This window comes from Nyctereutes procyonoides, unplaced genomic scaffold, assembly GCF_905146905.1.
Source record: "Nyctereutes procyonoides isolate TBG_1078 unplaced genomic scaffold, NYPRO_anot_genome, whole genome shotgun sequence".
In the NCBI taxonomy this organism is placed as follows: Eukaryota; Metazoa; Chordata; class Mammalia; order Carnivora; family Canidae; genus Nyctereutes; species Nyctereutes procyonoides.
Window position 1 is genome coordinate 7668487 of NW_026575160.1, and position 72089 is coordinate 7740575.

The window sequence follows — 72089 nt, forward strand, 5'->3', positions numbered from 1 at the left end:
TCAAAGCACCACCACAGAACCAGAAATTTGGATCTGAAATCAAAAGAAGCTGAACAAATAAAGAGCAGTGGTTCCTATATGATAGAGTTGTGGTTTTATAAACTTATGGGTGTATAAATTGCAAGATTTGGTTGAATGGCTCTATGATTCATGGGTACAGCAAGAAATGACCTTACTTTTCAGATGAAATATTAATAATGTCTTACCACATTATCCACATTTCATATTAAATAAATTATATTAATATGATAGAGGAATATTTACATTTATAGACAATGCACATTATAATAACGCTTGATAGATGTTTTTCAACTGCTGCACTGCCATCCTTTTTGCTGATAGAAAGCAACAGGCTAATATTAACACTACTTATTCTATTGTGACTTGGAGACAGTCTTTTTTCCAGCAATTTGTTTTATTTTAGAAGACCTAGGGCCCTTTTAAATCAAATTAAAATTTTAAAATTCTTTTTCTCAGACATTGATGCAGAAGTATTAGTATAATTAAAAGATAGAAAAGACCCAGAAGTCCCGATATCAAAAGGCATTTTAGATATTAATGAATGGAGTGGACATCTAAGCACAGGGTCCTTAGAGTACATTTTTATAAGACTGAGTGTTACCTCTTTCCTGTCTGACTTACAATGAGGAACAGAGTGAGGGGTGGTAGATCCCTTCCTGCAACCCCCAATGAAGGAAACTGTAGCTTTTCTTTCCTGAGCAATGGTCTTAGAGAGCCCAAGGGGTATCTTCCAGCCCTCCATCAGGATGCTGTGAAATGACATTTCTGTCTTAATGAGTAAGTGAGGACAAATAGCCTGATAATAACAAGGAACAGTCATGAGTCCTGATTCCTTGAGGTTAATAAAACACTTGCTGAAAATGTGACAAGATCTTAGGATTTTCTGTGAAGCTTCAGCCAAATTCTAAAGTGTCTCTGGCAATTTCCTGTAACACAATACACTTTGGCTTTTGGAATAGGGCTTGCAATGTATTATGTGGCTAAGAGAGTAGAGTCTTAGGGTGTTAATGAAGAAAAACTTCAAAATCAATAGTCCCTACTTGATGTGAAGGAAAGTTTAAAGAAGGAACCTAGTTCTTAAAGATTTCCAGGTAAATGAAAGCTGTGTGCCTATAACTAGTTAATGCATACAATATTGAACTATTAAAATATTGAATCAATTTGTTTAGATCTAGAGTTTGACTTTTTACAATATATTTCTTGGGAAATACATTCCTAATAAAGGCTTTTGTATTCAGTAAATATTTTTCCTGCCAATAGGAGTAAAAAAACAAAACCAACAAGTACCAAAAAACTTTAGTGTAATTTTACGAGGCATCCATATTTCAAGCAATTTCTGAATTGGTTTCCTCTTCTCTGAGTAACTCACAACCTGTGATTTATGGTTTTGGAATAATTGAATTTCTTGGCTGTCACACACTTTGAGTAAGAAATATTACATAAGTTTCCAGAAAAAAAATGATTTAAGGAAGACAAGAGTGAAGTGATGCCAAGTTCTAAAACTTTATTTGGAAACTGTGTTCTAACCAAATGGTACTAAAGATGCTCAATCTAAATTTCTGAAACATGTTTGCTAAATAATCTTTGAAAATGTAGCCTTGGACATACAGTTTCTAACCATGCCATGCTTGAGCTCAAGTCAGTGAAAAAAGTGGAGGGCCGCATATTGTTCTCACCTTCCCAAGCATAAGAAATGCAGAGTTTTTCATTGATGCATGGTAATAGGCTGAGTAAATTTCTTCAAAAATAGAAGTTACAGAACATCTCATTTTACCTGTCAAACATAAAATATTTAGTTATTTAGTGGAATGTTTCTGTGAACAGAATTTTTTAAACATGAAACCTCTAGCAACTTTTCGACTTTATTATGGATTTGGCCTACACTGCATTTTTGCTAGTTTTTCCTAGTCCATGGATTTAACTGGTCCATCAACTTTAAATTCCATAGAGAGTTTATTAATTTTTTTCACGTATTTTATTATAATGATAATTGGTTGACTAAGGGTTAAGGACAGTTTTCCTCTCTGTGGTTTTGACTAGCATTGTCTGATAGGATGTTCTGAGGTGATGTTGTCCATATGTGGCTATTCAGCACTTGGAATGTGGCTAGCTCAGTTCAACTGAGAAACTGAATATTTAATATTGTTTTGATTAATTTATATATATATGTTTAACCACACATGGTTAGGTTAGTGGCTACTGTATCAGATAATATAGGTAGATCTTAGAACAGTGAGTTTATGACCCTGAGCAATTCAAGTCTACATTTGTAAAAAACATTAAAATTGGCCGGTCTGGATTGTGTTCAAGGGTTATTCTCAGTGGTTCTAGGTTAGGAATCAATACTTACCTGCCAAAAAGGTGAAATTTTGTTAGGACACTTCTGTTTGCTATGCCTGCAGTATCTTCCTGACATTTAGTACATGGGGGATCAAAGATGCTTAATGGCCTAAGATGCATAGGACAGTCTGCACAATGAATTACTGTCCACCCCAAATGCCAGTAACAATTATTTGACAAATATAAGGACAGCAGAGTTCTCTGAATATTGTGGTTTCATCTGTGAGATCTCCCACAACTTCAGTCCTATCTATCGCTAAATCCGTCTCCTATAAAGTGTATCTTATGAATGCCTGCCTCCATGGGACCTCACTTTCTCACATTCATTTTGTCCTGCATCATCAACCACTCCCTCTCTACATTTGAACACACTTTAATCTCTTCTATCTCAGAAAAACCCCTTTCTGAATTCCATATCCTCTAGCTGGTACTCTCTCTGTCTCTTCACTCACAACATCCTGTCCCCTGCCAATCTCAGAACCTAGCAGGAGAAATTATTTTTTTTTGTATCATGATGAAAAGAGAGGTCACACCATATGTAGTTTCAAAGCACACCATTTTATTATATAGACATATCAATAGAGTCATCATACCATGTTCCACTTCTAAACAATTGTATATGTGTTTGTGTGTGCACACACATATACATATGTTTAAAAATTTCAAAGCAGAGTCCACTTTTATTCTTTTATGCTTATTATAACTTTACCTTTGTGTAGCTAGTCTTTACAGCACACCACCACACTAGTTTCACATATTTTTTACTAATTTACTTTCCTCCAAAGGTAGGCTCATACTAAAAGTGTAAAGTAGTCACTTAAAATATTCTAATTCATAGTTTGATTTATTGTGAAAAATAAGTTTTCAAGTACTTGAACAATGTCTTCCAACTTCCCCTACTTATCTCAGAAAGAATCACTATACATCCTAAATAAATCCCTCTAAATAACTGAGCCCTGAAAATATTGGGTTAAAAGAACTACATTTAAAGATATATCTATACCTGGTTATATACACTGTAGACTATTTGGATAATTGTAATGGTTGCATCTCTTCTTAACTCTATATCAAAGCAGTGATATGCCTACTTTTGTCCTTTGATGGGTGATTTCATAAATTATTTCAAAAGGCATTAAAACATATTACTGATGTACTAGAACTCTGTATTATACAAATATGTCTACAAAGAAACACCACCTAAAATCAGAGTCAGTGGTTATCCCTTCAGTACAAAACTACATCCTTGCATAAACTCAGTAGAGTCATATATATACACAAAATGTCTGCTTGTATAGTTTAGATTTTCAGTGATAAAGATTATGTCTGTTTGTGGCATCAAAAGAACTGTGATAATGCTGATTCACTATCTGAGGTTGCATTTATGGGCAACTTCTGTAATCTGGATAATGAAGTTTTTCATATGAGTTAGGAGACTTCAAATGCTACACCAAACAACCATAGTCCAGCTATTTCTTTTGACTATATATGGCTAGAATTTTTTTATGAGTTGACTTATATAGGTATGATCATGTTGCTTTAAAACTTGAAGAACTTCAGATTTCTGTTAACTAGAATTATTATTTTGTTATCACAATTAAAACCCATATTTTGTTTCTAAATTATAACATGTTCTCCTCCTGAATATTAAAGGTTGAATCTACCTGTCGTTCAATAAGTAACTCATAAAAATGACTCAAAAATAGATAAGCCTTAGGGAAAAATAAAAGCATACAATACAGTGAGAATTACATATTTTAAAATATTAGATTTCTTTATCTGTTACCAGAGGTTGTGTTCTCATAAATATTTTAAAAGACCATGCTATTTTCTTGCCTATTCATAATGTCATGGATTGCTATTTTAACATTTCATTATGGAAGAGAAGGATTGAATCTAGCTATATAAATGTAAGCCTATGTTTTGTATTTCCTTCTACAAAAAAAACTCTTTTAGATTCTTTGGGTATATATATTTATTCTTAAAAGTGGTCTTTTTGTATTATTTCATGTAAATTAAAATTTTTAAATTTTAAATTAAATTCTAGCAAAATGAATTGTAACTTTAACTTTGGGACATACATCATTTGTCCTTTTATATAATTTAATTGGGTTGTAAAGTGTTTGAAATGTAAGTATCATGAATAATCACAAGTCATGATGTCTATTTTTAAAAATGTGTAAGCATGTGATTTAAAGTTATGTTTATAAATCAGTATTAATCATTGTTATTACATAAATACCGTAATAGTAAAATAGTCAAATAAGTAATCTATCTTTATACTACACTATTCAGATCACTCAATTCCATAAATATCAGTCACAATGATATTTACACACAGCATATATAATAAAAAGAATAAAAATGAACAAATTTAGTAGAAATCAAACATGTGATTTTGTGGGCATAGAAAAGCCTTGAAAAAATGCTTTCCCAACTCTTTGGGAATAGAATTTTAGTAATACCCCAAAAGCATTACAATTTCTTTTCAACTACCTATTTACATTCATGAATGCTATAAATATATGCTGTATATATTTTCTATATTTACAGTCTATATACACACATACACACATACACACATATTTTATTCTTAGGCTCATTCATAAACATGCAGATCAATCTGCACGATATAATCAAAACATATTTATTTTCCTTAAATTATATTCATTTATAACTTTTCACCCTTGTGCAAAAATGCAAAAATATGATACAGATTATTATTGTCTCTCTAAAAAAATTTCTTTTTTATATGTCAGGGTTTTTGTCATTTACAAATAAATTATGAAATATAGTTCATTCACAAATTGGAAATAATTATGTTTTTACAACAAGGCATTACTGAGGTCTTGAATTGTGGTATTCTTGAAGCCATTGTCTTTAAAAACAAAGACATTGATAAGTTATTGTTATTCTTGATATTCGCACTTTTGATTATTTATATGAAATATGTCATTACAAATCTAATACTCATGCTAGTGAAATACTGTGTTTATAGAATATGAGTCTTTCTGTTTATTCCTTTTTTTTTTCCTGAAAAGTCTTTAGAGTAATCTAGAAAGCCTGTTCAAATTACTGCACCAGAACATTTCAGGAAAGTTCTCACCCAATATAAAAAGCTGAAGAAATAAGTGAGGCAAAACTGAGGGAGAATGTATATATTGGGTGCTCACAAGAGATAATAGCAAATGCAAGAACTGTTTTAATTTTATCCCCTAGTCCTTTGGTATTTCTTTTCCTCATGAAAATCCTAAAAAAAAAAAATGTACGGTTCTTTAAAATACTGATTATACTCTTCCATTAAATATCAGTTGTGGTCCTCCATTGCTCATGTTGTCTGTCATTTCCTGTTAGGAAAATAAGATGAATTAGTTAAAATTTACTTCCAGAGTAAGATATTGACTTGGTTAATGGGTTTGCAAAACATAAACTTCAAGCTACTGAAAAACTTGCTGAGTTTTGGGGAAGGACGAGGATTGATACTGTTGTTGCATTTGAGAAAATGAAATTTCATGGCATCTTGGAGCACATGAAAATGCTGAAATGACAGTCTGCGAGACCAAAGTCTTCTGCACATAAAAATAGTTCAATCTGTGCCTAGTCCCCTGAGTCTCCCCTTTTATTTCTCAACTTTATTTTGGAAAGACCTCACCTAGAAAGAAGAAGATGGTTAAATGCCTACATTTCCCCCCCTTGCATTGGCTGCTCTGCTGAGCATATCAACAAAGTGCCAACATATTCTGGGGGTTACCTCATTCTACAGAAAAATGTGTAGCCTTTTTGCAAAGAACTGAAATAGGCCCACTGCTTACATGTAACAGTGGATCACAAATAAATCAGGGTGGGAAAGATTGGTTTTCATGACACTATCACTCATACAGTAAAAAACCCAACCCAACCAAACAAATAAAAGCTCTTGATATGTTTCTTAAGGATCAATTACTAGGATATTAATAAGGAAAACTACATGGAAAGCAAATGAAAACTTAGAAAGGATGAACTGATAGAAGTTTCATTTGCAATTTTAGAAAATGTTAATTTAAGAAAAATTTAGATGTTTTGAATTCATATATTTTATTGAACGTTAAATTCCTCCCTAAACATTAAAGGGTAATGAGATGTGAAGCCCATTCACATTTATAATGGTCAGTACACCATATTATAAATAATATTTAGGCAAAAATATCTAAAAATCTTTCATCCTTGAACAAGCCTATTTGCAAAAGTGGTAAAGAAAATTCAAATCAAAATTATTGCTCATTTATCTCAAGCCTATCAGTTTATATTTGATTTCTGTTTGGGAGAATTAGGAATGTTTGCTTTTGTAAACTTTAGAAATTCTTCCAAATATTTATTTGAAAAATGAAAAGGTATCCATGTCTTATTTTGACTATCTTCTCTTTGAAAATTCAATATAGGAGATAAAATAGAATAAAGATGCTTGCTCCTTGTTTTGGCTGGTTTGGAAAGTTCCTTAGAAGGAGGATCCATGAGGGACTGGAAGGTAAAAATTGGCCTGGTCACTGAGCTTTGTTTTTGAAAACATTATTGTCTTTTGAAAGTTGTGGAAATTCTTCCAAGGAAATTCTGAGAAAGGAGACTATTTGCACTGGAGACTTGTTCTCCTTTCACATCAAGATCTGTCTTTCCAGGCAAAGAGCTTGCCCCTTCTAGGCCCTAGGGAGTTATCTCACAACCTGAGTATCCATTATATCTCCCCAGTAAGATGCCAAGGAATTACAAGAAAAAGCCTAGAAACTCAAACTCCTTTAGTGTAAAAACTCTGACAGAAGGCGAAGGTCCTTTGGCACCAGCTGCCTGTTTCTATGGCCCAGCAATGGCTCAGTGACTGGCTCTGCTAGACATCCACATGGCAAAAGTGTAGAAACATAGTAGGGTTGTCAGGCTGAGGTTAAGTTTATAGGTAAGAAACCTGATTTGAGGTTTCATTCAAGAACTCACTGTGGGTGGCAAGATAAATAGAAACAATTCTTCAAAAATGATTTTTAACAAAATTACTCATATAGCTTTTCTATTCTTCATACTAGTGCAAAAACAATTTTCTAGTGAATTTATAGAAGTAAGATTCTTAGGTGCTTGTTCTTCTCCTAAAATAAATTCGCATCAAAAATTAGCTTAAAAACCATAAAAATTAATGTATAATATTTTATCATAGGATTAAGAAAAAAAATCCAGTTTTTAAAAATCTTACAAAGAAAAGCATTTTATTAGCTAAATTCACACTACTATGGATACAGCAAAATCATAGGAGAAAACACAAAAATTAGATTTTAAATGTATTAGAATTTTCAGTTTATTTGCAAATAGGCATGTCTAATTTACATAAAGAATATTCTCTAAATTTACACAGGACCAAATGTGACTATTTGCAAGTGGGTATACTTTCTGCCATTGGCCCATAGTATCAGTGTGACTTTCTACATTTTCAATTATATTGTATAGCCAAAGTGAGAGTGGAGACTATTTTTAGCAATCCAAAATATAATAAATAAATTTGAAATTTATCACATAAGATAATCTTATAAAAAGATGGCTTTCATAAAGCATTTTTACTGTATTAGTGTCAAACTTAATGTTGTCTGCTCATGCAATTTTGGCACAAGGAAGATACAGTCTGTCTTTATCAGACACACCTATTATTAAAAACAAAACTCTGGTCTGTGAATGATGGTATTGAGTCAGAATCATGATATAGCAGAAAATAAAGGAGTCATGAATCATCCAAACAGAAATGTGTTTGGATGTTTATAGGAGGTTGAATATTTTAAATACTCAACCAACTTTCAAGCTGCAAGACTCTGCCATGTAGGTTGATGTTGGTCCTCAAAAGCAGTTCTCATGAAAGTGCTACTTTGAGGAACAACAAACATCACAGCATCAGTCCAGACTGATCTGCTGACATCATGGCTTCCTACAAGAGGCATTGCTTCCTGCAGTGACATTACAACATGGTAACTCCCTAGAAATCAGCGTACCTTGTAGGTAACTCTGGTGTCGGGGGCACCACCGGGCAGCTGGGCAAGTCGGTAATTTCAATAGCCCTCAATCTCTAATATAAATATAACAATCATATAATAAATATTGCACAAACATATACACAAAAAAACTAAATCACAATAGTATAAAAATAGAGCACAAAAGAGTCACTATCCAAATACGTAATGGTAATCTATTTTTAACAACCCATTTCTTTAAATTACCAGTCCTGCTAATTGTGCTATAAAACTTTTTTTTGAAGAACATGTGTACATCTGTTTCACATTGCTTTTTTCATGGAACAATTTAAGAATATCTATTCTCTTTATTTGAATGTATTGATTGCATACAAAATGGAAACATAAAACTATAGAATAAATATTTTTGCTTCAAAAGAACATTATAAAGAAATATGCAGTTGTAACTCTTGCTACTCTGTCTTCTATCTTGTGGTTATGCAGTTTTATTTCCATGGTATCAAGTGAAATATCATGTGGTCATTATCTTAGCTGGTTTATTTTACAGATGTTTTATCTTTTCCTTCATAGATCCAGTAACAGGAACTGAATTAAGAAATACGTACAAAATGTAATAGAAACACAGCTCACTATATCATTTGTCCTCCAAGCAATAAATGTTACTCCCTGTTTGAATGAGTTTCATGACACAATTATGCAAGAATACTATTTAAAATATAGGCAAAGCTACCCAAATATGCCTGAAGTTTAGATGAGAATTTAATGAAGCCTTATGTGGATTGTACTATCTGCACTGTTAGGCAAGGCTTTTTGCTGTCTTATTAAAAGGTCCTTTTATGCTTCCAAATCTAATTTACATAATCAAATGCATCTACTTACAAGCACAAGAGGTGAGCTAGAAAGGAGAATTCATCAGATTTCTAAAACTGGCATTATTGAGTTGAGAGAGTATTTAGTTTATATGTTTTTCCTCAGCATAATACATAAAAATCCATATTTATAAGGTATTCAATATTTTATGAAATGCTATTTTAGGAATGGTGTTTTTGTATAGTTAGAGAGCTATGAAATTGTTGAAAATAGGTGTACCCAAAATAGCAGAGAAAAAAATAATAAAGAATTATATTCTTAGCCCAATAGGGCCCAACTTTTATAAAACTCAATTCCTCAAGTTCTCGCCTAGAGCTGCAAGTTGATTGACCATGATTTGACTGCAGTCTTCACCACATGCTAGCAGTGAGCGAAAAAAGGTATAAAACTCACTTTTTCAGCCATTTCATGAGAGTGGTGCAGCGAATGCTCCCTTTCTGAGAACATCCTCCTCTGTTCGTAGCTGGCTAGTCGACAAGTGAGCCAGGAAGACAGGGTGCAACCACCGATCCCAATGCATGCAAGGGACATGGAGGCGAGATGCAGAGGGTAGAGAGAAGAGGTCTTCTTTGTCACTGCCCGAAGAAACTGAAAATTCAGGATGCCCCCAATGAGTCCACAGATGCAACAGGCAGAAAAAAGGATCATCTGATAAAAAAAAAAGGAAGGGAATGTCAAAGTTGAGGAAGCAAAGCTGACCAGAACATAGTGCGCTGTCCTGTGGCACCTCTAGGATGGCAGAGCTATATTAAAGAGAAGCGGCTTTGGGTGCTTCCTGGAGGACAGGAGCTATCCTTTCTGTGTTTCTGTGCAATCTGACTCAATGGTGAGAGAGCCGACCACAGTGTTTCAGAATTAATAATTGACTGTATGAAGGCCAGGGATAGATCTTTCAAAAATCCTAAAATAAGCAAAATTTATCTTCAAGGTAGATTCAGATTTCAATAATATTTACTCACTAGCTATCATGCGCTTACTACACTAGGAGCTTGAACACATAGCTCAATTAACCCAACCAGCAAACCTCAGAGAGAAGTTATAATATACATTTTGGACAATGAACAGTGAGCAGGTAAACACTCAAGTTGAGGGACTGAATCCAGATTTTCTGACTCTAAATCCAGTTTCACTATGTTAATGCTCCTATCACATGTCTTCTCATTGAACTATCACGAGTTCCACCAAACTTCCGATCTTTATATTTCTCTAGCTAAGTGAGCTTGGGGAATCTGGTTACTTCTCTTTTTCATACCTAGGAGTTTGTGTATCTAGTTCCCCAAAGGAGAATTTAGGGATTCCTTGTGAGCTGGCCCATTCTATTACAATTTTTCTTTTGTTACTCTGTAGCACCACAATGAAGAATACACAATAGACATTACAAAAATACAGAATGGTTGGTTTGGGGAAACACAGGATGTGCCTTTGCTTTTGATCCAATTATTGGTTTGATTTGGATCTCTGTTAAGAGACCGTGAGTGTTTAATTCTACCTAAATATTATAAATTTAACTGAATATTACAAAAGCTTTAATGATTTTATTTTGTATTTGCATTTAGTCTAAATTCCCCTGGGGGCTTTCCTTATATTTTATAGTGTGATACTAATTTAATTATCTACACCTATTTCCATTTTTCTCCTGAACATGGTCTCCACTCCAGTTCTCTCTCTTTGCCAATCCTACAGCTTTTTCATTCCCATATCAATGATATTTTCCATTTCCTGGAAATGATTTTGCTTCTTTCATGGACTCCTAGACAGAAGGCCCAAAGGGAGTCCTAACTTCTTCAGAAAGCTTTCCTGGATTTGATTGTCTCCTTTGGCATAATTCCATAGGGAAAACAGCTGTAAAACTCAATTTAGCATTTAATTTTACATTATCAGGAACTATTTGCTGTAGACAGTTGAGTTTAACAAGCATTTATTGAGCACCTAGCATCTGTTAGGCCCTGAGCAAGGCAGCTGTTGGCATAATATTTGCAGGTGGGATATTGAAGGTAATTAGGTCAGGAAAGTAGAGTCCTCATAAATGGGGTCAGTGCCTTTTTGAAAGATTCTAGAGAGTTCTCATTCCCCTTTGCCACATGAAGACATAATCAAACATTTGCAACCTGGAGGAGAACCTTACCAGAACCCAATCACACTAATCTGGGCCCAGCCTCTATCACTGTGAGTAATACATTTCTGTTGTTTATAAGTCACCCAGTCTATGGTATTTGTTATAACAGCCCAGATAGATGAAGACATCTCCCCTCTCTTCCTTTCCCCCTCACTGATTCCCTTTCTCCTCTCTCTCCCTCCCTATTTTCTTCTCCCTCCCTCATTCTTTCTATCTTGACTTCTCTTTCTTCTCTCTCTTTCTCTCTCTCTCTCTCTCTCTCTCTCTCTATCTTTCTTTCTTCTAAGTGCCAAGAAATTGTTATTATACAGCCATAAAGACTCTGGTAAAATAAAAGTAGGGAGAGAATGAAGGCCATGTCTAAAAAGTGATGGAAGATTCATAGATGCAAATTACAAGCCTCCAGAAATTTGTATCTAATGGTTTCCTTTTATGTAACTTTAAAAAAGTACATCTCACATGTCTAAAGCAATGGGTGCTTCATTTTTTTGTCACAATAGGTATTCTTACAAAAAAAGATATAATTTCAGAAAAAAGTAGTTAAACAGAAATAATTCTCCCATCCCTGCCCTCCTCAGATAACTGGCCTCCCCCTGGAAAGCTCTTTTTAGACTCAAAAACCACATTCTAGGGTCCAAGTGTAGTATTAATTTTGTCAACTTATAAAGATCTATGATCTTTCCTTTTACACAGAACAAAATAATGTTTTTTCCTTCTTTTGAACTCTCAAAAAAATGGAGTTCTCCTCCAGCCATTATCAGAGGTAACAGGGAGCATGTTCCATACACTGGAAACCCATGATAGTACTGTAAAACATCTGAAAACACTTAAGTTTGCATTCACAGTAATAAAATAAAATTAAATAAAAAATCATTGGGAATTAACTGTAACTATAACAACACAGCTGTTTTGCTGCATTGCAAAATTGACTTCACAGTCAAAGCCAGTAATCCATAGGCCAAGTTCCACATTTAAACAGTTAAATTTCCCATGAACTTAAGCCATGTATTTTTTAGCTTACTGAAGGATTCATGTGAGTGTCTGGGCGTCTTTAAACTGGAAAAGTGGAGACTGTCAACCACAGCAGTCATTATGAGTTGCATATTCATGCATTTAAAGAGTATATCAAAGCTTTTCTTTCTTTTTCTTTTGTCATGGTCTCTAATAATCTTGATTTTTTTTTTAGATGAAAAAGCCAGTATTTATTTGTCGGTCCTCTTTTCATCCTTAATGAGTAACATTCTCTATGTGAAAGTTGGCTTGTCATCATTTCCATTTTCATGTTCCTACATTTCAAATGCTTCAATGCAAAATATAAACAAGACAGAAACTTACGACAAGTCCAGATTTTTTTTTGGCGCACAATATTCCACACATGCCACAAAGAAGAAACTGAAAGGGAAAAGAGTAAAAATTATTCCATATTCAAAGATAAGAAAACTGCTAGTTTTTAGCTTGTAGCTCACTCATGACACTTGCTCCAGGGAAGCTTGAAAATTTTATATTCCCATCAAAAGCCGGAAAGAAAAATACCTCATTCTAGAGTAGTAAGAAATAAAAATGCTAACTCTAGTGAAAATTTGTTCTTTGCAAGGTTGATATAGGTAATTGTGGTACTTAAGCAAAACCTGAGTCAGTTTTATGCCAGGCAAATTATGAAGTAAATAAATTTAGAGTTTTATTCCGCCTATTTTCTTTCACTGTCTTTTTATCCCTTTCTACTTTCTTAAGGAGAGAAGTAGTGTGATACATTCATTCAGAATTGACTTTTAAGCAATTAGAAATCAGTGGGCTTTACTACAGGTAGTGAATCTCATGTAAACAAAAAGATAAGGCTGAAAGGGAGGTGTTCTTTAGAGACATTCTTTGTACCTCTCAAACTATGTCAGGTAAAATGGTGACATCTTCATTCTCCCAGAAATATGGTCCTTGTAGATACGTTGGAAGAACTCAAGGAAATGAAGCTATTAATGGCATGTCATTTCTTGTAAATAAGCACTTTGGTGACAAAATTGCTTTGCAAAGCAGATGCATCAAAAAGTCTACCAATGATGCACTATTAGATATTTTGGTTATTGGAAAGTGATAAATCATTTAACTTGGTTAGAAGCATTTAGGGATATTTGAATGCACATTTATACATACATCTGGCTGGAAGCAAACCATAAAAAAAAAAGCCCACTAAGGGCTTTCAGACTAACAAATAAAGCTTTGAATGCAGTTAAGTTTATCTTTTTGATTTTCTTTTAAATTGTGCTGTTTCAAGTCAACTAATAATTTAAATGGTTTCAACTAAGTGTTTCACACATACGTAGATTTTTAAGTATACACATAAAACTATTCTAAGAATTACCTGAAATAAATAATATGCTTGTGAGAAAGACCAACAAAATTTGATAAAGAAATAATGAATTAGGGAAGTTTACCTTAACAGGAAACTTTCCTTATAAAAAGAACAAAATAATTACAAAGCAGACAATGATGCAGCAAGACAGATAAGAGAACACAGGATATATAAGAATTTTCTTATAATTAGATGATAATGCAAAAAAAGAGCAAGATCCAAAGGAATTAGGACAGTTTATAAACCTCCCCTAATGTCATACACTAAAATGTCAATGAAACAGGTGAATATTTAAGAGTATAAAAAAATAAGTATAGTAACATTCAACAAAGTAAAATATTTATGTAATTTTACAGGAGTGGGAAAGATTTACTAAACATAACACCAAGTCACAGACCAAAATGGAAAATATTTATAAATATTAATACATAAAATTATATTTTTATAGTTAAAAGTAACATAACTCTCAAAGGCAAAAAAGAAATTGGGATTATATTTATAAAGCATATGCAGACAAGGGTTAACATACCATAGAAATTGATCTAATAAGATAATTTTAATACCTCAAAACCATGAGAAGATAAAAACTCAGAAATTTATAAAACTTGAATATTTGCATGCTTTACTTTTCAGAAGTTTTAACAAGCTACTTCTGAGTAGCCATTTGTCACCCTTCCCCCACTTTGTGTCCTGGTCTAGATGAACTTGTCTTTAAGAGTCCTTCAGGACTCTTCCTAACTTACTGATCCTGTCTCCTATCTACCAAGGCTGTGCTCAGTCCATTCCAGTTTGGACCAGTTGTGTACCTCTCCATGCTTCCAGGCTTCAGATCAAAGCCTCAGCATGTCCTTCTTGCTTGCCTGACTAACCCATTACTCACCCTGAAAGTCCATTTAACCAGAACTCATTCCTGAAATAATTTGAAAGCAATGTAGTTTTGTATTCCTTGGATCTCCTCTGAAATCTATAAACATTGCCATTATTTATTCACAGCCAAGCTTGAGGGGACCTCTGGAGATTTAGCCGAGTTCTCCTTCCCGGCCACTTGGTTAAAGCATATAGGTGGCAATAAAATTGCTTCCTTCCATGGTCCACTAAGGAAAGGAAATTCAGGGCTTGGGAGGGGGAAAGAGAGACTATGGAGGCAATCAAACAATATGTTTCTACTCCCAATCAGGCCTGGACTGTAAATACATCTCGATAGTTACTCGATAGTCAGGGTATCCAAAATCCACATTTCCTGGAGGAAACTTGTAATCTGAGAAAAAACTTACCCATGTAATCCACCCTATATAAAAGCATGGAATTTTTAAGGAGTCTTTAAGGGATGCTAGCTAAAATTCAGCTGTCACGGTTTATAGAGAAGTGTAAAAGAAGCACAAAAAAGCAGTAAATGATCTTTTAGTTTCACCGGCTATCTGTATCCCAAATGACAGCACTGGAAGGGATCTTAAAAGATGACTTAATTCAGTCCTTGCAGTTTTGCATGTGGGGGAGTACAGGTCCAAATAGGCTTAGTGCCTCAAGGTCACTCATCAAGGTCACAAATCACACATAATTTAAGGCTCCTATTAATGTCGAGGGTAATTTATTTCTAAAAACGTAATGAAATGCTCTTCAAAAGGATTTTTCAGTTCTAATACAGTGTGTTATACTAGCAAATCCAACCAGAAGTGATTGGTAAACACCTAGTCATCTATAATTACTCTCTTTGACCCTGCTATTGTTAATTTTTGTTGTAATAAGAATGATTATAAGATAATCAGTTGAATTACAGTCTACAGTTAAGCGTATCCTATTATATAGGGAATTTGTTATATTTCAAAATACTTTTTTTTGCTCAATATCACTTTATCAAGGATGCTAAGCATTTATACCACATTATGAAAAAAATGAAAAAAATCTGTTTACAAAAGTAAAATTCATGGCTGGAGGTATACATTATCTGAATTAGGTATACAACTTTATATGAGAAAATATAATTTTATTTCTGAGAAGATGGGCTATTTAAACCCAGGGAGAGTTGTTTCCTTTGCTTTTACTACAAAGTTGTATAAATGAAGTGATCCAATGATAGGAAGTGGAACTATATAATGAAACTAGTTAGCCCTCCAAGTGGAATTCATTTGATTCCAATTTAGATTAAATTCAATAGATAACTAAGGTGTGACTCGTTGTAGGATGAAAGGGAGAATAATGGAAATAGCATTCTATATTTTGAATGAATTTTCTTCATGAAAGGTCTATGGAGCCTTCTGCTTTAGTTAAGATGCAGAAAGAACAAAGATGCCATTCCCACTTAAACAATAAGAAAAAGCAGAAAAACTAATAGATTGATAACTTTAAGAACCCATCAGAATGCTGAGGTCCAAGACAATAAAATAACTGCAATTCAAAGAGGAATAAGGCCCTTGGAAGAAATTCTGGTTACACAAAGTATGTCATTTGTTGCAGAGACAGGAAGAGGGAACAAGGGTTGTCACATAAATGGGTATGTGGGGAGGCAAGGGAGGTGGTGCATAGCTCTGCTCTGTCCTTAGGCCTTCTTTCTTATGAAGCACATGTTTAAGCCCCTGGCCAAGGGGTAGCAAAGTTTATTATTTCCAGGATATATGCAAATATGGATTGCAACTCTAACTAGAGGAAACAGAAAAAAGATATCTGCACCAAACATAATCACTGCAATAGTACAATCAGTTCCTCACTAGAATGACTCTGCCTTTTGTACTAACAGCCTAAAAGAATTTATCAAGATATAATACAAGATTCTGAAAAAAAGTACATTTGAACTTTTGACATCCAGTCAAATTCTCATTCACACAAGAGATTATAAAAAAGACAAAATCATTTGGACAGAAGCACTGTGGTGGGCTGAATTATGGCTTTCCAAAGAGATGTGTGTCCTAATCCCCAGAATCCATTAATGCTGACTTTATATGGAAAAAAAAAAGGGCTTTGCAAATGTGATTAAATTAAGAAGCTCAAGATGACACTATTGTGCATTGTCCAGGTAGGCCCTAAATATAATCACAAGAGTCCTTTAAAAGGAAGACAAGAAGGTCAAAAGACACAAGTTCCAAGAAGGCATAAAGAGACACAGAGAAAGAGATCTGAAGGAGTCATACGGCTGGCTTTGAAGGGAGAGGAGATCTGTGAGGCCGAAGATATAGGCAGCTTCTGTGAGCTAGGAATGGATTCTCCCCTGTGGCCTCCAAAAGGAATCTAGCCCCACAGACCTATTTTAGATTTCTGGCCCCCAGAACTTCCAGAGAATAAACGTCTGTTGTTTTAAGCCACAATGTTTGTGGCAATTTGTTCTAGCAGCAAGGGAAATTAACACAGGCTCCGAAACGTCTGACATGAGACACTCTACGAGCACCACTAGAAACTGTTCAGGAAAACAAACCGAGAAAGCCATAGGATAAGAAAGAAATGTAGTAGAAAAAACACAAAAGAAAACAAAACACTGTGTATTTGAATTGAAAAGTATTGATTGGAAAAATTATCATCTGTTTATTTTTTATTTTGTATTTTCTTTAAAGTTTATTTATTTATTTATGATAGTCACAGAGAGAGAGAGAGAGAGAGAGAGAGAGGCAGAAGGAGAAGCAGGCTCCATGCGCCAGGAGCCCGACGTGGGATTCGATCCTGGGTCTGCAGGATCGCACCCTGGGCCAAAGGCAGGCGCCAAACCGCTGCGCCACCCAGGGATCCCTACCATCTGTTTAGAATGAATATCCCAGGCGATTTTACCATGGGAGATGGTGAGGTGCAGGTAAAGAAGACGTAAGTAGTGTTCTAAAACTCTTATCATTTAGCACATAACAGAAGAGCTGACTAGTTCTAGATAGTTTTTAGACAGAAAAATACAACTTTAAATATGTGCATTGATATAGAGACAGAGAAAATAAAAATAAAGAGAAAAATACAATTTGACAGTAAAGATTGAACCAAGAGATATCAGAGAAGTTGAAAATTAATGAGAGGAAATAAAGTAAAACTATAAAATAAGTTAGAATAAATAATTCAATATTATAAGCAATCACACTACATGTGAATTTATTCAATTTCCCTAATAAGAGGGAAAAACAGAAAGGAAAAAACAGTCTACTAGGCAAAGAAAGAAAGGAATTTGTTTAAAGATCCCTAAAATAAATAAATGAATGAAAACGTCTTCTTTCCTTCTGCTTTTCTCTCTCTGTTTTGTTTCTCTCTGTTTCTCTCTCAGCACTGACCAAGATGCTCATTAATAAATTCTTTATTAGGATTTTTTTCTGTCCAAGGAAGTTTATTTTGGGAAAGACTAAGAGTGAAAAAGGCTATTGTAGAATTTCTCAATTTTAAATTGTGAGTGGAAAATGTTGAAACCATGATTGAAATGGAAGCAGATAAAAACAATAGCCAGAAGAACAAACAAGTGTGGGGTGAGGGGGTTTTATGAAAGATGGTGGGCTGACCTTGTTTTAAGAGAACTTATTAACATTTTTGCCACACCACATTTAACCACCTCAGATGAAATAATTTTCACTGAAATTTACTAGTCATTACATAAAATATATATACTAGAAAGTAGAAATGATGCTACTTCCCCCACACTAAGATAATGAGCTGAACCACAAACTGAATGTAATACTTTGATAAACATTAATGATTTATACATTTTTGTCAAAATTAATGTTTCTTTAAAATATATAGAAAAATATCAAGAAAACAAATATTAAATGTTGGGAGACTGATTGGAAAGAAATCTATTTCTGGTTAAACAATATATTTTTCCTTGTAAATAGATTAAAAGTTTGGTAATTTACTTTGCTACTACCAGTTCTCGAATATTTTTATTCTACTTCAATCACCTGTTAAAGATTGATAACTGGAGTCTTTTTAAGGATTATTTTGTAGTTTAGCACACAAAATGCTACTGTGCTAATGTAGTTCATATTTTCCCTGACACTGTCCTGTTGTGAAAAAATAAATAAACAGATGATAATTTTTCCAATCAATTTTCTGGCTAGACTCATCAGGATGAGTAGTTTTATTCTCAGTTAAATATAACGAATCATAAACCACTGCATATTAAAGTAGATGCAGCTTCAATGACAACCATATTTTATTTTTACTTAGAATTTTTTTTAGTTCTACACATTCATAATAGTGGCTGAAATAAAGCTTTTATGCTGTAAAGTATTTTGATAGTCTCTCAATTCTCTAGAAAAAAGTGTATTGAAAAAGGGAACTTTCATGATGGGCAAGTCAGTGAAGAAATTATGGAGCAAAGAAACAGTTCTGAACCTCATGCTACATAAAAAAGAAATTGAATGTGTTATTTCATTTGCCATTACTGGTATTGTTAGGGTGAGAGATCATCTATTTTTATATCTAGCGTTGCCATAGCTCCTCAGACAAAGCTGTGCTGTTGAAATGAAGTTTCTAGATAACATATTGGAATTTCAAATTGAATAAATGAATTAGTAAATGGGTTGAAGAATGTATCACAGTATGCATGGAGAGGGGGGGAAATTAATCAGATTTAGCCAATTCCAGACACATAACTGGATGCAATTAGTCTTTTTACTGAATCAAATCCCATTGACTTTTTTTTTTCCTGAAACACTCATGATTGGTCAGATTAGGTTAATTCTCTTCTCAATGGTGGCATTTGAAAATAATTTGGATGGTGTTAACCTTTTAAATGTTGCAATCATAGCTTTGTGGGTTTCAAAAGTTTCCTTCTCAAACCTCAGATGTCCTTGAGATGTCAGCATGAGTAGACCTTTCTATAGGAAAACACACACACACACACACACACACACACACACACAAAACGTCATTGAAAAAGATATGGCCTTGACACTGAGTGGTAACTGCCAGAGATCCTTTTTAAACATGAGAAGTACCTTCCCAAACTAGAAAATGTTGTGCTGTTTTTAAATTTTTTATTGATAGGCAACCCGGGTGGCTCAGCAGTTTAGCGCTTCAGCCCAGGGTATAATCCTGGAGACCCAGGATCGAGTCCCACGTCGGACTCCCTGCATGGAGCCTGTTTCTCCCTCCTCCTGTGTCTCTGCCTATCTCTCTCTCTGTGTCTCTCATGAATGAATAAAATATTTAAAAATAAATAAATAAATAAATAAATAAATAAATAAATAAATAAATAGATTTTTTATTGATATTTAATTGACAAATTACATTTTATTGGTTTGTGTACTTAACTGAGACAAAATGGCTTGAGAAAGAGCCCTATGAGTATATAATCCAGCTATTGATTTATTTTCCCTCAATAGACACACTATAGGTATTTTCCCTTGGTGAAACTAGAAATTGGGCAGTGTCTCAGCACTCTCAAATGAATGCAATTACCTACTATCACCTAATCTGTTTTGTAAGCTGCTCTGAGTGATTAGAATCCATTCTCCCCAATAGTTCATTTTTGCTTTTGTTTCTTTTGCCTTCGTGGATGTATCTTGCAAGAAGTTACTGTGGCTGAATTCAAAAAGGGTGTTGCCTGTGTTCTCCTCTAGGATTTTGATGGAATCTTGTCTCACATTTAGATCTTTCATCCATTTTGAGTTTATCTTTGTGTATGGTGCAAGAGAGTGGTCCAGTTTCATTCTTCTGCATGTGGATGTCCAATTTTCCCAGCACCATTTATTGAAGAGACTGTCTTTCTTCCAATGGATAGTCTTTCCTCCTTTATCAAATATTAGTTGACCACAAAGTTCACGGTCCGCTTCTGGATTCTCTATTCTGTTCCATTGATCTATGTGTCTGTTTTTGTGCCAGTACCACAAAATGACCACAGCTTTGTAGTACAACCTGAAATCTGGCATTGTGATACCCCCAGATATGGTTTTCTTTTTTAAAATTCCCCTGGCTGTTCGGGGTCTTTTCTGATTCCACACAAATCTTAAAATAATTTGTTCTAAGTCTCTAAAGAAAGTCCATGGTATTTTGATAGGGATTGCATTAAACGTGTAAATTGCCCTGGGTAACATTGACATTTTCACAATATTAATTCTGCCAATCCATGATCATGGAATATTTTTCCATCTCTTTGTGTCTTCCTCAATTTCTTTCAGAAGTGTTCTATAGTTTTTAGGGTATATAAGAAGCTTTTGCACAGCAAAGGATACAGTCAACAAAACTAAAAGACAACCTACAGAATGGGAGAAGATATTTGCAAATGACGTATCAGATAAAGGGCTAGTTTCCAAGATCTATAAAGAACTTATTAAACTCAACACCCAAGAAACAAACAATCCAATCATGAAATGGGCAAAAGACATGAACAGAAATCTCACAGAGGAAGACATAGACATGGCCAACATGCACATGAGAAAATGCTCTGCATCACTTGCCATCAGGGAAATACAAATCAAAACCACAATGAGATACCACCTCACACCAGTGAGAATGTGGAAAATTAACAAGGCAGGAAACCACAAATGTTGGAGAGGAGGCGGAGAAAAGGGAACCCTCTTACACTGTTGCTGGGAATGTGAACTGGTGCAGCCACTCTGGAAAACTGTGTGGAGGTTCCTCAAAGAGTCAAAAATAGACCTGCCCTATGACCCAGCAATTGCACTGTTGGGGATTTACCCCAAAGATACAGATGCAATGAAACACCGGGACACCTGCACCCCGATGTTTCTAGCAGCAATGTCCACAATAGCCAAACTGTGGAAGGAGCCTCGGTGCCCATCGAAAGAGGAATGGATAAAGAAGATGTGGTTTATGTATACAATGGAATATTACTCAGCCATTAGAAACGACAAATACCCACCATTTGCTTCAATGTGGGTGGAACTGGAGGGTATTATGCTGAGTGAAGTAAGTCCGTCGGAGAAGGACAAACATTATATGTTCTCATTCATTTGGGGAATATAAATAATAGTGAAAGGGAATAGAAGGGAAGGGAGAAGAAATGTGTGGGAAATATCAGAAAGGGAGACAGAACATAAAGACTCCTAACTCTGGGAAATGAACTAGGAGTGGTGGAAGGGGAGGAGGGTGGGGGATGGGGGTAAATGGGTGATGGGCAGTGAGGGGGGCACTTGATGGGATGAGCAGTGGGTATTATTCTGTATGTTGGTAAATTGAACACCAATAAAAAATAAATTTATTATAAAAAAAAGAATCCATTCTCCCCTTTGAATACCCTTTATGCAGACACTATCTCTTGATGCACACACTATCCCAATCACATTCAGAAATTTGCTCCAGAAAGAAATCAAGATACTTGTCATTTAGTCAAGATCAAGCAATGCAAGAAAAAAAAAACCTGCACACCACAAAACAGTCAACAGTTATCACATAAAGCTTCAGGACATTAAAAAAGCAGAATATAATTCTTTAAAATATAAGATTGATTGGTTTGTTACTTTGGGGTACTTTCAAGCCCTCAGATACCATAGCTGGCAAACCTTTCTGTCTGAAAGCAGAGATTATAAAGGAAGGAGAGGAGTTCCACATTTAATGATTGTAAACAATGGCCTGTCCTGGATGGACCATGGCTAAAGGTAGGTAACTACCACCTGTACGTGTTCTGTCTGAGAAAACAGAGTAGGAAGACTAGGATCCCTAAAAATAACTTCATCAAACTTTAGAGCTCTTGTCACAATTATAACAATCCTGACCATATGTAACCTCCTTGAAATCCTTTGTAAGATCTCAAAGTGAAAGGTTCTCTTCCCATTTGAGGACATGTCTCACACAATCATCCCTTCTGAATATGTAGCTATCTAGTTTCAGGTAACAAGATTTTCCTCAACACTCTTGAGATTTAGGCAGGGTACAAAAGTTGCTCATGCTACCTCCCTTTTGATTTTACCAGGATAATCTTTGAGAATACACTTTGGCTACCTTATTGATTAGATCCAATTTGACTTATATGACCTCAGTTACGAAACCTTGATAAGGATTTTTCAAATAATGGCATCTGTAAACCATTTTTATCAGGATGTCTTGGGGACACTTATCATAAATGCAGAGTTGTGAGCCCCCATAGAATCAAATTTTGGTGAGGTGGAGCCCAAGAACCAGCATCTTAGATAAATTCTGGGGTAACTGCTATGCTCCTTAGAGTAGGAGAACATTAGGTGTAGAATCACTGGATTGACTTAATTCTCTAGTTTGACTTAGATGAGCTGTCCCTACCAAGAGCTGGCCAGATGTGGGACCTACCATGGGAGTAGTATGCCTGAAGGGAGCAGCAATGGATGGATGTCTGATACTAGACTCTAGAGATACCCTACACTTATATGATGAACAAAGCTTCTTCTCTTTCCTGAAGGATTTAATAGAGAATATTTGTCTCTTTATTCCCACGTGTAAAGACAGTTATCAGCAGCACTCCAGCAGAAGTAAGGATGTTTTATTCATACATATCTCTATCAAACATGGTGGGTGGAGTGGGGAAGGAAATTGATTTTGCTTTCTCTGAATCCTACTGTTGACATTTTATGCCTTTACATGGCAAGTTTTAAGGGGCTTATTTTTGATAGGTTCATTTCCCCGAATAAAAAATAGTGGCTTTCAAGGTCTTCAAGCACTTTTCTTTCCTTCCCTGTTTCTCCTGATGACAAATCACTTCTAGTGATCAGAACACCTAGACAGAAGCACAGGTGAGGCTGTCAGTGCTCCACACAGAGCCTCTAAGCAATGAGAGACTAGTTCCTTTAAAGGACATTAACAAAAGGGAAATTTTCTTGCCCAACTTTTCCTGTTCATTGTTTTCTGTCTTTTAAGAGAGTTTGGAGCAGTCGATTAGTGTCTCTCAAAAGTAACACAGAGAAGAATTTTATTCCCACTCTGTGGTCCAGCATTATAGTTCATATTATTTTGCCAGGTTTCTGTGTCTGCTACAGTTCTCATAATGAATATTCTGGATCAGGTAAGAAATTATAGTTTTCTTCCTGAATGTATTTATGCCAGAGCCTGTCAGTATATGTAATTGGACTGTGAAAACCATTAAGTTGGAAAGAGTAAACTAGAATAAGATGCTTCCAAACTCCCTGGGTAATCAGAGTGCAGAGCACTATTTATAAGGCACCTGAAATTCACCAGAGGTGGAACTGTCTTTTCTCTCCCCATACCTGTTTAGTTAACTTCAAACTGATTTTAAATGATGGCAAACATGCATTACATCTTTCCTGTAACCTGGCTCAATTTGATTGCCAGAGAGCCCTAAAACCTTAACAAGGTAAATAGGGAAATTTGTAGGTCAATCCTTGAAAGAGGTCATTGGAAAACTTAAAAATTGGGAGCTGATTAAAAATCCTTATTGCCTGAAAAGATCTAAAATAATATCTTTTCAGAACATGAATTAGGCTGTTAAAACTAGCAGATTCTGGGAAGTGACTCTAGAGAGTGAGGTTTTTGAGGACTAAATTTTGGAAAGAATCATTTAATTGAAGTGCAATAATAGTGTAGAAGATTTATAAATGTAAGTTAATAAAGGACCCAGGGAAGATGCTGAGTTTCTGAATTGTTTCGGAATAGCTCTAAATGGTGGTTTCTGAGCCTCAGTGATTTATGTTATTAATCTGATGGCTTTCAGCTTTCTCTGGATAAAGAGGACCATCATAAAATAATTTCGAGACCTCCTTCCAATCTCCCACTGATTCGTTTCTTCATTACTCAGCAACTCTATTATCCCCCTGAAGTTGCATAGACACTAATCCATCTTTGTAGTATTATAAAGTGATACAACGGTGAGTAAAAAATAAGTTAGACACTTAGTTGAACCAGACAATAGGTGCTGGCTCTTAAGCAGGCAAAAAGATTAAGTCTGACAGATTTTCTATTTCCTGGAGTTAAGGTGTACTTTTACTGAAAACCCCACAAAGATTGCAGAAAGAAATAAAAATGTAATAACAAGAAATAATTTTGGATCATTTTTAAAAAACATGCTTGGGTAATGGGCTCCGAAGAAAATATCACATGCTGTATTTTCCATCAATATCCTTCAGCACAAAGATTATTTGCCTTACTGGAAGAAAGTTTACAAGATATCTTAGCAGATGGACTTTTACCCTCATCTTCCAGTCCTTTTAGTTTGGTTCCTGTTAAAGGACCCAAAATGGAAACATTTTCTCAAGTATTCTGTTAGGATAAATTCTCAAATTTCCAAAGTTTACTTTTTCAAAAGTTCACAACACTTAGTATTTGGGTTCTCTCTCCCAGTATTTCTGGGAAGGCTAAAAAAACCACTCTTTGCTATTTCCACTTTGTGGGTAGAGGAATTAAGACGCCAAAAAAATCATACAGTAAGTCAGTTGCAGAAATTCAATAAGACTGGAAAATGGGGGTTCCCAAGTGATTGCTTATTGTACATTATACCCCTTTTCACGTTAGCTCTATGTAGATTAGAAACACCTTGTCAAAAAATATTCTTTTTAGTAGACAAGTCATAAAATGTCCCTAATGAAAAGCTTGTAAGAGAAATTTATCTGGTGGGAAGGATGGCTATGCAAGAATGACTGTCACCTTGGCTTTAAACTTCCTTTTGGAATTGGTTTTCCTTTTTCCTCACAGTGACTATCATACTTGATCTCCCATTCCCAGCTGCATCTCTAGTAGCCTATTTGCAGATAAAACCTAACGTAAGATAAATCCCTGTTTAATCCTCCCCACACAACTAAATTAAGGTTATACTTTCCAAAGTACTTGATAAAAAACCAAAGGGAGTACAAGAGCAAAATTAAGGAAGAAATTGTAAGCTACATGGCAGTTGTCCCCTTCCTGATGATGTATATTTCATCTCCTCTGGAGGACCTGGGCCAACCCGCATCCAATCTGCAGGACCCAAGATTAACGATTCCAAGAGGATACAAAACCTTAGGAGACAAAGTGTCAGGGGCCTCTTTTGGGGTCATCTGCTCCCAATTAAAATTATTCTTTTGAGGATTCTGTGAGTTGATTTAATAAAAAATCGTGATTCTTTTGCATTTCATTCTGATTTCTATCTAGATTTTATGAAGTAACTCAGAGGACCTTTATTTTTATGTATTTTAAAGTACTGAGACCATAAAAATGCCTATCTGTGAGATAGCCTGATTGATGAAAGATAACTCATAAAGAAAAGGTACATTCTGTACTGCAGTATGTGCATATTCATCAGGGGAAACTAGGACTACTGAAAATTCTGTTCATTGGTATATCTGGGAAATGGGGGGTAGTTTAAAATATTGCCGATTATTTCTGGATTTAAATGCTAGAATCAGGAATAATGCGTAGGAGTTACAAGGAGGGAAATTTCCACTCATCACCAGGAACCTTTTTCCAATGAACAGATCAGTCCACAAAGTAGCTTGGGCTTCCTCATATTAATGAGGTCCTTTTGGAAATGTTTGGAGAGTGCCGGAATGACCACTTCCTAGGGTGCAGAGAACAAATTGGTACAATCCTGACAGGGGATTGAAGTAGGATTTTATGAAATATACTAACACTCTGATTGAGATTAATTTACCACACGGCTACAAGATCCATTTTCAAAGAACTGGAAATCAGTGACAAAGTGGCGTTGTGCAATCTATCTCTGATGAAACAGAAGACATTTCAGGCTCCTCAGTGTCTTGGGCTATTTATTGTTGTGACCATAAATTAGCCAAGACAACATATAGATGTATGGTTAATTGACGCTACTGAATATAGAATGCCGGGTAACCCTTTACTTAACTGCAGAAACAGCTGTGCTATTTTTATCTTTCTTTTTCTTTCAGGTTAATAATAGATGACTCTTGATGGTTCTTGGTGTTTAAAATTATAACTGGCATCCACATACAGATTTTATAGTTTAGGCCACTTTCTGAAACGTTAGTTAATATACATTCTTTATAGCATCGTGGGAGTTAGGGGACATTATTACTTTGTCTAGAACCTCAGCAGGAAAGAACTACAGTCAGATCTAAATTTAGAACTTAGAGTGACATGATTGAGATGGTAACAGACATTGTTCCTGACTTCGCTTCCTGCCAGGAGAAGGACTAACAGCCATTCAAGAAGACACCACTGAAGGAGCCCTGGAATCCAGCGCGGGTTGGGTGGGGACAGAGGGCATCCCTTAGCGCCAGGGACACCAGGACAGACTGCATCTGTAGGATAAGAGAAGCAGCTACCCAGTGACCACATTGCCCCTCCCCCAGGCCAGCGCATCACCATGCAAGCAAGGTCTCCCCTGAGCCTCAGGCTCCTCCAGTGAGAGAAGAGAACTCAGGAGGGACAACCAACGCCACCAGCATTGTGAGTCATTTTGTGGGAGCCCCTACTCTGACCTCATACCGTGGGGATTGCAGGGAAATCTATGGAACTTACCCATTTGTAATGTGACTGTGATGGAGAAGTGGGGGAGGGGCTTACAACCACCAGCACCGGGATCTCAGGAGACTGAGTTCTTACTTTCAGGGCTCAAGTGATAATCCCAATCAGCAGCTCTGGCCATCTGTAGAACCAACCAGGAACTCTGGGGTGTAGATATGCTCTGATTCAGATACTGAATCAAGTAGTTCTGCTGGCCCTTGAGCCAGATCTGCCCATGCTCAGGCAAAGAGCTGAATCACAGCCCTACTTGCTGTTGGGAGTGTCTTCTGGGCCCATCTGTTCAGAAGGGCTGGCAACAACCCCTGAAGCTGTATGGCCCAGTGACACTCAGCCTCAAGCTGAGAGTGGGGAGGCAGAGCTAAACACCCCCAGAGCAAAGCTAGTACCAGGTGTGGAGCCCAAAATAAGCAGAAGAAATGATATAATAGATATTAGAGCAGAAATAAATGTAGTAGAGAATAGAAAAACCATAGAAAAAATGAACCAAACTAAGAATTGGCCCTTGAAGAGATAAATAAAATAGACAAACCCTTAGCTAGACTGACCAAGGAAAAAAGAGAAAGAACCCAAATCAACAGAATATAAATGAAAAAAAAAGAACATTACAACTGACACCTAAAAAGACTCCAAATAGCCAGAGAAATCCTAAGAAAAAAGAACAAAGCAGGAGGCATCACACTTCCTGAATTCAAACTGTACTATAAAGCTAGTCATCAAAACAGTATGTACCGGCATAAAAACAGACAAATAGAATGATGGAATAAACTCAAGATCCCAGAAAAAACTTAGGCATATATGCTCAATATATGAAAAGGCAACCAAGAATTCTCAATGGAGAAAAAATAGTCTTTCCAATAAATGGTGCTGAAATAATTGGATATTCACATGTAAAAGAATGAAACTGGACCACTATCTTATATTACTAAGAAAAATCAACTCAAAATGGATTAAAGACTTAAATATAAAACCTGGAACCATGAAACTGCTAGAAGAGAGCATAGGAATAAAGCTGCTTAACATGGATTTTGACAACGATTTTTTAAGTATGACACTTAAAGCACCACCAACAAAATAAAAAATAAACATGTGGGATTACATCAAACTAAAAAACTCCTACACAGCAAAATAAACCATCAACAAAGTGAAAAGACAACCTACAGAATGAGAAAAAAATATTTGTACTCATATATCTGATAAGAGATTAATATCCAGAATATATAAATACATATCCCGAATGTATTAAAAACACATACAATTCAATATATAAAAAAGTCACAAAACAACCCAATTAAAAAACAAGCAAAGGACCCAAATAGAGAGTTCTACAAAGAAGATATGTAAAAAGCCAACACGTACATGAAAAGATGCTCAACATCACCAGTCATTAGGGAAATGCAAATTAAAACCTAAAGAGGTATTACCTGAAGCCTGTTACAATGGCCATTATCAAAAAGATAAGATATAACATTTATTGAGCACTTGCTAGATACCAGGCTCTGGGCAAAACATTTTATACACATCACCTAATTTAATTCACATATTCAGTTGAGAAAACTGATCCTCAGAACATTTTTTTCACACTATACGGCTAGCATTTGGCAGAAGCGGTATTCAAACACTGGCCTTTCTAACTCTAGCGGCTGAAATAATTTAGGATTTCCCAATCATAATACTACCCCAGCTCTTTGTTGGTGTAATGATGCAATGGGAAGGGATGAAATAAATTGAGGTCCACAGGTAACTACTAATTTGTGATAAGGGAGCTTTTCCCTCTAAAGTGTGCTGGATTCTAGTCCCTAAAGAAGTATTTTCCTACCACTTGGTGGCAGTAGCTACCAATTAATTCACAGCGTTGTTTTTCAATTTAACTGAAAAAGTCTTTATTTCTATTTAGGAGTTTTTAAAAAAGATTTCTCCTTTCAATTAATTAACTTTTTCATGTAATACATTTATTTCCAATAAATAAATATATTTATTATTATTATTTATTTATTATTGTCATGGATCTCATTCAGTTCTTTGGATTTCCTTTGGAATAAAGGCCATAGACAATAACAGAAGAAAAGTTTCCAGTTTCCTCCATTCAACATTATAGCTTCAGAGGTGTTCACCATGGGGATCACCAAAATAGGGTAATGACAGAGCTTGGAAAGAACGACAGGACTGCTTATCAAACCATAAATAGAAGGGAATCTATAATCAATGAGTATTAATTTAATATGGGTTTATAATAAGAAACTTCAAGCATGTTTTCCCAATCCACACATGCAGTCCTTTTCACAGAAGAATAAGCTAAGGTCCACAGAAGTTTAAGTAGTCTTATCCAAGATACACACGAATGGAGTTTACAGCTAATAAATAAAAGAAGCAGATTCAAATCCAGATGGCTCTGACTCCAAAGTGTGTGCACTCCCCATTGTCTCATACTGCCTTTCTGACAGTGGTATTATTATTATTCTAGGAAAGTAGTCACAAAATACCTCTAATTTTCAGACTCAAGAGAAATATCAACATTCTAAGTATGTTTAACTCTCCAATATAGAGACCAGAGGAAGAAATGAGGGTATGGTGATAAAGAATATATTTCGTTTAGCTTTAAAGTCAGGTAGAAAGTTAGAGTAGTCTACCAAAATGAGCTAAGGTGAATCTTTTTGCGGAGATGCAGATAATATTAGTCTTACATAATTGTATGGCACTATTTGAAAGTAGTACTAAAATTTAGGACTTAAAATCATGGATTCTTTTTGGAATATGTTAGGCCATGATGAAATGCTTATAACTCTATTTTAACAAAACAGCAGACTGCAAAACTGTACACATTTTGTTCTTATATTACAAACATTATTAATTTCATACATGCAAAGCTGAGGCACAATGTAAATAGTGGTTTTCTCTGAGTGGTGGGATCACTCGTCATTTTAATGTCATTTTGGCTCTTTTGTATTTTCCCAATTCTTTAAGGTAAACTTATATAAACTAATAGGATGTTTCATTTAATCTTTCCAGAACTTTGTTTTAATCCATCACATCATATTGGTCTATGGCTTTAGCATTTAGAGGAGTTAATGAATATAACAAGAAGGGGAAAAAAGCCAGCAGAGGCAATGTTCTCAAAAATGAAGGAGGATCTCCTCATAAAGTATGCTATGGACAGAACTCATCAAAATATTTTCACTGCTGACTTTTAAGTTCCTACCATGTGAATGACTTACTTGAATTAAGTCACAGAATCCCCAAGGGGCATACATTTAAAATCCATCCTATAATTTGGGTGGGTTTTACATACACAAAACTAGCACCCATGTGGGAAACACCATTTTCCTGCTTTATGTCTGTGTGAGAACCCTCTATAATAATCTAGAACAATGCTAAATGTCCTGGAGAGTCCCATTTTCAGTGAAGCAGAAGGTCAAGGCTTTTTGTGAGTGAGCCTTGTATTCATTAACAACTCCTCCAGATTCCTCTTTTCCACTAAACTTCCTTCTTCCAAATAAACAACATTCACAAACAATTCTGTTAACTGAGGCTAAGCTCAGTCTGTGCCAGTGGAAACTAGAATGCTAGTGAATCATAAGGTGCCCAACATCAATAGATTATTTGCACTTCTGACTTGATGAGAGTCTTTACAGTTTAGGATCAATCTCTTCCATTAAGAGAGGCAGGCTTTTTCACCTTTAAGGAATTCTGATAGTCAAAGTTTGTTCTTTCTTTTTCTTTCTTTCTTTCTTTCTCTTTCTTTCTTTCTTTCTTTCTTTCTTTCTTTCTTTCTTTCTTTCTTTCTTTCTTTCTTTCTTTCTTTCTTTCTTTCTTCTTTCTTTTTCTTCTTTTTTCTTTCATTAAGCCTGAAGACTTTACCCCTGTGATATACACTCATTGCTCCCCATTTTATGACAACTACACCATTTAACCCTGTGTTTTCTCTAGGGCAAACATACCCTGGTTTCTTAGCCATCTTGATGATAATTTTCTCTTAAATGTTCTGTTGTCTTTCTCTCTGTGTATGTCTCTCTCTTTTTAATTTTTTAAAGTAGGTTCCACGCCCAGTGAGGAGCCTAATTCAGGGCTTTAACTCATGACACTGAGATCCAGACCGGAGCTGAGATCAAGAGTTGGGTGCTTAATTGACTCAGCCACCCAGGTGCCCTACTTTCTCTGTGCCTTTTTAAGGAAAAAAATGCCACCCATAGAATTACCTGGTAAGCGAACTGATAAATTGGCAGACCTTCTTCTTTCAGTCAAGAGATTTCTTTCTAGAATTTCTTTCTAGAAAGTTTCCAGCTTATTGATGCTCTTTTTTTTTTTTTGCTTATTGATGCTCTTAATCATTATTATGTCTGTCCATAACATTCGCCCTCACTACAGGTATCTGTATCTCACGAGAATTAACACAAATCAGTTTTTACCTATGGTGATTGGCTGCCAGGTGGGAGATACTTTTAAGTATTGGCTTTTTTGGTGTTCTTTATTAATTGCAGGCCATCTTCTACTCTCAAAAAGTACAATAGAGATTAAAATATATTGAGTCTATGACTTTTAGAAGTCTATAAACAAACACCATCCATTATCCAAATCCTTTCCGAGTAGTTCTCTAATTTATAAAACTCAATAGAAATGACATCATTCCCTCAGAAATAGAGTGAGGCTTGCACAATTTGTAACCAAAATACAGCTTCAGAATCTGTGAAGGAGGAACAATCACATATCATGTGTTTTTAAATATTTGTTTTAAACATTACAATTTCCTAATGCTCGTTTCCTTGAATAGTGTTTTGTTTGTTTGAATAGTGTTTGACAACCTTTGTCTCTGAGAAGCAACTAGAGCAGTTGGAAGAGGTTGAGAGGAATGGTTAAAATGTAATGTGATTTTAAGTTCTACTCTGATTTCAGAGGGAAATAGTAAGGAGAGCATATGATTAGATAAAAAGGATATTATGATTAGTTTAGGGTTTAGAGCAGAACTAGAAAGAGGTGGGTTGGCATGATTTTTCTCTTAAATGGCATGAAGAGGAAAAACATATATTGGGAGAGAAAATAATCCCTTTGCCCTGACAAGATAGATAGTGTGATGGTTATGCATCAGCTAGCAGAACGAGATTACAAGCAGGAAAAAGGTATTTGTGATGGCTTTTCAGATTGAACTTCTGGGGACTGGGAAGCATTAGAGGAGTCATATGTATGCTCCAGGACATTTCTCAGTCTGAGGAAAGATTAGTTGGTAGGTCTGTCTACTAGGGTCTGGGATATACATCAGCAGTGTCTGTTAAGAACAGAGCTTTACAGACAGAGCTTAAAAGAAATGGATGGAGAATAGCATAATGGTTAAAAGTACAGAATTTGGAGTAAGGGAAACATTGGCTTTATATCTGGCTATGCCACAAATTAGTGAGACTTATAGCATCTACTTAAACTCTTTGAATCTCAACTTCCCCATCTGTAAAATAGGGATACTACAAGTATCCAAAGCTTATCTTGCAGTGCTATTAAAAGGATTAATGAAAAAGGATTAATTATATAATGTTTATGATGTGCTTGGTATAATTTCTACTATCCAATAAACCATAAATCAATGGAGTTATTAATAACATTATTAAAATTATGTGATATTTTTTAGTATCTGATGAGTACAGACCAGTGTCTGAATTCCTGATAGAAATTATAAAAAAATATTTTAGATATTTTTTTTAAGATTTTATTTATTTATTCATGATAGATACACACACAGAGAGAGAGAGAGAGGCAGAGACACAGGCAGAGGGAGAAGCAAGCTCCATGCAGGGAGCCCGACATGGGGTCTCCAGGATCGCGCCCTAAGCCAAAGGCAGGTGCCAAACCGCTGCGCCACCCAGGGATCCCTATTTATTCTTTTTTTTTTTCTCATTCACAGAATCTTGCTATGGACCAAAACTGTGTCCTATGTTTGTTTGCTCATGTTCTCTCCTTCATGGAGGTAGGTTGTTCCATATCAAATCAATATGTACTCATTAATGTATACACTACTACTTTCTCCAATTTCCATCCATGATATGCTGTGCAGCAGTATAAGACTTTAAGCCTTATGACTGGACTACCTTTCAGAAAGTAATTATCAAATGTATTAATTTCTATTTGATACAGGGAAGTCCTCTAAGTGTTTCCAATAATACTTGCCTTTGAATGTGATATTTCGAAGCAAAATGTCATGTCTACAGTGGGTCCATGTTCCAAGAGATCAGAGAATAACACAGGATGTTGGTCACCATGAAGCTTCATCTATTTTTAGCTCAGCCTACAATCATTTTACAGTTTAGTGTGCTCACAGCCAGACGCATGAGAGTCAACAAAAGAGATCCAGCAGGGATACTATACTCATAAAATATGAGTTTAAATCTGCTTCCACTCATAGCTTTCTTGTTTATATCACTCTTACCACTATTTTCTCAAAACTCAGAGGCACTTTTGATCCTCCCTTCCCCTTTCCATATAATTTCTATCAATCCAATTACTATTTGCCATTAATTCTACATCCACAGTGAACCTCTTCTTTCCTTCTGGCCTTTGCTAGCTTGCCCCTGGATAATCTAAAAGCTTTCTAGAGAGCCTCTCTGCCTTCTGTTTCCCTAACATCATTTGTAGTCCATTCTAAGCATGATTTTTAGTACCTCACTCCTTCATACAATTTTTTTTAATGGCTCGACAAATGTCTTAGCTTGTTATCAGAGCCTAGATGGATAGTTTCAATCCAGTTTGCAAACTGGTCTCCTGCGGATATCCTACAGCCAAAGTGGACTTAATAATCCTTGTACATACTCAGTTTATCATCTTTGCTTATAACCACTTCTCTACTTGCAAAATTTTGTCCTTGTTCTTATCTATTCTCTAGGGCCTATCTCAAGTTTCTGACCAGATGTAATTCTTTTTTTTTCCTGATTTCTCATAGTGCATCTCCTTATGTGCATCTCTTTTGGACCTTGTTACATTTTGACTCATAGTTATTTTCGCGTTTGCTACCTGTATCACTAGACAGGTTTTCATGTTTTCTTGTCCTACAAACTTGTCTTTTTGAGGAAGAGACTTTTTTTCATATTTATATCTACCACCAATACCCCAGTCCCAAACAGAATAATTAAAATGGTCCCTGGTGTACATTGCTCACTTATGAAATTGTTGGAATGGAAAAAGGAAGATCTTTGGTCATGGTACTATCAAGCAGAAGGTTGTCAATAATTTGTTGATTAAAGTAATACATACAGTTTTTGTTCCTATGCTTCACTAAAATTGCTTATTCAAAGATCATCAATGACACTCTCCTGACTATTCTTTTATTTTTCAAATAGTCTCCTCACAGAATTCCATTCCACTCTCCCAATTGCTTTCTTTCTTTTCTGTCCTTCACTCCTCAGTCCCTATTGTTGGGTTCATTTTTTCCTACCCTTACTGTACACTGGTATTCCTGAAGTGTTGGTTCCCACTCTATGCTCTTTGCAGATTTTCACTATTACTTCTCTGCCAACAACTTCTCACATCTATTGAGTGATAGATTCTCATTCACATTGAGTGCTGGCTTCTATCTGAAGTCAGAAACAGAGTTCCAACTGTATTTTTCACAAAGATACCCTCCCCAAATTTCAACCTATACATTTTTATCTTTATTCAGTTCTACAGTATCAGTTATTATATGTGGTGGCAGAAAGCCATTATTTTGGTCTTCAGAATGTATTTTCCCATTTTCTGACAATCATGTCTCACTTTTCTACGGAGGAGGTCATCTATCCCTCACTCTCAGTCATGTGTTTCCCATCTCCCACAGCCCTGTGAACCAACTTTAATGAATTAGGATGTTCTGTCCTCCTTGTCACAGTGATTGCTTCAGAGATGACCACAAGATATAAGTAAGGCCAATCAGAGGGAATTAGAATACATTCTAGACATTTTATTTCATCATTCAAGGAGGCAGACTGTCTTTTCCACTGGCCTAGGTATGGTGATGATGTGACCTGAGGACTGCTCAGGGCCACAATGTGAAAAGTAAAAATGAAGTCAACCAGAAAAATCAGGCACAGAGGTGCCTCACAAAAATATCTGCACTCAGAACATCCTAATCATTTCCTGAAGATATTGAGATAATATTCTCTTGAAAATACTGTCATCATCCCCCTGAAGATATTATTCTCCTCCAAAACTTCTCACTTCTGGAAATAGCATAGCCTTCCACTGAGTTCTCATTCTTGACATCTGGGACTCCTTACTGACACCTCACTCAAACTCTCATATATGTAAGTGAACCGCACAGTATTCTTTATGTCTTCAGAATATAGCTGAAATATATCTGCTTCTGTTCATTCCCATTGCTTCCACTCTATCCCAAATCACTATCATCTCTAGTCAGTGTTACAGCAAAAGCTTCCAAATTTGTTCTTTCCATCCTTGCCTTCATCAAACCCACTCTTCTCTGAACTTGTTACTTTCACATTTCAAATCTTTCAATTTTATACCATTGCCTTTAAGAAAAAATGCAAAATCTTTACATGGTCTATAAAGTATTTCATAATCTGCCTTCTTCTACAGCCTTAGCCTTCACTGACTTGTCTCCTGACTTCTTGGAACTCACCAAATTCCTTCTCCCTCAAGGACTTCACATCTGATGTTTCCATACCCTGAAGTAGTACTATTCTTCTCTGTCTGGCTATTATTCCTGGTTTAAATATTAGCCAAATATTACTTCTTCATAGAAGACCCCCCCCTTAACTTTCTGGACTGAGTTTCCATTTTAAGCTCTTTTGGCATCCTGACTTTTTCCCTTTGTAGCATTATAATTAAATACTTACTTGTATATTTATTTGTTAAATGTTTGTATCCCTACCATAGATTGTGTCCTGAAGGCAGGAACATTATCTTCTTGTTCTTTATTGTATCCCCAGAATATAACACAAAGTCTATTATAAATTGATGGATGAATATTTTATGAATAAATGAATCAAAGAGGCACAACTTGTAATTTGTTTCCTTGCCCTACAAACTTGCCTCTGTTTTTGTTTTTCTGAGCACAGTATACTCTCATTCTCTTTAACCGGGGCAGAAAGTCAGCCTTAATTTCCGATCTCTTTCCACTTTTATTTTTCATAGACTGTTTCCCACCAAATCTTGTTGAATCTTCCTCCATAAAGTTTCTCACATATGCCCTTTTTATTTCCATTCCCACTAGAGTGAGCTTCCTTTTGATTCTAAATTTCAACATGAAAGATATACATAATCCCCCGGCTCTAATTCTTTACACTGCTGCCTAGGTGATTATTCCTAAAATACATGTTGACTCATGTTACTCCTATCCTCAAAACCTTTAAAATATTCTTAGTACCATCCATTTCTTAAAAAGTGTGCTGTTCCAATTCCATAGTATACTACTCATATTTCATAATATACTACTCAAGGTCTTCATAGTTAGGTCAAGCTTCTCTTTACACTCTCTTCTTTCTGCATGTTGTGTGTTCTAAAACCAATGATCTCTTTACCATTCTCGAGCTCTCCATACATCATGTCTCCCCCAACCTAGAATGCCTTTCTTTCCTCATTTCCCATCATGCCCTCTCTACTTTATTTTTCCAGACTTGCCACCAAAAGCACATCTTCCATGAAGTCATCTGTCTCTCTCTTTACTTTCTTTTGTGTATCCACAGGATGTTCATATGCTGCATTATGTATTTAGCTATATTTATTTGGATTTAGTAGAAGACAATATAGTTTAGTGATAAGAATGGCTTCTCTACTGTCAAATGGGCTGGGTTTAGATCATGATATCATCATTTTCAATCTCTGTGACTTTGAGAGAGCTGCTTAAATTATCTGCCATAGTTTCCTCTTTAATTTGATGCAGAAGAGAACATACTTCATAGAATTTTTGTAAATAATTAGATGATATAATTGGTACAAAGCACTTAGAAGAATTCAAGTGTTCAATATCTCTTATTGTTTGCATACATTTGTGTTACCAGCTATAAAGCCCTTGAATCCAGAGTACAGATAATTATCTATCTCCAAATTCTCAGCAAAGTGCTTCATTTAGAGTAAAACCAGTAATTATTTGTCACATTAATTAATTGGGAAGTTCTAGCGTCCTGTATATCTTCAGGCTTTGTATTACCACAACTGCCTCAAGAAGATCTTGTTAAAGTTCCTGTTAAAGGAACAACTATTTAGGAAAGCAAGGAAAGGGAGGGGAAATTATTAGAATTTTTAAAAAGGAGGAAATTATGTGTAAACATTATCAATAATATTGTTATTGCAACTCTAAACAGGAGAATACACAAGGGAATCTTGCATAAACAAGCTGAAAACTTATAGAAAATGATGGTAGGGCTTGATATGTGCTGTTACTAAAATGGAGCTTTTGATGGAACTGTTTTTTGTAGTCGTGGGGTAAGAGGCTATGACCATGTACTATTGAGAAAAATCTTCTGTACTTTACAACAGAACACCTCGACTCCCATTCAGTCTTCCTCTGTCATTTAACTACATTGGGCAAATCAAATGAATTTTCTTGGGCTTAATCTTTAAAAGGGAAGAGTTAGATTGGATGGGATTCCTGCATTCCTCCTTGCTCTGACACTCTCTGATCACAAATTTAAGTGGCCCTGTTTTCTCTCCCACTCATTTTTAGCAGACATTTCTCCAGTATTTACGAGGTATTTCCTGAGTATCTATGTTGACACTATCACAGCTCTCTGACACTGAATATGTCATTTATAATGAAATTATATTCTCTATTCCCTTTATAGAAATGAGGAGACTAATGTCACATGATTATGGAATTAAAAGAAACAATTCATGTGAAACTGCTCTGTCTTGCAATGGTATGTGGTGGGTGCTGATAAATGTTTATATTCTCCCTCTACTTGGGAAATTTTTCTTAAGTTTCAGGATCCTGTATAAAGTTTATTTATGAAGACTTTTCAACCCCTCCATGTACTCCTGGTCAGAACCTAACAAAATACATTATATTCATGTCTATTATTACACTGATGCCCTGATCATATTCTATAGTAATTATTCATTACATATCTGTCATTCCAAAGGTTCTGAACTCCTAGTCAGGTGTTATATATTTTTAATTTTAAAACTTCAGCACTAATACAGGACCTCATATGTACAAACAATTTAATGAATCCTTGTTGATGAATGGATAAAAGAATGATTAAATTTCCAGTTAGTAAGAGAAGTGGGAAAAAGCTTCTCTTCTTTCAAAACACCTTTGGTAGTTGGCAAATGATACTTGAAATTTTCTTAATGAAAAGTCACCCACAGACTTGAATTTCACCATTTAAACAAGAAAGGTTGAAAGGGTTATGTCATGAGGACAGGGAACTTGAGTGTCCACTTCGGGAAATGCCACTGGTATACTCAGCAGTTTCTGCTGTCTCTACCAGCCAACTAAGACAATTTAGCCTTCCAGTTCACTAATAACTCAAATTGTCCTAAAGTTCCTCATCCATAGTTCACATCTTAGGTAAACAAAGCATGAAGATTTGCCTGACCAGCTAATTATTTCTTTTCATAAGAAAAATGTATCCAGATGGGAGAAATTAGAAATCTAACATAAGCCACAGATTTGAGTCACATATACAACCTTTCATTTTCTAAGTTACATTAAAAAGAAAAAAAAGGAAAATTTTAATATTAAATTTTAATATTAATTTAATAATATATTTTATTCAACTCAATATATTCAAGTTATTAATATTTCTTGGGCTCAATCCCAAGACCCCAAGATCCTACCTGGGCAGAAATCAAGAGTTGGAGGCTTAACCAGGTGAGCCACTCAGGTGACCCTCCCCCCCAAATATCTTATCACCCAGGAGATAAGATGCCTTCCTAAATTAACTAATTTCAGTTATGTGTGAGCGTCAGAAGCAACTTACTTTCTATTGGCCCAGCTTTTCTGATAACCCATTGAGTGACGTCTGCCAAACTTGTATCTTTTAACTCATCCAATCCTTTTACTTTGATATTTCCTAAACTCCTCATGTATCTCTCTAAGACTATTTTGAAGGTCTGAGGGCCTAAGATGTTTGGTGGTACCCCTTAGCTACAGGTGAAAATACATTAGCATAATCATGAGTTGAAGTTCTACCTCTTTCTCAAAAAAAAAAAAACCGTTCCTTTGAGAACATCATTTATTTTATAAGTGATTGGGGTATAAATGTGGTGAATACCGATTATCTTTCATAATGATATTTTAATTTCTTAATGTCACAGTAGAAAACAGCTTACCCTGTCACTAGTAAGTATTACTCTGCTATATCTACAGTCAAAGATAGATTTATGGAAAAGTGCACCTTTTTAATGTGGCCTTTTTAAAGTCATCTATGTTTATAAAATATTTTGACAATTTTTAAAACAGTATTGGATGAAAGCCTAATATATATACAAACATACACAAATATATATTTGTTCCTAGCCACTTCAGGCAAATTGTATACTAAATCTCATTGTTAATTTGATTTCTATATGTTTAAATTACAAAAAGAAAACCCTCAGAACTACAGGACTTTAACATTCCCTGTCCAAGCCCTGCAAATGTGTATAGTTTGATAAATGAACTTTGAATCTCTTCTTTAAAGGCTTCTTGAAAGCAATTTGCTTACTTATCTAAATTGATCACTAACTCTTGTGGTTTGAAATATTAGCTAACCTCTAAAAATTAGTTTAAATTTCCCCATTACTTTAGAAAAGCACCATGGAGTATATGCCACAATTTCTGTAGTAAGCCTTGAAACTCCCAACTGGGAGGAGGTCCTTAAAATTTGTTAAAATACTTATCTCCTCATGATAGTTTAGCAGTGCCAATAATTTGAGATCATTCCTGTTCAGTTTGAGGCAGTAACCCAGTAACTGCATTTTCCTTTTGGTTTAGCACTTATCTTAAGGATTACTTAATATTTTGAGGCATCTGTGAGAACTATGTTAGACTAAGAATTAGATGAATTGCCCTCTTGTCCTGGCTCTATAGTGAGCCAGCAGTGCTAACTCTCTGAGCTTTAGTTTACTTATCTGTAAAAGGATGAATTTGGAATAAATTATTTCTATGTTTCCATCCAGTTTATATTGTGTGACTTAACTATAATTCTCAACCAACAGGGAGAGGAAACATTTTAATGGCGTCCTTTCCCTTACCCTTAGCTATGACAGACCTCAGATTAGACAGAAAACGCAAAAGCCATCAGAGACTCCTCTCACCATTTGCCATTAAATGTGACAATCTGCATCAGTCATGCTCATCTTGCTTTCTTTTTTTAAATATACAAAAACGAAATTTGTCAGCACAAAACATGCACTTCATCTCTAAATTCAATCACCCGTTATCTACTCAGAGACTTTCTCCTCCCTTTCTCCTCCATTATTCACCTCAGCAGGGAAAAGAATTCCAAAATATCTCTTAAAAACAAAAACCTTCCTTGACTCTGAATCCTTTTACATCATTTGCTCTATCTCTCTACACAGATCCATTTTCCCTTTACCACCACTATGCTTGTTATCTCCATATTCTTCCCATTCTTTCTTTAACAAACTTCGCACTGAAGTATATGCCCATTACTTCAACTGCTTTTGCTAAGGTCAGCAATGATTTCCATGTTACAGTCCTCACCTTACAAGGAAGCTCTCTCCTTTGGACATCTCTGATGCCCTACTATCCTGATTTTCCACACATTTCTCTGGTCACAACTTCTCAGTTTCTCTTTTCTGTCTCCTCATTGATATCCAGCTTCTGAATATTATAATAACTAAAGGCTTTGTTTTGGGGTTTCAATCAGTAACATGGCTTTAAAAATACCTTTAAATGTGCTTAATGTATTTACAGACTACTCCCATGTTTAGATTTCTAGCACAGTCTTGTGTTCTGGACTCTAGACCTGTCCAATAGTCCACAGCATGTCTCCAATCTTACTTAACAGAGAACAGGTAACTCTAACTTACAGCTCACAAATAAATTCTTGATCTCTCCCCACCCAAAACAATTATATCCTGCACACACACGCATGCACACATATGCACGCATATGCACACATACACATAGAGTTTTTACTTTTTATTTATTTATTTATTTATTTATTTATTTATTTATTTATTTATTTAAAAGAGTGAGAGACAGCATGCACAAACTGAGTGGAGGGGCAGAGGGAGAGGGAGAAGCAGACTGCCTGCTGAGCAGGGAGCCGGATGCTGGACTGGATCCCAGGACTCTGGGATTATGACCTGAACCAGATGCAGACATTTAACTGTCAGAGCCATATAGGCGCCACAGTTTTTCCTTTTCTAATCATCTAATTCTCAAAAGAATAAATGGGATCCTATCAGTTGTTAGTCCCCAAATCTAAGACTCATTCTTAATACTTTATTCAACAATGGCATCTAATCAAACACAAAGTCTTGTCAACCCTGTGTCTCAAATATTTGCTTCTATGTTTATTTTATTCTTTCACTGTCATCCATGCAACCATAATATCATACATGTCAGTAGCCTCCTAATAGACATGTGACTTTTTGTCCAATTCCAATATATTTTATAAACTGCAGGCCCAAATGAGCTTCTTTGAATGCCAATATAATCTTGTCACTTAATACCTTTCTACTACTTTTAATAGACTCCTGTTATAATTAAGGCACTTTATGGCAAAGTGCCATAATCGAAACACTGTAGCTTTCATATAAAGCCTTATGTGAGTTTTTCCCTGTTTGCCTCTCCATCTCTATCTCCTCCTGCTCATGTGCCATAATCCAGTCACTCTGCCCCTCTTTCAGATTTCATTTTCTTTCTGTTTTTTAAATATTTTATTTATTTATTTATTTATTTATTTATTTATTTATTTATTTATGATTGAGAGAGATGAGAGAGAGAGAGAGAGAGAGAGAGGCAGAGACAGAAGCAGGCTCCATGCAGGGAGCCTGACATGGGACTCGATCCCGGGTCTCCAGGATCACACCCTGGGCTGAAGGTGGCGCTAAACCGCTGAGCTACCCAGGCTGCCCACTTCTTTCAGAACATGAAACCTTTCTTATCCAAGGATCTTACCCATGCTATTCCCTCCAGTTTCCCTGCTTCATGTGGCCAATGTCTCAACATCTTTCAGAAAATATTGCTTCCTTAGAGATGTTTTTGCTAATTCTCCCATTATTAATAAGTTATATTCTTCATAAGCCTGCATATCTCCTGTTTAACATGTCACAGACTGTAATTGTTAATTTGTGCATTATTTGTTCGTTGTCTGTATTTTTTTTAAGTAAGCTTCAGAAGACCAGGGATCATGATTATTTTATTCACAGCTAGATCCTCAAAACCTAAATTAGATTGTAAAACGCTGTAGCTGTAGAATAAATATTTGTTGACTAAATCTTATAAGAAAAAGAACTAAGGAGAATAAGCATCTGGCCATGAAACTGGAATAGGAACCTGACTCTTCTGACTTACTTTAGCGCTTTCTCCACATTACATTGTACATTCCTCTTCTTCACTCATCCCAATCCAGCACAGACCATGTAGCTCAGGCCCATTAAATATTTTTCCCTCTGATCTCTACATTGATTTGGCCCCATCTCCATGAGCCTAAACCCTATAAGTCCCAGGCCCTGAGTTGTGCTATTCCACAACCCAGCTCCCTGGGATTTCTCTGCCTTTATTAGATTTACAGATATTCTCAATGGCCTCTGCTTTCCCCTCTCCCAATTCTTTTGCATTTTTAGCATAGTGTTCATCTTTAAAAGAAGTCACTTTTCCACATTCCTATTTATATTTCTTTCTTTTCTTAGTCCATGGAAAACCCTGCTATTTATGCAGTGTTATTTTTTCCCTTAAGCTAGAACTAATTTCTTATTTTCCACCCCAAAACAGAGCACTGAAAAAAGCAAGGCAAATAGATCCATATCCATATCCATATCCATATTTCTTCCACTCCAGAAAATGTTGAAATTTTCAATATTTCAAAAATTCAACTGGAAAAGGGTAAATGTACATTTTTATCAATGGAGCCATGAACTCTCATAAATATGATCAGATTACCTTCACATTAAAAAAATACCAAGAAGGTAAGATGTACAATAGATATGCTGTTGTGATAAGCAGTTCTCCATTAGTATGAGGCCATCCTGGTGGCTTAGCAGATAGCATGGGATAGAAGGCAACCACAGTGAATAAAGAAATTAAACCAAAAGCACTAAAGAGAGAAATGGAAAAACAAACCCCACAGTTGTAAATGGGGATGCACAGCACGTAGTGAGAGAAGCCTTTTTTCAGAGACTGTAAAGCAACTGAATGAAACCAACAATCACGGAATGAATTTCAGAATAAATCATCATAGAATGTAGCTAGTTGGCATGTCAAACTCTTCTAAATGAATCCACGTCCAAAAACCTCAGAAACTTCCCACTGCCCCAGAACCCAAATCCCTCTGTGTATAGAAAAAAATCAGCCTTGATTCTCAGAATGCCTTCCTTCACATCTCCCTTTCAGTGTTGGTAGAATGCAATCTTTCTTGTATTTAATGCATTATGCATTGTATTCTATTCCAAGTCTGCTTTGTGATAGTGTTCCTTTTTAAAAAATAATCTGTTGACTATTTTGAGTATGCTAAGTAAATACAACGTTTTGATGTTAGACCTATTTCTGCTCCAAAAGTAGCAAGGGAAATTAAACTAAACTTGTGAATTTTGAATAAGAGGGACTTGGAATTTGCAGTATATTTAAGAGTCAATTGTCTAAGTCATTTTTATGTATACTTATTACTCATGTTAATCTTTAAAATAAAACATCTCATAGATTGTAGTAACACAATCAAAAGAATTTGTCTCCTGAGCCCAAATTTCTGTTATTTTAGCCAATTAAATAAATAAATGTATTTAAAAATTCAAACTAATATAAAAATTTAAGATAATGATTATTTCCAGAAGGAAGCAAAAGAGGATGTAATCAATATTGAACACCCAGATATGGAAATATTGTCAAATAACATTCTGTTTATTAAGGCAACTTAATTTATGTCTCTTTTGAGAAAAATTAATGTAGGTGCTATAATATATTTGGACAACACTCAAATATAACACCCACTACTTGATACATGTGGAAAACATAACAAAGTTTATAATGTAGAAGATGGATTTGGTGAGGATGAAACAAAAAAAAATATTCCCTTGGGTATTCGCCAGCTTTGAGTCTATGATTTGTGACCTGTTCTCACAGAATTGAAAACAGCCAGGGACTCCAGGGGACTAGAGGGTAGAAGTTATGCTCTTCCCAAGAATTGTCAACACCATAGAAGAATGTTCATCCAACATGCCAGGCAGTTTCTGAAAGCTAGCCAGTTATGGAAATAAGTTGCAGCTCATAGAGGATCACAACATTGTGAGGTTGTACCAAATCAGGGTACTAGCAGCCTAAACTCAGCATACATTGCATATCAATGACAATTAACAACTTCCTTGTATGAATTTATCTCTTCATCTTCCCTACACATGCATACTAGCACATGCATGTGCACATGCACACACATACACACATGCACACATACTTTCTTCAGTTGATTTAGATCACTAAATCCTAAATTCTTTAGGTTTTCATCCTTTAAGTGAAGAAGCTCATCCGCTGAGATAAATGGTACAAGAAAGCAGTTGGAATTCTTAGGCGATGTAGTACATTGTAAATATAGGCTGCCATTGTTACTATTATTAGTGTCCTTATTATCATTATTATTTTAATTCCTCAGAGTAAATGATGTCCAAAAATAGTTGATGGGAAACAAATAGAAAGAAGCTAAGAATTTCAATAGTCCATCCAAAAATAATGATAAAATCAAACACACATCTCTATTTGGTAGAACAAACAAAAATTATACCTTTCTATATCAACATTGACCCAGAAAATATTCGTAGGACCCTAGGACATGCAAACTAAATCACAACTATTAATGTTCAAAATTGGTTATGAAAAGTACATATTTTCTAAGAGGAAGTATACGACCTAACTGTTACCAAGCCTTGAGCCCAAGATCAATTTCATCAATGGCCTTACAAGAAGCTCCCCCTCAGAAATGTATAAAAATAAAATGTCTATTAATACACAAATAGAAACCACACACAGAAAATTGAATTTCCAAGAATACAGCACTAGCATGCAATCATTACTGTGGGCTAGTCATAGTTATTAAACACTTAACATGTATCAAGCCCTTTGTATAAGTATTACTTTTAATTTTTCAAACTCCATGAGATAGATAGTAATATTGCTATTTTACAGATAAATAGCTGATTTCTCTGGGAGATAATGTAACTCATTCAAACTTAAACAATTAACAAATGCTAGACCTAGAACTTAAACAATTAACAAATGCTAGACCTAGAATTTAAACGAAGTCTTAACCTCTAAAATCTATTTTCAGGGCATCCCGGGAGGCTCAGCGGTTTAGCGCCACCTTCTGCCCAGGGCCTGACCCTGGAGACCCAGGATCCAGTCCCATGTTGGGCTTCCCGCATGGAGCCTGCTTCTCCCTCTGCCTGTGTCTCTGCCTCTCTCTCTCTCTCTCTCTCTCTCTGTGTGTGTCTCTCATGAATAAATAAATAAAATCTAATAAAATAAAATATATTTTCATGTATTAATGTCATGCTAGTATCTCCTATTAAATAAATGAACTCTTTGTCAGGCAGCTGTAGGACTAATTAAACAGAGGAAATTATGATCTTACAAATGCACCATCAACAGGAAAATCACCTGAAATGAAGTTAGGTTGTGATGGTAGATTTACACTTCCTTCAAGTCTCAAGATTTCCCTCAAGCCTTTCTTTTGACCCAGGACACACACTTGGAATCAAAGGCTGGTGTTTTGACTTGAAATTGAGCAGCAATTCCTAGCCCATCTGCCTTGACCTCATTGATTGTCAAGTTTTACCCAGCAGACCTCACCAAGCTTAGTTAAGAATCAAGGGCACTGAGGTGGGCATGTGACAGGATGAGCACTGGGTGTTATTCTATATGTTGGCAAATTGAACATCAATAAAAGATAAATTTATATAAAAAAAGAATCAAGGGCAGACTAATCCTATCATTCTTTCAGTACCCTTTAAAGTTGGTCCCATTGTATTTAGATGAATTAGATCTTGCCAGTTATTATGTGAACGTACCTTTGCTCTAACAACTCCAATCTCCTCTATCTTCCACAAATTCTCCAACTTTGCACATGTTAATAGCTCTGCTTAGCAGTCCTTCTCTCTTCTGCCCACTGGAAAGCTACCCAATCTATCAGGCCTGGATAAAAATCTCCCTCCACAGGGAGTCAACCCTGATCCCTCACTGATAACACTCATTTTGAACTACGTTTAAATATATTGTTTGATGTCTTCCTGACTTGCTCTCATAACATTTAATGAACATTTGAGATGCATAATATTGTTTTACTTTTTAAGGCTAAAGCCTAAGCTCTAAAGGTAGGAACAATTGAGTCAAATATTTCATGCTCTTCTAGGAATATGGAGGTTGTGCTTGTTGATCAGTTGACTATGCCAATCTCTTCTGGGAAATAGATACAAAGGGTGATAGGGATTGATCTTTATGCCATTTTGCCTGACTCATATATTCAAGGATGGGAGCAAATAATGAGGTCAGACCTCAGTGAATGACCTTTTCATGACAATTTCCCATGTTCCACACAATGCAATAGAAAAAATACAGATTTTAAAATAAGACTACCAGCTTTAAATACTAATTCAGCTGATTAAATAACAGTGGATTCTAGGGACCTCCTTTTCTCTACATAAACTTTATAAGGTACTATATTCTTTAAAAAGTTGTTAATATTGGAGATAATAGCATATATAAAAGCATCTGGGGCACAGTTAACTATTAATAAATCACATATTGTATTATTTCTACAGGGCAAATAGCTTGAGGCAGGCTATCTTCCAAGGTGGTCTTCTTAAACACTAATATTTTCTTTTTTGTCTTGACTACATAATTTTGTCCAGTATTTAATAATAGATCATGAACTAATAGAACTTAGAATTTCTTTTCAGGAGTCTTAATACTGGTGTTAAAAACATGAGCACTAATTAATGTCACAAGAAACATTATTGAAATCCAGATATTTGATTGATGCACCTATTAATAATACAACATGTTATAAGCATTGCTTCAAAAGCTACTTGGGTAATTCAAGCAAAACCATATAAGTCTCTAAGATATTAAGTAATTTTATTAGACATATTATTTTATACTTATAATTTGACTAGTGACAAGAACTCATATAGTTTAAATGTTTTCAAGGACTTTTTTTTGTGGCATAAATAGTGGTTCCTATATCCCCACTGCTTCATTTGCCTAACTTAGATAATTGTTTAATTTGTCTGATTATAGCAGTAGCTGTTACCCCATTCCGTTTTAAGCTGAATATTTTATTTTATATGACCTATCCAATGCAGGTATTTTGGTACATTTTTGTGGTTGATAATATATATATATATATATATATATATATATATATATATATATATGAATTAAATCAAAAGCTAAAGACACATACTATATATATAAGAAATTAGAGTTGATTGAGGGTGTTGGAGGAATGTTGAGAACCAGAGCAGTACTAGTGTGGTCTAGGTCCTAGGCAGTCATAGGACAGCATGAAGACAGTAGAGGAAAAAAGAAGCTAATGCTCCCTGAGCACTTAATCTGCCAGGCTTGGTAATGGCAGTAACCCATGAAACTGGTACCGGTAATTCTCTCCTTGACTTCATGAAGAAACATAAGTTATCCAATACCACAGTTATATGGAGTGAGATACATGAATTCAATCTGTCATTCAATTTGAATTAATATATAGAGATTAGATAGATCTACATTCATGAGAAGAACTGCATGGTTTCTTATATCACAACGGAAAGTAGTCATACAATTTCTTCTCTCTCTCTCCTAAAATATGCTGAATGAGAGCCTTTATATATCACCATCCATTTATTTTGGAACTGTCCACTTGGCATATTGAAATAAACATCTATCTGTAGAGTGACCACCAAGTAATTTTACTAAGACAGTGAAGTAAAATATATTTTAAGACTTTCAGCTTAGTTATTTATATATAGATATGCTTTTTGAATGAATAAGATTATATATAGATACATACAGTACAGTAGTAAAATGAAATTTTGTTTGCTTCACAAGTAAATGACCCAATATCATTTGGACATAAAATTGTTGGGGTTTCCTCCCTTCGTGGGTGTTTACACACACTGTGACCAAAATCTATTCTAGTTTTTATAGAAGTTTAAAGGCAAGTATTTCAGTTTGAATGGCTGGCCTGTGCCTCCCAACTACCAGTAGAATTAAATATTATCTGAGGCTAAGTGACTATACAAAAAGTTAAATTTCTTGACCATATCTGAAGCATATATTGGATGACCTGGCTAATAATCATGTCAATACTGAAAGCTAATTTGAATGCTTTAGGCAAAATCATCTAAATAAAAGAATGATTTTACTCTTGTTTGTATCAACCAAATTGCCAACAAATAGGTGACCAATGCAATTATTATCAATTATTCTCTAATATTTCTATTCTGAAGTCTTCAAGATCAGTTATATCCTTGGATAAGGGTCAAAATCCTGAGACAGAATTTGTTATAGGCTCTAGATGGGAATTCAAACACATGTCACTTACGTGAATGAAATATAGACTAAAACAAAATATCTCATCAGATAATGGCAAAAGTCATCATTTTTCTTCTATCATACCATTACCAATCAATACTAGAAATAGACATTTTATTTATGTTTCCTTGGCACACAATATGGTTCCCTGATTAATAACTACACTTCCTAGTAGTTTGTCTTGTCTAACTGATTTAATTGTCCCAACCCCAGTAGATAAATTGGCACTTAAGAACAACAGTATGAATCAGATTAGGATGATATTCTTTAACTGAGGTTTACAGAGTCCACGAATGGGCTTTATTATATCAAAAAACTTAAAATTGATCTATATGTTCAAACGATACTATTTATATAGCAGAAATATCTATGAATTACATACTAAATTTATAATGGTGGCTAATTTTAATGAAGTGGTAGAGAACTTCAGTTTTGATTCTTTTTTTTAAACCCTTTGAAATAAGAATTTATGCATGAATTACTTACATGATTAAAATTAATTCTAAAATTGGCTATAATGTATATTTGTAATTTTTATGAGGATGGGACAATGCTTTCATTTCATGCTAAGAAATACAAATCCCTTATGTTATATATTTTGAATCTGGAGAAAAGTGACGTATCTGATTAGAGATACACTAGCCTCAAATTCTATACATTTGAAGTAACTTCAAATATTTGAGAAGTTTCTTTCACCTCATTATATTTGTTTTAGCATTAGTGAATTGGACTAGATTTAATTATTAAAAATAATACTCTGAGGTAGCTCTCATTTATATATAGCACCTCTCTTATATTGCTACATTATGGATCAGAATGTATAGTAGGAGAATTTCAGCACAAACTTATAATTGGCTAAGTTGTTGCCATGGTGAATCAAGAGTTCCCATAACAGGTAGCCTTGATTATGCTATAAATTTCACTCACCTCAAGAATCAGATTTAGTAAGTGGAGAAAGTCATAATATACAAATCAAGTATTGTCCATAAAGATAACCAATAAAAATAATTCAAACTTCATATGATTTAGATAAAATTTTTTTGAATATTCAAGAAGACTGTGTTTGCATGTGGTGTAAACAGGGCTTAGAAAATTTCCTCTTAATACATTTAATTTATAAAATAATTATCAGATATAGATGGATGAAATTTAGCATGATATATATCAAATACAACTTAGCACCAGATGTTCTGGACACAACCATCTGAATCTCTACATTTCCAAGTGCCAATCTAGGCAACAAAATAAAGTCTTCTTGAAACCATGAATCTATGTAGTACTAACTACAGTCCATTTCCATTATTGTTGATGCACCGGAGACTGAGAAAAGTGACTATCATACAGCAACTTGAAACATAGCCCTGTCTATTTAACTCTGTCAATAAATCTTACACATCAGTTATATTTCAAAAGACTGTCTTTTCCAAAGCAGATTACTCAATGGTTGTTTCATTGCTATCTAGCAGTAATGTCTTTTATTATGCTTTCAACAGGTGACCACATCAGCTATAACAAATGGACAACAAGAAGCAAAAATCCTGTAAGGTTTTTATAGCTTTCTTTCTCTATGAAATTATAGTGAAATATTTTTTCTTGCTAATTGCCACACCTTTAAACTGATCATAGGAAGCACTCTTGCCTGATTATGAAATAGTGACTAAAAATATAAGCATCTGGCCCATGGATTTTTAAGCCCTTTATTTTATTTTACTATTTTAAGTCACATTTTAAAAACTTTGTATATTAGGGTTCAAAGATCAAAATACTTGCCTGAATTCTTAGTGCACTTGACCTAGATAAAAAGCTTATGATGTCAGAATCCATAAAAAAAAGTAATCCTTAATAGTATGGTTTTATTTGACTTCTAAAATTTAATTCAAAGATCTTGTAATAACGACAATAATGTATTGAAAAAAACCTTCATGGCACCAATCCAAACACACTCTGATTATAGACTGGTTATTGTGACAGGTTAATTATTATAAAATCCCATCTAGTGTCCATAAATAATACAGATTTTTAAATTTATAAAATACCAAAGAGATTAATATTTTTTATCTAGTTTTCCTCTGCATCTCCTTGAGTCTCTTTGGGAAGTAGGAATTGGTGTCATTATTATTATTAAAAATATGAGGAAATAAATCTATTGCCTTTGACTAGCACACAGCCTCCTGTGATCTGGTCCCAACCACTCTTTCCATCCTTATCTTCCCCTCACACATAAGCTCCAGAAAAATAGAAGATCCTGTTCCTCCTGGAACATAACCCACATCATCCCAGTTTGTGCCTTCATCTATGCTACCTAAAAGGCTCTCATTTCTCATGCCCTTCACTGCCATTATGTGCACCCAGTATTAGTAGCTTGCATTTATTCAGGGCTTAGTATACACCATGCATTTACTAAGAGCATTATTTCATTTGTGCCTTTTAACAACCCTATTTTACAGAATATGAGAAACTTTGGAATTATCCAGATGGTTAATGACAGATCTGGGATCTGCACCCAGGTAGACTTCAGATTTTACTCTGTGATGCATTACTTAGTACTATGATACATAAATTACAAGTCCCAGTAAACTGTCAAGATCAAGATAATACAACTGTTCTCCCATGGATATTTCATTGACCACCCGAATTTTCCTCCCCTTTATCTGCCTCTGTATCACTCTGAGGTCAAACTTTAATTTCTCACCTCTGATAAAGTTAGTGATGTACTCCTCTTGTTTTCTCTACTAGGTATTCTGTTTCATCTTAATTGTCTTTGCATTAAATAGTAAAATGCATATGGTAAGCCTTCTATTAATATTGGTTAAATGAATTCAGCATTAACCAATATAAGAGATAATTCAGAGTATATCACAAATGACTTCTGAAAAACAATTTAAAAAATCAATTTGGCAAGTCTATAATTTAATAAATAATGAACAAAACTGAGTATCTCTTCACAAATTTGATTTTCTAACTTGAGTTTATAAAAGCCAGCAAAAAAGTGACCCATTTGGGCATCCTAGTTTCAAATCCATTCATTCAATTACCTTCACTTTTAAAAATGTTTATTGAATCAGACAACAGAATTCAAAACTATTGTTCAAGGATCCTCGGTGAATTTTGGCTACTCTAAAGAACCAGTTGAAAACGGAACTAATTCTTTGTGATAATGATTATATATTCTTTTATTTGCTTTTTACTGAGCTGCTACAAAATTTTCATTTTTTTGTACAAATAAACATGTTGACTCATTTAGATAATGGTAAATAGTCTGGGAAAATAAAAAAAATAATTTAATTACTTTTCTTACATCATGCCAAGCAAATGTAACCATCTTTATAAGTTTTTGAAGATAAAATGGATACTTTAATACTATTTAGAGACAACCTATGTTTATTCACCCAATTTTTCACATTTAAGAGGGGAAGCGATTTAAAGAGTATTTGAGGCTTCTCCTTCATAATCCACCAAAAGGTCTTATTTTCCCCTTTGTTTTAAATGTTGGTATTATATTTCATTTTGACAGTTGTTTGACAGAAGTTTTAAAGTCTGATTACTTCTGTTTAAATAAGAACTACAACTCACAAAATACTATTACATATAAGATGTAAAATGATTAATTTTAAGGTTTGCCTTTTAGCCTTTCATACTTTTTTTGCAAGTTGATAGTAACTTACTGAATTTAGAACAAGGATTCTTAGGAAAAATTCAGTGTTAAAATCGAGTACCATTTTTACTTTTCTTTTTAACTTCTGCAATTTAAAAACACTTGCCTCATTTTGAAAAATTAAAATACAAAAACTATTTTTCCAAAGCACAATTGTACCAGTTTTTAAGATGCTAGAACTTTCCTCAAAAATGAATTACTTCAAAGTGATTTTTCTTAAACTCATAGTCATTTTTCCCCCAGTGACTGAAAGCACAAATAACCAAACCATGATTGTTAATTACACCTATTGATCATCAGTGACAGAATAGCATCCTATTAAATTATCTTGGAAACTGGAATCAAGCTAGAAACCAAGAAGGACATAGCAACTATACAACTTATAGAAGAAGGAAAAATTATTTTCACAATTAGGCCCCCAGTAGGTAGGAATAGTCCTGCTATTTTTATTGATCATTGGTGGAAGGAATGGGTTTCTGAGGCTTCCTTGGAGATTCACCCAAAGTAAACAAGAAGGTCATTGGCTCTGACATCACAACTGACCTAGAGGAAATTATGACATTTTCTCTGAGCTGTTAGGTAGTCTTTAAGATGAGTTATTCTCCAATTAGAATGTTGTTACATATCATACTGTTTATTGTTTAACTTATTACTCACAACTTACAATAGAGTCTTTAGATGTGAAGTATCAGAAAGCTAGCAAAGAAAGAATAAGAGCAATGTTTTCTGGGGTAAAATACTCCTTTTACACTCACACATTTCTTTTTGTTGTATCAGTGTTGCCTTTAGTGTACCTTGGGCTCTGTTGCCCAGAAATAAATGCATAAATCTACCCTTGCTTGTTCCTGATACAAGAAAATGATGTAACACTTTCATTTTGATTTTCGTTGTAAAAAGAAACAGGCTGAGTCTGCCCTTGACAGGTGTGACTCCCTAATCAGCACCGCTAGGCAACCTTATGCAGCTTCAGCCAGTGGAAACTCCCCTCCCCCACCCCCAACTTTAAACAAAGCCATTTAATTTGGTCTTAAGCCGAGGTAAGGGGGGGGGATGGACCAATTAGTAAATAAAGGGACAACATAAAGAGGCATAGTCTGCCAACAAGAAACTACATGCAAGCCGGAGGAGATTTATGGTTTTCATCCCCAGGGAAGGAGGGACTAACGCACGCACACTGACCATCACCGTAAAGAGGTAAAGAGAGAGTGAAATGGCTCAACGTACACACACCCCGCTCCATACCGGGGACGAGTCTCCGAGCTGCGGCTTGTGCTCTCGGAGGGCCAGGCTGAAGCTGACCGCCCCCACGGCCACGCTGGACACCCCCAGCCCTATCTCCAGCACAGAGAGCACCAAGAGGCTCCCAATAATCTGGCCGCTGGTGCACATCCTTCCTCGGTCATCATTCCTTCCAGATCACAGAGGGGAAACCAACCATCCACCTTCTTTCTTCCACTATCCTCCTTCCCCTTCCGCCCCCTACCAGACCCCAAAACTTTTCTTTCTTCACCAGTGAAGCATTATCCGCAAGGATTAGATTTGCAGAATCGGAGACCCTCTTCCCTGACCGGGTGAGAGGCAAAAAAAGAAAAGAAAAAAGAAAAGAAAAAAAAAAAGAGTCGCTCCACCCCCTGGCACGTTCCGACAGGAATCGTAGGATTTTCCTGGGTTCGGTGGTCCGAGTCCGGGGAGAGGGGCTTTCAAGAAGGAGCCAGAAACCTGGAGCCCGGAGCGCGGAGCCCCGTCGCGAGGCGCTGTCCAGAGTCCTGCCGCGTCCCAAGTCTCCGCCAGAAACCCGCTCGCTTCTAACCTCCTAGACCCCCAGGCTCCCCTTTGGTTCCTTGCGGAGGAGATGGCCCTTGCTTCCCGGAGAACCAAAGCGGAACTGCTCAGAGCTTCTCTCTCTCTCTCTCTGCTCTCGTCTCCTCTCCTTTGTTTTCGTGGTAACACCAAGTGCTTCTGCGAGTCCCAGGCTGAGCGGGCGGATATATTCAGTACCACGCTCCTCTCGGTTGCTGTGTCGCCAGCAAAAGCGACCTTGTCTGATGGCCTTTTCCCGTCTGGGTTTCTTCTCCCTCGTCGTCGTCCTCTTCCTCCCCCCCCCCCCCACCCTCTCTCTCTTGGTCTGATTCTCTTTCATTTCAGTGACCTCACTGGGGTTTGAGAGGTTGATGGAGGAAGGAAAAGCCTGATACATTCGTGGGTCTAGAACCAATACTCCTGGCTGACTGCTGATGGGGCCCCGCCTGGGGACCCTGACCACAGGGATCCGAACGATCCCTGCCTCCGCATCTCCCCCTACCCTGTTCCCTTCTGGGCTGTTAGCCAGATGGAAGGGGAAGGATGCCTGCATCAACGTGGGGGCTCATTCTGTGTAAAACTTTCTTCTGCGTGTACATGGGGGTAAGGTCGGGGCGCAGTGGGCAAAGAAAGGCAGAAAGAGCAGAAAAGGGATGGAGAAAGGCCGGACTCCAAATTCACTGGGACTCCGCTAAGGACTCTCACCCACGAACTTTCTCTCCCCTAAAGAGCTGGACTCAAGCCTGCTCATAAGGAGTGTCAACTCTCCATTGTCACGACCTGTCCCTTGTGTGTAGGCGGTGGACTGGTGTGGAGATGCAATTGGCCGGACACTCTTCTGTGGGAATATTGGCAGAGGTTCCTCTCCAGCCGGCAGACCCTTGGTCTTACCCAGTAGCAATGCTGTATGTTTGGGATGCATCCCCAGACTGAGCATGACTGGGACCGTGTGTTTTCACTCAAATTCAAGAGATGTGTACATTTAAGTGTTTCGTTGGAAATGGATTATTAAAAACAAAAATCTGGCTCATTGAACAACTGACAGTCATCAGAATGATTAGCGCAGGGGCCAACCCTAGCTTGGTGTTTTCGTGTTGTAATCTGATGCACATGGGGCTATAGAAGTCTAAGAATCGCCGTGTCTGGACCCTATTTTTTGTCCCTGATTTTACCTCATGAAAAAAGTATAAGGTAGTTCCTCAAGGAGACTCAGGAAGCAGGGAGATGAGAAGGTGTTTTGGGATGGGAGCCATCTTTCTCAAAAACTGGGTTTCACAGTTGGAGTTAGATTGAAGGAAAATAGAAGAAAGAAAGATTGAGTTAGGACATATTATACAAAACCAGGATATCTTGACCTCTGAATACATGCAGACTAGTGCAATGCAGGCATCTCTGATTAGAAATTTCTTTTTTTAAAAAGTCCCAATGCTGAGATCTTTAAACCTGAGTGATATACAATCTATAGCATAAGTGCCAATTTCAGTTTTCTTAAATTTGGTTCAGGGCTTGTTTTAATAGTTTAAATTCAATTTTACACTATAATTTACTTTCTTTATGATATATTTATACTCTACATTTTCAAAAACTTGAGACATCTTCCTTTGAAAATATAAAAGCAGGAAGGAAGAATTTTAACTTATTAAGCCTTAGAGAGTCCTCAGTTATTGTGATATTTGGAGAACAACTCAAACATTTATGTTGCCTAATTGGTGAATTCATTTTCCACATATTGAAATTCATTCTGCTAAACAGCCAATTGTTAGAATCCTTCAAATATTTTTTTGGTTTTAATGAAGCACAGTTTATTTTATTTAGATCTTGTAGAAGTCATCTAAATGATCTAATTAATATGTATAAATAATGAAGTATCTAGGTTGCCTAACTTTGGTTTGTCTACAGTCATTGCTTTTCCTTTTTTTTATTCTTCCCCATTTGAAAGAGAATAACAAGCTACAGTAATTCTTAAAATAGATTGGCTAATGCAGACTTTTGGAAGGTGTGCAACTTATAGGAAGGGAAATTAATCTTATAGAGGATGCACAGGTAGTATTAACAATAGACAGATTTCAAGGAGAGAAAGAAATGAGTAAATCATATATTATGTTTGAACACTCTAAATGTGATGACTAAAAATATGTTTACTTAAATACCCCAAAGCCTAATCATACGCCTGAATACAACCAGTCTTGAGTGATCCTGGGTCAGTGGTGCAAAACCCAAATCTTTTGAGAATCAAAAGTACATAAAAAAATTATATCCCTCTTCACTTATCAATGACTACCAGTGAGTCACACTTAAACAGAAACATTTATAGAAATAAAATAAAAACAATAATTATTCACAGGATCAATAATTAAACACAGGACTTTGTGTTTCAAAACATGAGGATTGATGCTATTAGAACTTTCAAAAGAATATTACTAGTTCTGGGAACAAAGTAGATTTTACATGTCCCTTTAAGTTATATAGAGTTCCCCCCAAAGTAAACAAAGGGGCCACTAAAATTAATTATAGTCATGGAAATCATAACAAACATGGACTCAAATTGGCATTCTATTATTTCTCAAAACTATTTGTCAGAGAAAGAATTACAAGATAAAGCAGCAAATCAAATTAAAACTAAATAAATACATGCATAAAAAAGTACATTGCTATCCAAATACCAATGGCTCTACATTTAGAGGGTTTAATTTTTCTCATGTCATGTTACCCTAAAAGAACTATTCATGAGATCCAGTGATACATGGCTTAATACTTGTACATCTTCAATAACGGCCATAGTATTAAAAAAAAATCTCAGTTTTGCCACCTGCTGGCTTGTATATGGTACAGTGAATATGAACATGTAGATAACTTTAAAATAATTCTAGTTAAACTCATTAGCTAATCAGAAAAAGTCCTTCACAACTGCTCTCTTTAGGAACTTACTTCTGCCAATAAGTATTTAAGAGTTCTGAGAAACTCAGGCCTTCATCTTCCCAAGTAAGACTTAAAGAAATTTTAATATATGGATAAAGGAAAAGCCAAGAGTTGGTAAACAATTACCACCTGTCTTAATATAATGAAGTAAGTTGGTGAAATGAGCAATTCAATCACTAATACAGGCAAATGAAAAGGTCAAAATTTTTAAGTGATTAATTTGGGGATCTGATTTAAAATGTTTAAGCTTTTATAAACTAAATTTGTATGGTGACCCTAGGCACTGGACTGAATCACTAGTATAAAGATTAAGGAAAAGAAAAATCACAAAATCATTACAAACCATGTAGCAGTTTTTTTGTGTTATAAGTCTATTTTATATCTTAATGCTCTTGTCAATGTGGTTAGAAAAGATTGTACCTAAAGACTCAGGATTTGATGAAGTGATTCTGCTAAGAAAGGGGAAAAAGAAAACAATATTTGAAGATTTGTTTATTTAAATATCAAGAAGCAAAGATAATTAAAACTGAATTTGTCTTTTGTTTTTTTTTGTATTCTGGTGATAGTAGATCTTAGAAGTCATTATATAATAGTTTTGTCAGTGCTTATGAAAATTAGAGAGAGTATAGTACTTAGTTCTGTATTTATTATAATTTCCCATTTATGTCTGAAATATCCTTTGATTACCAACAATTTTAAACATGAAAAAATTCCACAAATGATATATTTTATAGTGATTTCTACTTTTAAGAAGGTGTAGGTATTTCTACTTCTGGCCATTATGAAGTAAATGGGACTGGACTTACTTTCCTACTGTATATAGTGTATTCAAATAAACTGTTCAGATACTGAATGATAGGCAGTGCAGCACTGTAATCTCCAGGAGAGGAGAAATAAAGCAAGGTTTTCTGTCCTGATTTTTTTTTTTTTACAAGAAAAGAAGTACCAACCAGAGCATTGTGGTCTTATTGAATTTCTGGGACAACTAGCAGAGTTTCTGGATTCTCAGGTAGCCAACATTTGCCAGATGAAGTGCTAGAGGGGAGGGTGTTTCATGGAGAAAGAGGTCTTCATAAGGATTCCTTGAGTCTGCTGTTAGATTCTTAGCCACACATCCATGGGGTGCAACTCCATAACACTAGAAACAGAATGACTAGAGAACTAAAATCTGAAGCTTACAAGATATCATGGAATGTTAAGGTTCATAGCAGCCAACAAGAGTCTTTGGTGAACACTCAGCCTTCAGTGAAAATTCAAATTGGGCACACACAGATAGTAGGACTAAACTTATTCCAGGATTATAGGCGACTCTATATCTGACCTGAAAATACTTCAAAACAGGCCTCTAAAGTATCAGTGTGCTCTGTCAGTAACTTAACAAAATCTAACACATTTTAAAGAAAATTACAAACCATCACTCAATGGTTAAAAGTCACAGCATGCACTATCCAATTATCTGAAATATGAAAAAAGCTGGAAAATGTGGTCCATAACTGAGATATCAGAGATGATAGAATTAGAAAACACATTAAAATCTCTATTATATACATTAGACATATATTCCAAGATGAAGCGGAAAACATTAATGTGATACTATATAAATTGAAGATATACAACAAAGTACAGTTTCTATAGGTGAAAAATTGTATACCTGAAATCAAAAACAGAACATTTGAAAGTAATAGCAGATTAGACACTAAAGAAGAAAAGATCAGTGAACATTAAGATAACAACAATAGAAATTAGAATTACAGCAAAAAACAAAACAAAACAAAAAAACCAAGCATAAGAAAATGAAAAACCTACAATACACATTAAATCAGAGAGAAAAACAAGACTGAAAGAGAGAGAGAGAGAGAGAGAGAGAGAGAGAGAGAGAGAGAGAGAGTCATTGACCTGTAGGACAATTTAAGAAGTGAGGCATAGATATAATACAAATTCTAGAAGACACAGGTGAAAATACTTGAAGTATTATTATGGCCTATTATTTCCCAAATGAGGTGAGAACTGCAAACCCACATAACCAAGAATCTCAATAAAATGCAAGTAAGATAAACACAACAAGGTATATCACAATCAAATTGCTGGAAACCAATGATAAGGATTAAAATTAAAAGCAGGCAGAGGAAAAATAACACATTATGTACAGAGGAAAAGAGGCAGGGATTCCAGATTTCTCATCGAAAATTATTCAGTCCAGAAGACAAATGAATGACATTTTAAAGTACTGAAATTTAAAAACAAAGAAATTAACCTAGAATTATATATATAGAAAAATGCCTTAAAAAATGAAAGGGAAACAGATTCTTTCAGACCAAATGCTGAGAGAATTTACTTAGTAAAGTTATTTAGTAAAGACATAAGATCGTCACCATAGGAAATATTAAAAGAAATATTCTTCAAGCAGAATTAAAATAAGCCAGAAGGAAACTTGGGTATATACCAATGAATTTTGAGCATGATAGTGGCAGATATTTGGTAACCAGGAACAATATTTCTGCAACTGAGACCAGAGATGCCATGCAAGGTACAGAGTTTGCAATTCCAGCAGAGCCAAGCAAATTAATAGCTAAAATAAAGGAGAAGACCCCAATCTTGCAGCTGGAAATATGCAGGCTTCACACCTATTTTTTATTTTTATTTTTTTAGGTTTTATTTAAATTCCAGTTAGTTACCATATTGTGTAATTAGTTTTAGGTGTACAATACAGTGCTTCAATACTTCCATACAACACCTGGTGCCCATCCACAAGAATTGCCCTCTTTAATCCTCATCACCTATTTCACCCAACCCCCAAGTCACCTCCCCTCTGTAACCATCAGTTTGCCAGTCTCTATGGTTAAGAATCTGTTTCTTAGTTTGTTTCTCCCTCTTTCTGCTTTCCCTTTGCTCATTTGTTTTGTTTCTTAAATTCCATATATAAGTGAAATCATATGGTGTTTATCTTTCTCTGACTTATTACACTTAGCATAATATTCTTTAGCTCCATGTCATTGCAAATGGCAAAATTTCATTCTTTTCTATTGGCTAAGTATTTCTATTATATATATGTATATTCCATTGTGTATATGTGTGTGTGTGTGTGTGTATATGTGTGTGTGTATATTATATATATATATATATATATATATATATATATATATATATACCACTTTTTCTTTATCCATTCATCTATTGATGGACATTTGGACTGTTTCTATTGTCTAGCTATTGTTGATAAGTGCTGCTTTAAACACTGGGGTACATGTGCCCCTGAAATCAGTATTTTGTATCCTTTGGGTAAATACCTACTAGTACAATTGCTGGATTATAGGGTAGCTCTATTTTTAACTCTTTGAGGGAATGCCATATTGTTTTCCAGAGTGACTGCACCAGTTGGCATTCCTACCAACAATGCAAGAGGTTTCCCCTTCCTTCACATCCTCATCAACACCTATTGTTTCCTGTGTTGTTAATTTTAGCCATTTTGACAGGTGTGAGGTGATATTTCATTGTACTTTTGATTTGCATCTTCCTAATGAATGATGTTGAGCATCTTTTCATGTGTCTATTAGTCAACTATATGTCTTCTTTGGGGAAACGTGTTCATGTCTTCTGCCCATTTTTTAATTGGATTACTTGTTTTTGAAGTGTGGAGTTTTATTTTTCTTTACAAATAAACAATCTAACCTTACACTTAAAGGAGCTAGAAAAAGAACAAATAAAACCTAAAGTTACCAGAAGGAAGGAAATAATAAAGATTAGAGCAGAAATTAAAAACAATAGATCAATGAAACCAGGAGCTGTTGTTTTTTTTTTGTAAAAAAATAATATTGATAAACCTCTAGTCAGACTTATAAAAAAGAAAAGAGAAGGATTCAAATAGATAAAATCACAAATGAGAGAGCAGAAATCATAACTAGCAGCATAAAATAAAAACAATGATAAGAGAATATTATGAAAAACTATATGCCGGTACATTGGAAAACCTGGAAGAAATGGATAAATGCCTAGAAACATATAAACTACCAAAAAAGAAACAGGAAGAAATAGAAAACTCAAACAGACCAATAACCAGTGAAGAAATTGAATCAGTAATAAACTCACAACAAACAAAAGTTCAGGGCCCATTGGCTTCACAGGGGAATTCTACCAAACATTTAAGAAAGAGTTAAGACCTATTCTTTTCAACCTACACCCATTTCTAATTTGTGATACTCTTACACTTAAGAAATGAGTGCTGAGATATAATACTTTTGTTATGTATTTCTCAACTGAGTGATCACTTACATAATTACTTCAGGGGCAAAGAAATGGATAAGAACAAACTAGTAGGTTGCATTAATAAACACAAAAAGTAGGTTAGCACAAAATGTAGAATTGACAGAATCCTGAGAACTCCTTTTGTGTGATTTCATCCTATATTTAGATCCTTTCTACCACATTCCTGACCTCTTCTTCAATTCTTCCCGTGACCAGGAACAGACTACATTTGAAAAAGTCTGTCTATTAAACCAACAGTTACATTTTTGTGAATTCCACCCACTGCACTCAATTCTATCTTCTGGAATAACAAAAAGCAAGTGAACACTATTTTTATTGTCAGAAGCATGCAAATATCTTGCAATTTTCATGACTGTGTCATAGCCAACGTTTACAGGAGAAATTTCCAAGTAGCTTCAAGATCACATAAAATGGTCCAGGTCACTGATAATAAAGAATCTTAACTTGTCCCTGTTTCTCTAAAGTAGAAATAGAACTAGTAGAATAGTAGTAGAAACAGTATAACTGTTTAAAATACAACACATGTGTTCCAATAAGAACCAAGTACTAGAGGAAAATTATCTCTGTAGTTCTATATTTTTGTAAATGTGCCCTATAATGACTGTGCCCATTTTTGGCCACACTCTGAACCACTGATTCAGGCCAAGTTTTCAACCAATAAACACCCCATAGTATTTTTCCTGCGGACAGTCCTGTTTCCCCAATCTTGTACTTAAGTTGATTTTTTTAACCTAAGGGCGGGTTGATTCATTTATCACTACCTAATTTCATCTTATTGGCTTTGGCCTTTAATTCTTTCCTGCTGAGATCTTTTTGAATGCTTTCTGTCATCCCATGCACCAGCTATTCCTTCCAGAATTATATGTCATATGCCCCCAAGCAGTGGGTCTATTCTGGCCTCATTCTTCTTGTTCTGAACATTTCTAAAAATGTCATTTTTATTGTTTTTTGTCATTTTTAACAAGCTTCTGCTCATTTATGCTTTTGCTTTTCTGTCTCTGTATCTCCAGATTCCTGCTACTCTAGGGTTTATCAGTATGTAGATGTCCCAACTTTCAGCTTTTTGTATTTCCCTCAAATATATACTTATCTGAATAGTTCTTGGACAGATACAAGATTTAATGATTTTTATTTCTTTATTTTCCCTTAAATGGGGAATTTGTAGTTATAATCAGAATTTTGGTTTTCAGAGATTCCTGTCCAGTTCGGCTATCTTACAATTAAAGTATGGGGCAAGGGGCTTATCTTACATATTGTAGAGATTCGAGTATATATCTCACTATGTCAATGTTTGTTTCTCCTATTTTGAGTTGGTGCTAACATGTAAACTCAACTGAATACTTAACAAATACCTGTTGAAAAATTTATGAAAAATTAAAATAAAAAAGAATTGATGAAAACAGAGAGATGTTATTTTTCCAAAACCTTATCCATAACTCCTTCAATTACTTATATTTAATTACAAAAAATCAAATCAGCATGGTAATTCCTCTCCTTGCTTCCTTCACGGACTCATTTAAAAAGAAAATGATAAAAGCAAATAACAACCTGGAAAAATGAGAAATAATTATGACAGTTCTCTTCTTCACCTATATATAAATAGCTATTTCAAACCAAAAAGAAAACAACTTGATTGAAAAGGTCACAATGGGGCAGCCCAGGTGGCTCCCAGTTTAGCACTGTCTTCAGCCCGAGGCCTGATCTTGGAGACCCGGGATCGAGTCCCACACTGGGCTCCCTGCATGGAGCCTGCTTCTCCCTCTGCCTGTGTCTCTGCCTCTCTCTCTCTCTCTGTGTCTCTCATGAATAAATAAATAAATAATCCTAAAAAAAAAGAAAAGGTCACAACGTATGAACAGGCAGTGTTCATACCCAAACAAATATAACAAATGGCTAGTTATTTATTTTAAAATGATAATTAGTATTGTTGAGTGAAGTTAGTTATTTTCATAAATATCATGGAAATCTAATTGAATAAAATATTTTAAAAAGATATTTAATAATATATATCTGGAACTAATCAAACTGCTTTTATACTTTGATTTAGTAATTTAACATGCATTTTTAGTCTAATGAAATATTTATTGATGATCAAAAGGATTACATATAAAAAATGTTCATAACAATATCATTTGCAGAAAAAGTTAAAAGTATCCTAATTTTCCAATTACAGTAAAAAACTGTAAAGTTATAAAGTAGAATAATTTATAGTCATTAAAATTACATTTTAAATCACATATTATCTAGCAATAAATAATTTGAAACTATAAAATCATGTTAGTAAACAAAACAATCCTAATTTTCTTTAAAAGTATGAATACAAAGAACACTGTAAGGAATTACACGTTTTATTAGTGCTCTAGGTGGTGATTATAGGTCTTATATTCTCTCCTTTACACTTTGTGTACTTTTCAATTTATGAACAAAGAACTTGTATTAATTTTAATCAGAACAAGTTATACAATGAGAAACAGGAACTAAAAAGCATAGCAGTTTGGGGTTGCTTAATGTGGGTGGGAATTATCTATGAACCTCAATACCTCCATAGAACATCATTATATTTAAATTTAAAATTTAGTTAATAATAATGTTTGGAAATTAAAGTTATATTACGTCAAACATTCACAGCTTAAGAAGCCAGGGGAATAAATCAGGAGCTTAAAAGTATTTTTTTTAAAACAGAAATCTTAAAGCTTTAAAAGAATAAATTCTTCTGCCTTTAAGGAATTATAAGGGAATAGGGAAAATACAATGAGAAGAAAGAATTTATTCCTCCAGTGATAGGCCATAACTTTAGTAAATTAAAAGCCACAGTAAGGTTTCTGAGATTTCTTTTTTCTTTTTTAAAGATTTTATTTATTCATGAGACACAGAGAGAGAGGCAGAGACACAGGCAGAGGGAGAAGCAGGCTCCATGCAGGGAGACCAACGCAGGACTCGACCCTGGGTCTCCAGGATCATGCCCTGGGCTGAAGTCAGCACTAAACCGCTGAGCCACCCAGGCTGCCCAGTTTCTGAGATTTCAAAGCAAACTCTTTTTGTTCAGCTGACACTCTGTTCTCTTAGCTTGTATGCCAATTGCTGGGAATAAATAAGAAACATCAGAAGTTCTGTTCACTTTTTGAGGCCACTGAGACACAAATAAAATTAGTATTTTATTTTACTTCCTGCATCTTCAATTAGTAAGATCTTAAAGAATAAAAGCAGGTTTTACATTTCATTGATAACTTAGGAATGTTCTTTGTTCAGAACTCTGTACATAGCCAACAGCAGTTAAAAATTTTAGGTTTACCAATTGACTGGACAGTTGCATTGTCCATAACAGAAGATCTACAGAAGTAGGTCAATCCTTCTTTTGAAGGATGGAGTTAGAAAGATACTATTATATAATATAAAAAGTAAGTTAAGGGGATCCCTGGGTGGCGCAGCGGTTTGGCGCCTGTCTTTGGCCCGGGGTGCGATCCTGGAGACCCGGGATCAAATCCCACGTCGGGCTCCCAGTGCATGGAGCCTGCTTCTCCCTCTTCCTATGTCTCTGCCTCTCTCTCTCTCTCTGTGTGTGACTATCATAAATCAATAAAAATTAAAAAAAAGAAACGCCTTTAAAAAAAACAAAAGTAAGTTAAATTAATTTTTCTTCTCAATTATTGTAATTAGTTTATACCCTCACCCACACACCAGATCCTGTGTATGGGCTCAGACTCTGGAAACATTTTCTGAGCAGAATAAGGCAATATTGATTTATGAGATAATATTGAAGATTAATAATAGCTAATATCCATGGAATGCTTACCCTGTACCAGACACTATTCTAGCAACTGGGGATAGATCATAAATACTCTGCTCTAAAGAGTTTACACTCTGTTGGGGATTTATATGACAAATAAGTCAATAAATGATTACATGATATAGTTTTAGATACAGAAGTAAATTGTTAAAGTATGGGAATGAAGTAATAGATCAGTATTTTTATTTTTTTTTAAGATTGTATTTATTTATTTATTTGAGAGAGAGATAGTGATAGCAACAGACAGCATGAGCTGGGGAGGAGAAGGAGAAGCAGGCTCCCTGCTCAGCAGGGAGCTCTAAGGGGGCTTGATCCCAGGACCCTGGGATCATGACCTGAGATGAAGGCAGATGCCAAACCAACTGAGCCACGGAGGCACCCATATAGATGGGTATCTTAGATAGCATCCAGTGGGTGACACATGATCAGAGAGACCTGGATGAAGTGAGTGTGTGAACCGAGGAGGAGCTGGAGAAAAAGCATAGCAGGCAAAGGGCAGGAATGGGCATTGAATATTTCTATAATGGCCAAAGCCTACTTAGTTAGGCAGAAAGTAGTCAGAAATGAAGTTAAAGAGGTAGCCAGGGACTAGACTGCTTAAGGCCGCTAGACTGTGATAATATTTTGTATTTAATTCTAAATTGAGAGATTAGAAGTTTTGAGAAGGGAAGTGACATGAAATGATTTATATTTTAATAAAATCTACTTCTGAATCTACTGACTCCAGATATAATCCACTGAGGGGTGGGGTGGGAATGAAATAAGTACAAGTCTATTACAATTATAAGTGAAGGCTGGAACTAGAGAGGTAGTGCTACAGGTGGTAAGAAGAACATTTTGACAAATCATGCAAGGGAGTAAATCTGAATTAAAAAAAAATAGAGTATTCAAGGAGGTGCCTGGCTGACTCAGTTGGTGGAGCAAGCAATTCCTGATTTTGGGGTTGTGAGTTCAAGCCCGATATTGGGTATAGAGATTACTTTAAAAAAATAAAATCTTTTAAAAAATCGAGTATTCAACTGTAATCTTATTTTACAGTGCCCTTTCTCCTTATTTTCATTGGTGATATATCCTTCAATGGATATGTCTCACTGCAGGATGAATCTGCAATCACTGGAGCCAGAAGAGTACTCAGTATCTCCTGGAACTTGCTGGTATGGTATGTGATACTAAACATAGCCAAGGAGGTACTCTCTTTTTTGGGCACCTACTTCAGTAGCCAACTGCAAACACACTCTGCGGATTAAGTAGCTAATGAGGTGACCCTAAGGATTACTAGTGCCTAAGAATCACTGAAGCAGCACAAAGTAACAAAGTCAGGGGAAGAGGGATAGGTGGCCAGATGGAAACTCTTAGAGGTTTCAGCCTTAGGTAGTAGTGTCTGAAACCCATTACATAAGTAAGTATGGTCAACACTGGTTAAATTCTTTTGTGATGATTTGACATACTTTGATTTTATTTAATCCATCAGATAACCCTCTGATAAATTGTAATTGAGTAAACTCAGTTTCAGAAGTTAAGTAGCTCAGGCTCCTACAGCTAATTACAGACAACTTCCATAAACACAATGACCTTTATGTGATGTTTTTTGTTTGCATGTTTTAAAATGTGAACAGCACCAGCTGCATTGCACCCTTGATTTATTTTTGAGTAGAGAAAACAAGAGAAGGTGGATAAGCTGGTAAGAGGTGCAGAAAGGAAATGAAAACAAAACAAAAAGCAAAAAACAAACCCATGTGTGGCATCTGCACATATAGGTTTACTTAAGATTATTTTTTAAGATTTTATTTATTCATTCATGAGAGACACAGAGAGAGAAGCAGAGACATAGAAGAAGAAGCAGGCTTCTCGCAAGGAGCCTGACGTGGGACTGCATCTCCAGACCTGGGATCACACCCTGAGCTGAAGGAGATGCTCAACGGCCAAGCCACCCAAGCATCTCAGCGTTTTTTGCTTATTTTTTAATTAATTTAATTTATTATGATTTTTTTATTGGAGTTTGATTTGGCAACATATAGTATAACACCTAGTGTTCATCCTGCCAAGAGCCCCCCTCAGTTCCTGTCACCCAGTCACCCCATTCTGGGTTTTTGCTTTTGAGGGGAAGTATAATATAGAAACAGAAAAGTGCATGTAAGTGCACAGATAGGTGGGGTTTTGCAAATTAAACACATGTAACTAGCACCTAGACCATGAGCCTTAGACGCTCTCCATGCCCACTTTTTGTAACTATCCATTCGACCACACTCCAAGATTAACTAGAATACCGACTTCAAACAAAACATTTTGCTGGCTTCTGTATTTTACATCAGTGGAATTATATATTATACTCTTTTATATTTGCCTTCTTTAACTCAACATGATGGTTGTGTAATTCATCCGTATCCCATACAGTTCTATATTATTATTCTAATAGCTGTATACTATTCCACAAATTGTAAATATACCATAATTTATTTATCCACTCTACTGTTGGTAGGAATTTAGGTATTACAAAGAGTACTGTTATGAATATTCTAGGATATGCCATTTGGTGAAATATGTGCATATTTCAAATACACACACACATACACACACACTCTCCTGGGAATGGAATTGCTGAGACAGAGGTTGTACAAATATTCAACTTTGGTAGACACTGTCCAATAGGCTTCCAAAATAGTTCTAACAGTGCCTTTTATTATTATTATTAAATAATCACTATTTTTTATTATTTCTTCAATTATGATTCCTATCATCACCATTATTATTCTTTGAATAATGATTATGAGCCAGACACTATTCTAAGTACTATATAGAAGTATACATCATGTATATATATATTTATATTGTACAAATACATAATATATAACATATTAAAAGCAATATAAATATAAATGCATATATATAAATAATGTAATATATAAGCACTATATATGTATATAAATACTATATATATATACACATATAATATGCACATATATAGCAACAAAAATATACTTCTTGAGGTTGAAGTATATACTCTTTGGTGAAGGTGGCTTATCTTCATAAATTTTTTGAAATTATTCTGCATAAGATATTGGTCTTTTTTCCCTATTTATCACTCAATCATTCATTTATATCAGTATAAACTTATCAATATTTACTTTTTACTTTAGGTAATAATCCAATATGGCTTAATTTGCTCAACTTGTTTTCCCTTTGGCCAATAAGAACTCTTTCACTGGTTCCAACCCTAGTCTTAGATTTGGCCATTTATCCAAGGATGTATAGCATATGGTATGGTATTAGAGTGTAGTATTAGAAACTATGTTCTGGATATTTGATGCCTAGTTTCTACTGGAATTTCATTGCTTGTAGGCCCCCTTAGCTGACAGAAAAAAGATGGTGTTTATACCAACTAGTGTACATACATATTAATAAATATTTCTAGGGATGCCTGCGTGGCTCAGTAATTGAGCATCTGGCTTTGGCTCAGTGCGAGATCTCAGAGTTCTGGGATCGAGTCCCACATCGGGTTTCCTGCATGGAGCCTGCTTCTCCCTCTGCCTGCGTCTCTGCCTCTCTGTCTGTGTGTCTCATGAATAAATAAATTTTTAAGATCTTAAACAAATAAAAAGATAGATATTTCTATATGTAGCCTTCAATATCTATATTAATCTAAACATTGAGTTCATACTGATATTTAATTCTAATGTATTCCCACAGGAATCATTCTAAGCTTCTCCCCATCCTTATTCATAAATTCCTATAACGATAGTGAAAAACATGACTCTCACAATCCACCATCTATTTATTTAATTGTTCGATTCTAGTATATATGTATAGCAGTGTCAGAAATGTTAACCAGTACTCCTGTGGGAATTAACTTTATCAGCTAAAATATTGCAGTTTCTTTTACCCTTATTCTTAGAGAATATACTTACTTCAAAATTACTTAGGTCACTCCCTTTGTGAGGTGGTTTCCTATATTTGTAATTCAGTTAGATTTTCTTGTCATAATCTGCATTCTTTCTTGGGTTACCCAATACCCTAAATGACTTTTATAATGTTTACAAACATAATTAACTCTCTTTCTTATAAAGTTCTGTGGGTTTTGGCCAATTCACAATGTCACATATCTACCATCAGAGAGTAACATACAGAATTGGTTTACTGCTCCCAACAAACCCTCATTTTTCACTTATTCAATCCTCCCCCCAAGCCCCACACCAAAACCTATAGGTACCTGTGAGGAACGGGTACCTGTGAGGAACCAGCTGTGGAGCTTATCTGAGAGCTGAATCTTGTAGTCCTTGGCACATTGCAGATATGTTGAGGTCCTGAGTTGGCACATTGACTTTTGACCTCATTCATCGCTCTCCAGATTCAGCTCCTCCACTCCCCCTTCTTGAGTTAATAGCCTATTCTTTTACCTTTTGAAGTAAACATATTTTTCTCTGCTTCCCAAAATTAATCATTCCTATAGTCAATCTGGTATCTTTCTTAATAAAAGCTGGAGGAGACAAAGCCTCGGGGTCTGAGTCCGAGTCCCAGTCCAAATTCGAGTCTTGGCCCCCGCCCCCTAGATTAAAATTCAGGGAGACTTTGAGTATTCATATTGTTGCCTCTGACTACTCTGGCTCCATGGCAGCTACCACTGATCTATTTACTGCCTCTATAGTTTGCCTTTTCCAGGATGTCATATAATTATAATCATTTAATAATATAATCATAAAACTTCTCAGGCTTCTTATATTTAGCAATATGCATTTAAAATTCAACTATGTATTTTCACGCCTAGACAACTCATTTCTTTTATTACTGAATAACATTCCATTATATGAGTGTCCCAGTTTGTTTATCCATTCACCTATTGGAGGTTGCATCTATCTTTTGCCACTCATAAACAACACAGTTATAAACATTTATGTGCAAGTTTTTGTGTGGACCTAAGATTTTGGATCCCTCAAATCTTCACATTGTTGAGTCTTTCAGCCATGTTCATGCACTATCTCTTCATTTATTTTAATCTGTTATTATCATTTTTTAAATCATATTTGTGAAATTTTTTCCAGCTCTGGTCACAGGAGGATCTAAAAACTCAGCAATGACTTCAGGAAAATGTCTGTCCTCCATATTTGACTTCTGTGTTTTTCTATACTGGCTCTATTCTCAGGTTGACTCTCTCCAAATAATGACCTTGGAAAATTCACTTATTTTCAGGAAGTTTAGCAACGTCAGGGGAAAGAAATACCTTTTTCAAGCAGTGAAAGCTTAGGGTGGGACACTTGAGCCCAAGCTGTATTCCATGCCCATTCTGAACCAGGTACAGTTAATGAAACTAGGGGATGAGATCAGTCCCATTGCAACCACAAAGACTGAGAATGAGAGAAGACTGGTTCTCTAAAAGGAACATTGAAGTTACCAGAAATGGGATAGGGATTACTAAGGCTAGCCAAGCAAGAGTCTGCTACAGTGAGGAAGTCTGACATCCAGCCACAATCTAATCATGCATGGTTTTGATAGTAGTTGGTCCATTTGGGTTGTACCCAAATAAAACAGAAATAAGTGGGTAAAAACAGTTACTATGGTGGCTGGCAAAAACAACTAGTTTGGCAAGTTTCTATTTTTAATTGATTCAATTATCAATGTAAAATATAGTCTTAAATTTCTACCTCCTCATGATTAATTTCTGATTTATAACCCAGACTTTCCTGACAATTTGCCTTTAGAAATTTTCCAATAGAAATGAACTTGAGAAATGAGTATTAGCTAATTTGAAGAGCCTGGGGCCAAGAGGAAAGAAATAGAGCTAATTTACATAATGAAGCTCTAACTTATTCAACTATAAAAGACTATACAAAATTTGGGCTCTTGAATTTTTAAGAATATGGTTTAGATATATCATTTGCAAATATCTTCCCCCATTCCGAAGACTGCCTTTTGGTTCTGTTGATTGTTTCCTTCGCTATGCAGAAACCTTTTATCTTGATGATTTCCAATAGTTTATTTTTGCTTTTCTTTCCCTTGCCTCAGGAGACAAATCTAATAAGAAGTTTCTATGGCCAATGTCAAAGAGGCTGCTGCCTGTGTTCTTCTCTAGGATTTTGATGGTTTCCTGTCTCACATTTTCATCTTTCATTCATTTTGAATTTACTTTTGTATATGGTGTAAGAAAGTAGTTCAGTTTCATTATTTGCATGTTGCTGCCCAGTTTTCCCAACACAATTTGTTGAAGAGACTTTTTCCCATTGGATAGTCTTTCTTGGTTTGGTGGAGATTAGTTAAACATATAGTAGGTCCATTTCTGGGTTTTCTATTCTGTTTCCTTGATCTATGTATCTGTTTTTGTGCTAGTACATTTCTGGGTTTTCTATTCTGTTCCACTGATCTATGTATCTGTTTTTGTGCTAATACTATCCTGTCTTGATCACTACAGCTTAATAATGTAACTTGAATCCCAGGATTATGATGCCTACAGCTTTGCTATTATTTTTCAAGACCGCTTTGACTATTTGGAGTCTCCTATGGTTCCAATACACATTTTAGGATTATTTGTTCTAGCTCTGCGAAAAATGCTGATAGTATTTTGATAGGGATTGCATTATATGTGTAGATTGTTTTGGGTAGCACAGACATTTTACAGATATTTAAGAATCTTTGTTCTTCCAATCCATGAGTGTGGAACGTTTTTCTATTTCTTTGTGTCATCTTCCATTTCTTTCATAAATGTTTTATAGTTTTTGGAGTACAGATCTTGCAAATGGCATATCTGATAAAAGGTTAGAGTCCAAAGCATATATGGAACTTATATACCTCAACACCCAAACAACAATGAATCCAGTTTAAAAAATGGGCAGAAGACATGAATAGATATTTTTCCAAAGAAGATATACAGATGGCTAATAGACACATGAAAAGATGCTCAACGTCACTCATTATCAGGGGAATACAAATCAAAACTACAATTAGATGCCATCTCACACCTGTCAGAATGGCTAAAATTAACAAAACAGGAAACAACAGGTGTTGGTGAGGATGTGGAGGAAGGGGCAACCTCTTGCATTGT

The 72089-nt window shown here is 35.3% G+C and overlaps 1 protein-coding gene across 2 annotated transcripts; it reads right to left on the reverse strand.

Annotated features, from left to right (window-relative positions):
- Window positions 1-5645: 5645 nt before the first annotated feature.
- On the reverse strand, window positions 5646-53679 carry TMEM196 (transmembrane protein 196). 2 transcript variants are annotated; one of them, XM_055314883.1, is made up of 4 exons: window positions 53533-53679; window positions 12655-12711; window positions 9597-9851; window positions 5646-5705 (listed from the first exon to the last, which is right to left on the reverse strand). In XM_055314883.1, the coding sequence occupies exons 1-4, from the start codon at window positions 53677-53679 to the stop codon at window positions 5646-5648; spliced, it is 519 nt and encodes a 172-aa protein (XP_055170858.1). The 2 variants fall into 2 exon arrangements, with proteins under 2 accessions (XP_055170858.1, XP_055170857.1); XM_055314882.1 differs by having other exon boundaries at window positions 53515-53679.
- Window positions 53680-72089: the final 18410 nt, after the last annotated feature.

What these genes read in the sequence shown, in the direction of transcription:
- TMEM196 (XM_055314882.1), bottom strand. Translation starts at nt 53,679, where the DNA reads ATGTGCACCAGCGGCCAGATTATTGGGAGCCTCTTGGTGCTCTCTGTG. An exon ending in AAAAAAAATCTGGACTTGTC is followed by an intron (nt 9,852 to 12,654) that starts GTAAGTTTCTGT and finishes TTTTTTTATCAG; the next exon opens with ATGATCCTTTTTTCTGCCTG. An exon ending in CTCATGAAATGGCTGAAAAA is followed by an intron (nt 5,706 to 9,596) that starts GTGAGTTTTATA and finishes TTTTCCTAACAG; the next exon opens with GAAATGACAGACAACATGAG.